The 72,089-nt window shown below is 41.0% G+C and overlaps 1 protein-coding gene across 2 annotated transcripts; it reads left to right on the forward strand.

The window, feature by feature from the left end:
• The first annotated feature begins 3,084 nt into the window (after window positions 1-3,084).
• TPH2 (tryptophan hydroxylase 2) lies at window positions 3,085-55,199 on the forward strand. Of its 2 annotated transcripts, XM_040553439.1 has the most exons (11): window positions 3,085-3,369; window positions 7,202-7,354; window positions 8,408-8,591; window positions 8,696-8,796; window positions 12,403-12,470; window positions 18,438-18,634; window positions 20,406-20,541; window positions 25,961-26,087; window positions 46,719-46,814; window positions 54,150-54,283; window positions 54,372-55,199. In XM_040553439.1, exons 1-11 carry the CDS (start codon window positions 3,271-3,273, stop codon window positions 54,544-54,546), a joined length of 1,470 nt encoding a protein of 489 aa, XP_040409373.1. In that variant the 5' UTR covers window positions 3,085-3,270; the 3' UTR covers window positions 54,547-55,199. The 2 variants fall into 2 exon arrangements, with proteins under 2 accessions (XP_040409373.1, XP_040409382.1); XM_040553448.1 differs by lacking the exon at window positions 46,719-46,814 and having other exon boundaries at window positions 3,096-3,369.
• Window positions 55,200-72,089: the final 16,890 nt, after the last annotated feature.

The following is a 72,089-nucleotide window of genomic DNA, read 5'->3' on the forward strand; positions in this document are numbered from 1 at the left end:
ATTTATGGAAGTTCTTTAAAAAAAATAATCTGAAATTGTCAATTTCTGCTTTCTTCTCTGACCCTTCTTCTGCTGAAGATCATGAATTCATTTTATGTTCACTGTCACACAGTCCACATTCTGCATAATATTTTCAACCAGTTTCTCTCTGTTAGCTCAAATCAAATCTATGAGAGCCTTCTATTTCATTGTTTTCTTCTAAAACCTGCATCAAAATTTACCACCTGTACTTCCAGACCTTCCTAGTCAGTCTATCACTTGGTAGATCTTTTCCCAAAAGCTGTGTTTGATTAAAATCTCCTTAGTGCTATTAGAAGCTCTAAACTAAATTTGTAGTTTAGTAGTATTCCCAGAGCCATATACTGTTTGTTGTACTGTGGCTAGGAAAAAAAAGAAATAAACATTTTCTGTCCATAAATATGTGTCCTTCATTCTGGCATTGATATGGAAAAGTCCACCTACAAAACAGAAGTTACAAAAGAATAATTTCCTCTCCGGGGATAGGCAATCTGTTTGTGGGACTCACGGGCAGGCAGCATTGTTAAAAGAGTTGAATCATTCAGTAGTCCCTGCCTGTTATATAGTTCATGCTGACATAAAGTAGCTTTGTTTGGTTTGCATTCATGAGTCATCCTGAAGAGGTTACGAGAGACAGAAAATCTTTGCCAGCCTCTAGTCACCAAACAGAGCTGTGATAGATAGCAAGGCTACTGGGTAGTGGGGTCATCCCTGATTTGTGTGGTGTCCCAGCTGCACAACTAGCATCTAGCAGCAGGTAAAATCATGCTCTGTCATGATGATAGGAGAAAAGCCTAGAGTAGAGCTTGTTTTTGTCACTGGAGCATTTGGGGAGTGCTAAGCAATCCTGCTCACGTAAACTGTTCAACTGCGGGAACTGTGTCCAAGTATCTCATGCATAGCGGACAGGAATATCAAAGTCTAAAGACTGTGACTTGCTTTCCCTTTATTAAAAATACTGAATAAACATGACAGAGAATATCTCTTGGTAACTTTGGATATAAGGCTGAACTAACACATGTAGACATGCTTTCCCCAGCTGGGAAAGCAAAGTAAAACTTCGTGGGTTAGCATAATGAAAATGATTGGTTTGCATTCCAGAAGCAAGTAGGGGAACCAAATATAATTACAAGCTTATCGTCAAGCAGAAGAAAGGACCATTATTACATTTTACACATGGGAAACTCTGGAAAAGTGAGGCTAAATGTGCTTGCTTCAGACCTTACGTGAATACTGAGGCAGCTGCGGACCCATCCCAGTCCCGAACACCAGGCATGACCTTCCCTTTTAAGAAAGGGGTCACCTTTCTGACAAGGGCCAGTTTGGACTTGAAGCTTTTGCTGGTTTCTGTTAATTGTAGTAAATGATAAGATTCCATGGTACTCCACAGTCTCAAATCTTTTGTTGTGCTTCCATGCTGGTATCTTTTTTTACAAGCAAAATGAATTCCTCAATAAGGCAGATACGTAAACATTAGGTATAAGATGCTGAGGCTAAAGCCAGAGATGTAGACTTTGTAAAGTGAGGCAAGCCACAGCTGAGTATTAGATGTGACATGAAACTTAGCACCATGAGTACTAAAGCTTTCTGCTTCTTTACTTGTGTAACTTCCTGTTCAGCATTTCAGCTTCAGTGGCTCTGATTTTAACTTTTTCCTCTCGATCTATGTGATCTTTACATATAGCAGTTAAGGCCGCATGGTGCTAGCTGTCGCATTCAGCTAGGCTGCCCCTGCTTGGGGATGCTGCAGGGAAAAGCACCGCTGGAGACTTGTGGAGGGACACAGCAGCCATTTCCCCTGACCGGTGCTTTAGAACAGAGAAAACTGTATGTATCTGAACAAACCTTAACGAAATAGTGCTCCTGATCCAGTTGTGGTGTTCAGTTCTACATTGTGTAAGATGGCTAATAGAAAAGTTCTGGAAAACAGGAGAAGTGAGGAAGAAAATACTAGGAAGAGAAAGTGACAAGAGTAAGTGACGAGTATTTGACTTCAGTATGTTAGTATAAGAGAAATAAAGAATCCTAACACTATTTCCCATGTAGACTTGAGAGACGAAGACATTACCTTAACAATGCAGTGAAATTATTGTTTGAGCAATTACTTTCTGCTCATTTACAATTTCTGAGCTTAAACGAGTCTGAAATTAAGTGGGAAACAAATTCTTTAGAAAAAATCTTTACCCTTGAGACATGAGTAATTTAGAGACAAGTGAAGTTGTCTAATATATAAGCAGACCTCCAGGAGCCATACAGGATTGTTTTTACCTTCATAGATGATTAATTGCCTTATTGATGTTGTGGTTAGAAGAGAGTCGTATGAAGAGTCTGGCCCTTATGTAGCTCAGGTAGAAACCACAGCCATTGCTGCCTTGATTAAAAAGCTTTCTCCAATTAAGCATTCTCTTTCAGTGGAAATACTCTTTGCAAGTCATCAATCATCCTTTAATGTAGAAGGTTTGTTAAGTCTTTCATTATATCTCCTATCCCTTAATGCTTCCTCTCTGAGCCAGCCTACTTTTTTATAAAACGGGGAGAGATGAGTTCCTACATCAAAGAATTCCTCACATCAAAGTCAATGTGAAAATATTTCCATACAACTTTTTGTTGCAGAAACTCAGCCGCTACTTTTTCTTGGCACGCACTGGGCGAGGCCTGCTGTCCCTGGGTCCCCCCAGGGCCACCCACAGGGACCCTGGTGGCTCTGGCTTGTAGCCAACACCTATTGGCACCCACAGCTGCAGTTTGGGCTCCAGACACACATTTTTAGGTTCTCCAGTTGTGTTCGGAGCAGCATTCCCTTGCCCAAACTGTTAGCCATAGGTTCGTGCCCGGTGCACCCCGCCATTAAGCACACGGAGTCGGAATCCACATGAAGGTGTTTTAATTAAACAATTAATGATCCAGCATGCCCCGCTGGGCCAGGTGACCTCCTGCTGCCTCTTTCGGTGCCCCAGCCCCTCGCGTTGACGAGTGAAGAACCGAACCCACTGCCTGGGGCCGGCCCTGGGGAGCCTCCTCACAGCGGCGCCCCACGGGGTTTCGGCCGCCTGCGGCTCCTGAGGGGGTCCCGAGGGGGCTCGGGCTGGGCTCTGCCCCGGGGGCTGCGGTCAGCGGAGGCCGTGAGCGCCCCCCTGCCACCGGCGCCGGGTCGCCCCATGTCGGGTTTCCGCCGGTGTCGGCGGGGGCGGATAAAAGGAGGCGCCGCGGGCGAGGCTCAGAGCGCGGCGCTGCCCCCGCCCGGCCGGCCCCATGCAGCCCGCCATGATGATGTTCTCCAGCAAGTACTGGGCGCGGAGGGGCTTCTCGCTCGACTCGGCCCTGCCGGAGGAGCGCCCCGCCGGCCTCACCGTAAGTGCCGGGGCTGGGAGCGGGGGCGCCGAAGGGAAGCCCGGTTCGGCTCGGTCCCGGCTGGGGAGGGAAGGAGGGAGGGGAGCCGTGCTGCCCGGGCACCCGGGTGCTCCCGGGGGTCGGCGCTGTGCGGGCAGGCAGCCGCTTTGCGGTTTAACCAGCTGCTGCTTTGGAAGTGGCTTCGAGCCACAGCAAAAGTTTTGCCGGAGCCGCAAGCCTCGCCGCTCCGCTGCAGTGACAGCAAAGCGCTGGGGTCCGGCTCGGCTGTCTGTGAGCGCTGGGGTTTGAAAGCCCGGCGGTGCTCCCGGTGTCTGTGTGCTGTACCAGTAGCATCCACCTTGTCAAAGCACGTGTAAGCCTCCTAGCGTGGTTTTTAAAACACTTTTATAGTAGCAAGTCGTACGAGCGTACGCCTGGTGCTGACACCTCCATTGCTGAGCAGCTTTGATGGAACTGGGAGCTTCCAGGCATCCATCCCCGGCCCGCAGGGGTAGTGGGACGTCCTGCAGCCTTGTGTGGGGCAGGTGTGGGCATTTCCCCGCTGAGGTGGTGTCAGGAGGCAGGAGCAGCCCTCTGTGAGGTGACCGTACGGGTGCGACAGGTGCCTGGGTGATCCCGAGCACGGGACACGCTTCTGTGTGCTTACAGGTAAAGGGATTTGAGCAGGTTTGCTTTATTAATAATAAAGAATGTTAACGGATGCTATAATGTAATCTGCTATGAATATGTTAAATATTTAAGGTTATCAGTACCTAACTCCCATAAAACTTTATGCCAAATCCACAGTGTGTGGAGGCTCTGATAATTTGAATAGATCCAACAGAATACACCAGTTTGTACCAGTTGTGAACCAGTCTTTATAGTAAAACATGAAATGCCCTTTCTCTTTCCTGTACGTGCTTTATTTCTGTTGGCAATATTGAATGAACTGCGATAAACTCATTTCACAGTTTTCATATTTGAGTTACTTCACTGTGTCCTGCTGTAGGTTGCTCTTTCATTCTTGAGTATTTGTGCTTGCTCTAGAGAATTTGTTTTCATTAGGAAAGTTGATCTGCTAGTCATTATTTAATTATCAAGTGTATTAATATGCGTGGCTGATAAGATTTGAGTTCTTGCAGTATCACAGCCCCCTACTAGAGTCATCTCAATTAGTTTTCGTATACTTGAGAGAGGCTTTCAGTCATCACTTCAGGTAAAGCTCACTTGGAAGTGTTGGTGAACCTGGGACAGTCTTGGAAGGTGCCAAGTGCTCTTGTTTTCTGGAGGGATCAATGGTACCGAGATTCTCAGGCACTCAGCTGACCGCATGATCCTCTGTACGTAGCTTCCAGAAAGCAGCACACAGTGGAAAAGCACGGATGCTATATAAATAGTATCTTTGCCACTTTGTGTGGAGGTTGTGTTCTTGGTATGTGTGAAAATTCCTCAGCCAAATCCCAAGTACTAGTTAAGTTAATCCCGACTATATTGAAGTTAAAGCCAAAGTGACCTTCTCCTAAGCAACCCTCCTACCAAGCAGAATCGTATAAGCTCAATTACTGCAAAGTAAATGTTTAAAACCCTACGTATGCCATTTTACAAGCAGAATTACTTTTCCAGTTTGTGTGATCTAATAAAGGATGAGAAGAGACCACAAACTCTTCAGCATGCCCTGAAAGGAGTGTGGGTTGTTTAACTTGTACTGTTTTAAAGAGTAGCTTTTGGTAAGAAGATGCATTTCAACTATCCCTCCTCTTAATTCAGCGCATTCTTGTGCTTTTTTTTCCTTTTTTTTTAAAAAAAAAAAAGCCTCAGAATATCGAGTGAGAGCTGACTTGAGAGCTGTGGTCTCATTCAGCAGTGGGAGGAGATATTCCAGTTTGATGTGAACCGTGTGGATGCATTGAGGTGGATGTGATGCAAATACCTCCTCTGTCAGCAATATCTATTTCTAAGAAAACTATCTTAAATAATCCAATTTGAAGAGGAATTAGACTAAAGGTTACTGACTTTTTTCCTGCGTCATGGAGCGTTTGATGAAATCTTCTAAAATCTTTTAGAAGCACAGGGAGACTTGTCTGAAGCCCATCGTCACAGGTCCTCAGACATTATACAGGTGGGATAACCTGCCTTGACAGCCCTACATGAAAGGCAAAAAAACAAGAATAGATTTATCTTGGCTTTAATCAGCTGTTGAGACCTGTTTAAAAACTCCATTTATTTGGGTGCTATTTTCCTTTTATTGCTGTTTTACAATTTACCAAACAGTTATGGAATACCTGTATATGAATCTTAATTTCTATGGCACATTTTTTCTTTTAGCGTTCGTATTACAGGTGATGCTGTTATTCAAAAACCAGTTACCTTCTCGCTGGGCATGTCATTTTTCCAGGAGCCACAACCTGGGCATTGGAAAATGCAGACTGTTTTTTTGAAAACTATGGTCAGCGTTATCAAAATTGTCTATAAAGCCTGACTCACTGTACCGTTGGCATCTCGACAAAATATATGTTGATAATTTTTTTTGGAAGCTACTGGATGAAATATGGCTTAAAGCAGAATTTTTACCCTGTAAATTAAGAGAAGGTTGTAAGAGTGGCCAAGGATGGTGTGATTTCCTTTATTTTTTCAGGAGTTCCTCAGCCAGCTCACTTCTTGTGGGAGGTGCAGTCTCAGCTTGTGTTTCTGTCCTCATATGTATAACCACCAGGGGTTTTATTTCCTTGGGGAAGAATGACCTTACATAGCAACATTAACTGTGCTATGACAGATAACGTAAGCGTTATGCTGTGAATGTAATGACTGTGACTGACCACTAAACCCCTACCTACGAGGGAGGAAGGCTCAGTGGAGGTGGGCAGGAGGACGTGCCAGTGAAGCTCAGGGAATCGTGCGGGGTGTGACTGGCCACAGCAGCTGCAAAGAAGTTGACTTCCTCTCAACACAGAGGGGAGTTTAGGTGAACAGCTGTCAGCAGTGAAATGGATCAGCTGGTGGTGTAAATGTTTCTCCCTGAGTTCATTAGAGGGGTGTGAATGTCTCCCTGAGTCCCAGAGCTGTAGGAGGGGAGTGAATGCACGGCTCAGCCCAACTTGGGGTATAGAAACTAAGCAACGAACAGGAGGATTTCAGAGATCGGTGGGCTTGAGCTGGCTGCAGCCCTCATATCCCTTCCTGGGGATTCTGGTTGTGTGGTAGTGTGACAGTGAGCGTAGCATAGGGACCAGTAATGCAAATCGCATTGGTCCTGTGACTGAACTGTGGGTTGTCTCTGCTGTGTTTTGCTAAGTGTAGCTTACCTTTGTATTGCGTCTTCAGTACGTTGCGTATCACTCTGGGGTAACATCAGATATCTTCAAAGAAGTAAATTTGATATTAAACATTACACTTGCCACGTGTGGAATATCTGAAAGCAGCTGGACAGAGCGTATTGGACTCTGACAACGGATAGTACAAAAATACAGACCAGTGTAAATCAGCATAAATTGACTCCTACAAATTACAGTAGCATCACCGCAATTAGTGGTTTTGCACTAATTCTGAAAATCTCTGTTCACTTTGTTTATTACTAACAATAGCATTGCCCTAATAGTATCGTTATACTTGTATCTTATGCCTTCATATGCTTTTCCTTTCATTTTTTTTAAAGAACTGAACTTTTACACAATCATCTCTAACAGATGCTTTTGAATTATGATTCTAGTTTCAAGTGAATGAATTAACCTTTAATTTAAGTCTGGATGGGTTCCATTCAGTTATTTTTCTAACAAGTATTTCTCTTCATGTACACAGACTTAATTTTGGGAAATGCCCTTTTGCATCTGAAATGATGTTCTTTATCCATTTGTAGCTAAACAGGTCGACTTCTGGGAAAAACGAGGAAAAGAAAGGGAATAAGGGAAATGGGAAAGGTGAATCGGCTTCTGAAGGTGGAAAGACAGCTGTGGTGTTTTCCTTGAAGAATGAAGTTGGTGGATTGGTGAAAGCTCTCCGGCTCTTCCAGGTAAAGTCATTCTGTGGACCAGACTGAGGAAGGTCAGGTTGTTTGTTGGTGTAAATTAATGCACCGGGGAGTGCAGTTACTTTTATTGAATTCTGCAGAGTGTAACTTCAAATTTTATGGATCATTCAACAAAGCATTTTGGACTCACAAAGAGTTTTCTGGAACAAAGTTTAACAGTGATGTTGATGTTCACACCATTCACTTTAGATTGCCAAAGTGTGATTCTCAATACCGTAAATTAGGTTTGAAGTTCTCTGTACAGACTATGATGAAAGAAAGCACTTTCAGAGAGCAGTTCAGCACCTAAGTTATATGCCTGGAGTCAGATGGTGATGGCAGCCTTGCTGCAGGACAATGTTTGGTCATAAATTTAAATGCACCTTTAAGTGCTTGCAGGGTCAGGGCTTTGAGTCTAACTTGAACGTAAATTGTGAAGTATTGGTTCCTGTATAGATCCCCATGCAATTGGTGGTTTTCAGTCAGGCTGCTGGTACTCGATGTAGTCTGCTTACCTCATTAATAAACTGGAGAAGACTTTGAGGCATGTCTGAGGATAATTAAAGCAGAGCAGTGTGATGCAAGTCTTAGGCTGTAAGTCTTCTCTTCTCAACCCAGGGTATATCAAAACCACTCTTCTTACTTCTGAAGAGAATGTCTAAAACTGTTAGCACTGTGCCAGCTGGAAACATGCAGGGGAGTCCTATGGCCTGTGTTACTCAGGAACAGATCATCAAAATGATCCCACTTGGCTTTATAACTAGTCTACAAATAGCAGGTTCAAACCCCTCAGCAGATGGAGGCTTTTCCTTCTGTGAATGTTAGATAAACGAGTTAGCTAAGGAGATGCATTGTATACATTCCTTACAGAGTGTGCCAGTGAAAGGATTATCTACTATGTAAGTCCAGAGGTGGAAAAACAGAAACTACTAGTTGGCTGTACCAGAGGGGGACCTTCATCTAAAACTTGAAAAAGTTTTCCTAAAGAACATGCCATCAATATTACCATTCTAACTGATATGGCTATACTTAATCCATTATTTCATCTTTCCACAGGAGAAACATGTCAGCATGGTTCATATTGAATCACGAAAATCAAAGAGAAGGAACTCAGAGGTGGAAATTTTTGTGGACTGTGACTGCAGTAAAAAAGAATTTAATGAACTAATCCAGTTGCTCAAGTTTCAAACTAATATCGTGTCTCTCAATCCACCAGAAAACATCTGGACTGATGAGGAAGGCAAGGCTCCTTTCATGTCACTCGCTTTAGACACTGACAAACTTTTTGGACATGTATCTCAGTCTCATACTCAATACATTCAACTTGCATTCTGTCTTCTGCAGATCTTGACTGTGTCCCTTGGTTCCCCAGGAAGATATCTGAATTAGACAAATGCTCACAGAGAGTTTTGATGTATGGATCTGAGCTCGATGCAGATCACCCTGTAAGTGTAACAAAAATTGTGTTGTAGATAATTTCTTCAAGTTGTTTGCCAGTCAAATAAAAAGCCTGCTGACTGCTGATTTTGAGTACTTTTCTGAATTCTCAGAAGGTGGGGATTTAGTTCTCTTCAGTGTTCTCAGTGAATCAATTCTCCTTTTCTGTAGTTGGACATGCAAGAAGGAAGTCACCCAGAAAACTTATTCACTCTTGAACAACTTTGTTCCCTTTTGTCCTGCCTTCACTTATTTATTTTTTAATTAGCTGGTTGATAGAAGCTTTCAGACAAACTGAGGAGTTTAGATCAATGCGACCTTAGGTTCTGTCACAAGTGGCTCTTAGATAAGAACTGAGGTTAACCTAGGTGTCACAGAAGAAAGAATTATGGAGAAAGACATCCTGGGCACTCAGAAGATAATTACAAAATAGAACAGAGCCACATGTTCCTTTCTCTGCATGGATGCAGCAGGTGGAAAGGCGCTTCACATTGTTTCCTGTCTTTAGTGACAGGAGACAAAAGCTTGCATTTCATATAAGCAATATCTGCAGTAGTACCAAATGTTCAATGCAAGAGGCAAATAAAAAGATTTTTTTCTGCTTATATCCATAAATGCTTAACCTCTGAGTTTTTAAATGCCAGATGATTTCAAGCATTTGTGTTGGAAGTTTTTTCACTTGTTTCAAATCGGTTTCTGCCTTTGGACACCTTGGCTGAGCATTACTGGTGTCAACTAATTGTATTTGTTCCTACTCCAAAGTGTTTTTTTAACCATTTGAGAAAAAAAGAGGGGTTCAACTGATATCGTAGGAAACTTCAACTTCCAGATGAAGGGAAGTAATGAACTAAAATACCTGGCCATAAGACTGTCTTGTTCCAGATTCAGATTAAAAACTAGTTGTAGGCTATAGTCTCCTTTGCTTTTTGTCACACATCTTTTCATTGGCGGTGTGCAGGATAGTTTTTAAATGCATTCACATAGATCAGTTCAGTGTAGGGGACTCCAAAGGTGCATTTGTGCCATACCATGGTGTTACAGTGCCTGTCTGGGCTCTTCCCTAGTGGCTGCCTTGGCTAAGGAGAGGAAGGCACTCCTGGTGGCCAAGTGCTTAGGGCTCTGTGCAGCGCACAAGTGGCAGTCAGACCGCTGCCTCCTGCCCTGGCTGCTCCATAGCTCCTACAGCCACAGTACTGTGGCAGGGTCTTGGGTGCAGATATACATGAGCAAACTGGCATCATCACCATGTCCCCTGGCACTCTCATTTCCCTGTCCCTGGTGTCACTTGCCTATCAGCCATGATAAGCATCAGCACCTTGCTTGGTTTCCAGCCACCTCTGCAGAGCATGAGCCCTTCCTGCTCTGTGGGCCCACAGTTAGAGACGTTCCTGGGTCCTGATTTCTGCCACGTACTTCTTGATGACAAGCTAGGATTTACCTACTCTTTTTTCAGAATAGAAAAATCTGTTGATTACCTTCAGCCATTAACAGTAATTTGGTTCAAACAGAGGCCTTAATGGCAACTCATTCTAGGCTTGAGTTGATGATTGTGACGGGCCATTTGATAGTGTTTTATGTTCTGAGCGGGTGCCTTCATTAAATTCTTGAGTGCTTTGCTGAAAATCTGCATTCACTTTTACAGACAATGAAAAAAGACATTTGCATTATATGAATATATATTTTACACTTGGGGGAACTCTTATAAACATAATTTACACACCATTTGTTAGCCTATGCAGCACACTAGGTATTAGAGGTGGGGGAAGAGTTCTTAAAATCTGTGACTGGCCTTTCAGATGCTGGTTCTGGTGCCTGCTCTGTTCCTTCGTGCTGGTATGTAGATGCCAGAGGACCAAAGAGAATTACCCCATTATGGAACCAGAATAGCACACTTTAGATACTAACCACCTCCGAACTGGCTAATAGTTTCAGTCTTGATTTCACTGCACATGATGGACCTTTAAGTTACCTGTGCTGTTGTCCATCCCATTTTGTCATAGAATCATAGAATGTCCCGAGTTGGAAGGGACCCATAAGGATCATCAAGTCCAACTCCTGGCACTGCATAGGTCTACCCAAAATTTTAGACCATGTGACTAAGTGCACAGTCCAATCACTTCTTAAATTCATACAGGCTTGGTGCAGTGACTGCTTCACTGGGGAGCCTGTTCCAGTGTGCGACCACCCTCTCGGTGAAGAACCTCTTCCTGATGTCCAGCCTAAACAGCCTTGTCTGTTGAATGGTCTATAGCCGAGTAACATAATGCTAATGTCAAAAGGTATTAAGCAGACAAGGATATTCCCCAAAATTTCAGCAAATTTTTGTCTATCAAAAAGCTTTTCTGTGTAGGCAGTGTCATTATAATGTGTCATTCTGTACCCTTCAGTTGCATTTTGCAGGGGAAGCGCTATGCTCTGTTGAAAGCAGGCCACACAAACACAGGTTCAGAGAGGACAGATATGTGCTTGAGTTTATGAAGTAACTGATCTCACAATAGGTATGTACAGCAAGTCAATAACCAAATGAATGCCAAGGAAGAAAACAGATTGTATAATGCCTTTGCTACCTTGTGTGAGAGCGGAGGCTTGGAGGTTTTCTGCAGTCCTCTGACATTCTCCCATACTCTGCCCTAGCAGTACAGCTTTGGTTATAGGGCAGTAAAATACCTTCCAAGTTTTATCGTATAAACTCATACAAACATTTCAAATCAAGACATTGTCTTTTAATTCCTTTTGTTGAGTTGTGTTTGTGTACGTGAGCTGTAAGGAAAAAAAGTGGCATTTTCTTTTTCAGCTGTGCCTAGGTGATGGGAGCAGCCCGTTTAGGTCATGACACTTGAGGAAATTTAAATGCATTTTCTGGGCTACTAACTGTGGAGCTTAGATAGCTGTTTACTCTCTTTCATCTTCAAGAGGTTACAATTCCTGCTTTGAAAGTAGATAACTTTTGTAGTCTAAAACCTGAAGTGTCCAAATCTTTTATAGGTACAGAAGAAATGATGGTTTAGTTTTGAATAGCTTGAAGGGCTGTAACTGACTGGTGTGCATGTTTTATACAGCTCTTTAGTGCTAAATATGCGAAAGGTAAGAGCCTGCTGTAGTCTACAATGTGAAGTGTTTCCTCTGTAACTCAAATTGAAGCAATGTATGTATTTGTTGTTGGAGGCTGATGGTTCAGTCCCTGATGTGTTGGTTAAGATGGCAACTGCTGAAGCAGCGTCTTCAAAATGAGTTACTTATGAACCCTGAGCACTTCAGTCTTCTAGTGATGACAGATGCATTAAGAAAAGGTCAGTTATTCTGCTTGATGCCTGCCGTAGATCTCCATTCAGATTAAGGAAAACCTGCATGAGATGAAATGACAAGGAAAAAGTTTCCCTTTTTCGCTGTCTTGGCTGAATGACAACTATGCACAAACCTGTCTTGAAAATACTCCTGTGGGACTTTGGTGGGGGAAAAAGAAAATCCTTGTCTTCTCTTACAGTCCAGTAGATGGTGTTAATCAAAATACAGTATAATTTTTTATTAAATAAACACTTCAATGATTTATTTTATAATTCTTACAGCTAATTTTCTATCTTTATTATAAATTACTCTCTTCTTCCTCACTAAAGGGATTTAAAGACAATGTCTATCGACAGAGAAGAAAGTACTTCGTGGATGTTGCCATGAGCTATAAATAGTAAGTACTGGTATAATTCTTCCCTGTGCTGCTGACTAGTTAGAATTCATGCTCTACTTAATTCTGTAGGATGAAGTTTTGCAGCAGACAACGTCATCCTTTAAACTTTTGCTAGTGTAGCCTATAAATCACAAACCTGATGCTTGGAATCCTGTTACATTTTCAATACAGATACAGGCAAGTAAAGCACTCGAAATGTGAGCTCTATCTTTTCCGCATTTTATTCATAGCTGGTTAAACTTAGGGAACTCTTTTATTAATGAAAAAGTGATGTACTACTGAATCACACATAGCCAGTGTCCCTGCATGGTCACTGGATGCCAAATCATTACTCACTATTTTGACCAAAGAAAACGGTGCTTGTTGTGAAGAGAATTGCTACACATACCTGGAGTGGCACCCAGAGGAAAACGTTGTACATAGTAGGAGTGCTGTACACTTCCCCTGCTTCATACAAGTGTTGTGTTTGTCACAACAGTTTGATTCCTACCATTGGTATAGGATGAACTCTCAAAACTAGTCAGTAACAATTATTAAATAACTCGTATCACTACCTGCAGAAGCGCTGCCAGGACATAAGAGTCGGGTCCCGAGGGTGTTCAGAACCCCCCAAAACTACATATTGACTTAAGGGTGAGCTTCTTGAGGTAGGAGCAGGAATATGTTGTTGCATGGGATACTCCATATGTGACAAACATGACACAGAGAGGAGAAAGAAAAGAAAAAGAGAAGGGAGCTGGAAGGAAAACTTGAGTCTGTACAGGCTATCCAATATAGGAAGCAATGTTTGAATCCCTGACAAAGAATTACTGCTCCTTACTCCTACTGCTAGAATGATTTTTGATTACTAAAGAGAGTTGGTGCCCAATACAGTCCTGACCTTGATGCGGACAGGGGCTAAAGCAATTTCTTCAGTATTTGGATGTGATGTGCACTCTGAAAGAGTCTATGAACCCTGGATGCTGTTTATCTGTGTTGTTTTGTGAAAAATCCTTGACATAATATCACAGTACAGTTGTGGTTTAAAGAGTTTTATTTTGAAGAGCCCAGCAGAATTAGGTGTCCCCCTTGATTCCCCCCCCATACATCAGTAGTTTCCATAGAGCCAGGAAGATATCAGGGCCTCAACTTGCTGAAGCCTGAAATTTTTATTTGATTTTTCACTGAAAAAGGAGTTACGATTCTTTTCATGCACTTAATATGCTGGATGCTGCAAAATGCTTTTTATGAATTTTGCCACCACAGCTGTAAACTCAGAATTCATTCAGTGGGTTTCCCTGTAGTTAATGGACCTGGTGCCCGCACACAAGTACACTCCATGTGGTTCCTCCTTTTGATCTTTTTTCCATGTCAAGTCCGTATTTTCAATTTGCTGACATCCCTGGAAGTTAGGAAACTTTCTGTGCTACCTACAAATACCTACTGCGTTGCAATTTTCTTGTCACATAAGCATTCAACTAATTCTAATCATACTGTTTTGTTTGTCCTCATTATCAAGGGAGAGAACATACTAATTTCATGTTCTTTTCCATTTTTCCATTTTACTTTTTCAGATTTTTAATTTTTCTCGACTGAGATTTCTATGTATCTTGTTTAAAGGATACAAAGTGCAACAGTTTTTGCTGCCTTCACAGAAGGCACATCCTGTCAGGAAGCAATTCAGAAAAGGATTTTTGAAGGGATTTTGGTTCTACTTTTTGTTTTTGATGTAAGGCTAATCCACAGGCTGCAGAAGGCTAGGGGTGGAGACAGGAAGGTTAACTCTGCTTTGTGACCATATAATCCCGATTATGTTTCTTGTTTGCTTTTGTCCCATTCCTGTTGTTATGCCATAACCAATCTAACAAATGTCCAAGTGCCAGTGTTTGGTTCCCCTTTCTTCAGCCCACGGTGGCATTTGTTTAGCTGGGTGCTCGTGGCACTCATCCAGCACACTGGACTTCTGCCTGCTGGGGCAGGGTGCTGCTTGGTGGAGAAGCTTCCTTGCTCCCTTTGACTGGGTAAGTCCTAAGTTAGCCAGTTTTCAAATATAAGTTGAGACAGGGTTTTTGTTTGTTTGCAACTGATCAATTTTTTTCCCCAGTCTAATTCTTGCTGTAGAGTTAGTTATTCTTGCCTAGCATTTGTGTGAAGTGTCAAGCAGGTACCTGTGGATGAGGGCAGACTGTGTGCACTTGTAGAGCTCTCTCAGTAAACTTGGACAGTTCTCCATTTATCCATGGTGGTAGCAGTAGTGCCCTGCATTTCACAGTTGTTAAGCTGCTGGAAATATCTTCCTCCCTTCTTCCCCTCTTAGCTGCCTAAGTGCTGAAAAGGTTCTGCTGGTTCACTGAGCAGTGGTTGGTCTTCTGCTACAAGGATTTTTTTTCCCTCTGAAACTAGTGAGAAACGTCTTCTTAGAAAAATCTTTCATGTTCCCAGAAAACAAAAAACAAACAGATAAAGGAAATGAGAATTCTTTTCCTTCCTTAGATTTTGAAGGCTCAATGAGCATTTCTGCAGGCAAATTACAATAAACAAACAACCCCAAAGAGAAGTTATTTGAAGGCCAGATGTTGCACTTCAGCAAAGCTGCTCAGAAATACTCCCTCATCCCGATAGTATTTTCAAACATCTAAAAAGTTTTCAAACTCTTTCTGGTATTATCAGCAGCAGGAAAACAAGATGCTTTAAGTGTTTTTATCCAGGAACAACACCAAAATAAAAATGTCTGAGATGCCAGTAATTAGAGCAGTTACCTAAGACGTGGTTAAAAACCCATGCATACTTCTCAGGTCTGCTGAAGCAACTATCTTCACCCCACTGAAGTGCCATTTCCACTGGGCTGTGCGGTCAGTCTCTCTTCCCAGATGTCTGCCCTGCAGAGGCAGCCTGAGATGGGGTAAATCAGCTCTGTGAGGACCCTGTGCTGCTACAGCCAAGCTATTTCTGTTACCCATGCTGGTGCATTCAAAACTAATTTAGGTGTCTTGACACTGCATTGCAATCTCGTAACACCCTCTCCGGCAGTCTGATGACTATATACTTACTTATACAAAAAGAACAGCTTTGGCAGGAAATGTTGGGAGAACTTCTTGGTAATGTAGATGACAGTTCTGGTATAAGGAGTACTTCCCTTTGAGACAAATTTAGAGCATTGTCTTGAACCTCTCAGATTTAAGAAAGAAAAAAAAGAAAAAAAAAGATTTGGCTACAAAGAATTGGCTGTAAGTAACTGGCTCTGTCAAAAACTGTTGAGTTGAAAATCCCTGATTGGCATTTCTTTTATGAGTTGCTATTGTTCTGTAGCAGGAGATACTCCGCTTTGGTGGAATATAAAGAGCCCTCAGTAGTGGAAAGGGAGAAAAAAAACACTAAGAATCAAACCTGGAGGAACAGCTACTTGCTGTTGCTAGGTGTTAAAGCCAAAGACATGTTGATAGAGCACATCAATGAAGATCAGCTGTATGAAATAAATGGACTAAAAAATAAATATTCCTCCCTCCTTCAGTTAGCTTCTATCCTAGAGATAGTGAAAATGTGTTAATCTTGCTAATTAGCCCTTTGAGACTGGGCTTGCAATTAGGGATTGAAAAAGTGTTGAGAAAATTAAATCTGGAGGAAAAATATGAGGTTTATAGAGGGAATTCATAATGGGAGTTGATAGCTCATGACCATGGCAAAATGGAAAGACCCTGTTTTAATAAGAGGAGATAAAAAATCAGGTAAGGTTAGCCTGTAGAGTTGTCTTCCTCAGCCACAAGAAAACTGTTTTTGCAGGCTTGCCGCTCATATGATTTATTGGGTGATGAGTTGCAAGGTGGGGCTTGCTTGCTGAAGTAAGAGGGTGAGAAAACTGAGCTTTGCAGGGCTGAGTGAAAATGGCGTAGTCCTCCCTCAAGTCTGGCTACTGTGATCTCTGTAAAGCAGCATCACCATCATCTGGAAGTAAGACCAGCCCTCCTAGGCATAAATTCTAATAAGGAATTAATGTTCAGTGAACCTTATTTCAGTACTAATGAATTAATTGAAACAGTAACAAAGTTACAAACGCCGTAGTGAACAATGAACAAGGTTCAGGTCCTTGATCTTCTTTATACCTCTCTAATGACAGGCTAAATAGAAACTTGATTTTTTTTTTCATTGGTGCCCAGATTTCTTCAGCTTTGCTGACCTGTACGGGCAGAATGTTGATGATGTTGTTGTAGATGTTGGCTCTAAGGAAAAGGGAAAATACCTGGTGTGCATAGTACAATTTGGAATTATGCTTTCCATCAGCTGGCAAGCAGTGTAAGGTTGGTGGAGTGTACTGGTGAGGACAGATGGTAGATGTGGAGGGCTGACTCCCGCTGTATAATGGACATGGAGCTAACGCAGCTTCTGCTGGTGAGAAATGCTCCGCTAAACGCATTGCAATTCTTGTCAGGTCTGCAAAAGCGTGGCTGAAAGGGAGCTAGCAGATTTAACACATTGTATGTTCAGAGAGTCTTTGACAAGCGTGAGTGCCTCACACAAAGTAGCCTTTAACTGACAGGTACTGCTATGGATCAAAATACCTTGATGTAGTGAAAGGCACAGGGATTAAATAGTAAGTTTTCAATAAAGGACAGCCACAAACAAATGTAGGGCAGATGCTCTTCTCTAGTGCGTATAGGGACTGCATAGCAGCAATTGCATGTGACACGAGGGCTCGTTCTTTGTTACCTGGCATGGTGGAGATGGGATTATGAACCAGGTGAGAGCCAGGAAGGAGACAGCCTGCTGGCAAATGCACAGTGCTGCAGCTCTCCTGCTGCAGTGAGACTTCCACATGCCTGGTGCACCCCTTTGGTGGGCCAGCCACTCAGGTCTGCTGTCTGGGACTCTGAATGACACTGCAGCACTGAGCTGGGGGTGCCTTCTGTGGCACGGGAGTGGGAGATAGGGACTAAGGGGACTGGAAGGGGATTCTGTGAATCCCTTTGCTCATCTGTGCTTGGTAATGGCCTGGGAAAAGAGAAGGATAGCTTGGAACGTAGCAGATTTCATGATTACATACAATAGATTGTGAACATTAAATCCAGAGAAAGATTGTAAAGTTTCCAGAGGGAATTCTTAATGTGAGTTGAAGACCGTGCTGTGGGAAGTTCCTTAAAGCTAAATACAAGGCAGTGCAAATTGGAGGGAGCCCTTCACACTCAATGCTGTCAGTCAGCTTTGAATTAGCTGTAACAACTAAGGCAAATCTTGGATGTCAGAAACAGATTAGCAGGCACCCTGGGAGGCTCCTGCTTTGCAATTTCTATGCATCTGAGTAAGGGAGAGAAGGCAGAGGAATTGTGCAGAAGAAAAATATTGAGATGTATTTAGAGGCTTAGTTTCCCTCAGGCTAGGCTGTTGGCTCTGAGTTGAGCTTCCTCGTCATGCAGTCCTGAATTCGGGGTTCCAAACACACCTACACATTTAAACATCAATAAAAACAATAAATTTATGTATTTTGATTGGATCCTAGTATTTCTAAACATCTACATAATTGCCTAATCTTCACTTTGTAAAATTTTAGGCAATGATGCTCTGTGAATATAATGCATGTTACAGAATGGATAGAGCGTGAAGTCTACTGATGGTCTTACTGAGTATACACATTAGACTGAATTAGGATCTTCAGCTAATGATTGCAAAGGCATCAGCAGCAGAAAACAGAGCTATTAGTTTGGTATACAAACACATTATGTAAGAAATCCATCTTTCTAATATGATATATACAAAGATTAAGAAATAATCTCATTGCTTAATAAGAAATGCAGTTCTTATGTAATAAATGGGATATGTACAATGTAACATAGGGAAGAAACTCCAAGAAAGAAGCATCTAGTTGTTATTTCAAAATATTTTTTTAAATAAGCTCTACGTAGTTTTGTTTAATTAATACTTCTAACAGAAATTTTGTTATCCAGAATCTATTTAGAATCTGTTTCCATTCCTTTTTTTTTTAATTTTATTTTCCAGTGGTCAACCCATTCCCAGAGTGGAGTACACAGCTGAAGAAATTAAGACATGGGGGGTGGTATTTAGGGAACTCAGTAAACTGTATCCCACCCATGCTTGTCGTGAATATTTAAAAAACTTTCCTCTGCTGACTAAGTACTGTGGATATAGAGAGGATAATGTGCCTCAGCTAGAAGATGTTTCTATTTTCCTTAAAGGTAAGATTCATATTTGATTTATCAATAGATAGTGTTTCATAAAAACGCTTTTTTTCTGTTAGTGTGTAATACAAAGCACATTGAATGAAAAGGCTCCCAGTACTGTCAGCCAACTTTGGTTTAGGCTGGAGTATCATTCTGTGTTTGATGTTCTCCATGGGAGAGAATTTGCTGAGTGAAGACAGTTGTATGTATTTGCAGGTATGAAGCTGAGATGAATTAAACAACTAATCATGTATCACGTTGATGCTATCTTGCACAGGGAGAAAAGCCCTTCAGTATGATGAAAAGAAAGCTGAGTTAGTTCTGCTGTTCTGATTACCACAGGGTAGGTGTCCTGATGACCACAGCATGCATCCCCCAAACATACAGGCAGTTTTAAATAAATACATAAATAAAATAATTGTCAAGATAACTGAATTCAAAGCGGAGAGCAGGTTTGGCATGTTGATGTACAGCCTGAGGAATATGAGGCTTTTCTGAAAGCCCAAAACCTCATGAAGCTGGTCACTACATTTGGATGTTGAAAAAACTCAGTGGGACTCCATGAGTGATATGCTACTTCTTTCATGTTATTTTTAAGGGATCAGAGCATTACACAGTAGAGTTTGAAAATACTCTGCTATCTTATCTGTAAGGAAATGTATCCTGTGTGGAATGAGAAGTGGTAGACTGTTACTTTTAACTCTAGAGGAAAAGCCGCCAAAGAATCCAGTTAAGATTTTCTCTTCTCCCCAGGGATTCCTCCAGACACATATACTTATTCCTTAATCCTCTTGCTCAGGAATTAAAATATCACAAAGATATATGTTCAGAAAAAATATTATGTGCTGTTAAGGGCTATGGAGGGGGAAGGAAGAAAAAAAAAAACACCACCTATTTTGTCCCAAATGTGCATAGCAAACTTTTAACTAAGAGAAATGTAACATTTATAATAGAAGGCTTACTTTCCCTCGTCCCTGTTTCATCCTTAACTCTTGTTTGTGAACACCTGCATTTACTAATAATGTACTTACTGGTCTTTGGATTTTGTTGTGTCCTTCTGGATCTGTCATGTACTGCTCTATGATTTCTAAGGAACGATGCTAAAGTCTAGAGGTTCTTTTTCCATAACTGGAAACTCAAAAACTCACACTTCTTTCAGAAATGTTTTCAGACTAAATAGAACAACAGTAATGTCTGCTGAAGAAAAACTTGAAACAGTTTTTCTCCTGTAAATGCTTGGAAAGAATAAAGAATGAATCTGGGAGAGAAATGTCCTTTGCAAAGTTACAGAGTCTGAAGTAATTCCCTACTGGGACTTACCTGATGAAGGAACACTTTCTTAAATATTCAAATGAGGACCTCAACTTTGAAAGGCAGTATTTTATCTGTAAAAATAAGGACAGGTTTGGTTTAATCCTGTTTTGCATTGTTAGTTTTTAATACATTTACGGAAGTCATCCTCTGTTCTGGATACTTCTCTCCTGTTTTGCTACCAGATGTAAAAATCAGATGCTTTGTGATTTGAGAACGTCCCTTATGGTACCTTACCTTCTTTTCTATACAAAGTTATTTAAACAAACTTTGAAGTACCTCGTGCTGTTTTCGTAAAACATATGCTAGTAATGCAAAATAGTTCTTGTACTTAATAGGTGAAAATTATATACGGTGATCTTCAGCCAATATTCTCCATGTCATGCTTCTGGTAATTAACTGCAGGCCATTACTTGTCTTCAGAAATTGATGTAGTGATATATAATATGGTCTTTTATTATCTCCTTCATTTCAGAAAGGTCTGGCTTCACAGTGAGACCAGTTGCTGGATACCTCTCTCCCCGAGATTTTTTAGCTGGCTTAGCATACAGAGTCTTTCACTGTACTCAGTATATACGACATGGCTCAGATCCTCTCTACACACCAGAACCGTAAGTTGCTACATTTGCTTTAGCGATTGGAAAAAAAATGCTCACAAAATTTTTAAAAGACCCAATTGAAGTTGCCAAGGTTGAAAAGTGGAATCTTGCTGCAAATGTAGAAATGTAATTACACTGTCAATGACAAAACACTTCACTTAGGGGAATCAGAATTTAATTAGGAATTTTTTCTTGGACTTTTTACAAGGGTCTTAAATAGCTGTGTTATTTAGCTGCTGGGTCAAAAATATCTGCCTGAATTATTTTGCAGTGGAAAATATAAGTTTTCAACTAAATATTTTGAAAAAAAAGGTCTTCAATTTTCTGGTGGACAATTAAGGAAGGAAGTTTGAAAGAAAAGCACCAAATCCCTTGGAAACAATCACTTTCAGAATTATAATTTGATCTTCTTGTATCCCCATTGGTCTCTTTTGGGCCAGACTCCACAGCCAAACTTCATCTCTTGCCTATGATACAACACCAGCAAGTCACGAGGCACAGTTCTCTCACCCAGTAAGGATATTAGATATGAAGCCTTTTACAGAGAACATAATAGAAATAAGAGAGCCTTTAATTATGACTTTCATGGGACAGCATAGTGGCTTTTTGAAAACAGAGTACTGTGAGTTTGGAGGAAATATTTTGGCATTTGATCTCTTGGTGAAAAATGGAGGGGGGAAAACAGATCAAAGGGATTATAGTTCTTGTCTTGTATTATATATGTTGTGCTCTGTGCAGTAATAACAGAACAATTCATGTCAGGTAATATGGAGGTAGTTTCAACAAAGGCAGCTGCTGATCTTGTAAACCACAGGAATGGCATTTATGCAGTGAATCAGTTATCAGACAGCTACCACGAAACTACATCATTGTTTACTCAGCTTGTACTATTTTGGTGTATTTTATTTTTGCCAAAATTTACACAAAAGGTTCATGTATATGTATTCAGCTCCAGTTCTGTAAACATTTGGACCCATGCCTAACTTTGATTTCATGAATAGACTGCTGAAACCATGGAATAATATTTTTGGATATAAAAGGATTAATGGAACTGCACATTAACCTGGATTTGTAAGTGCTCTAACATTATTCTGACCGGAGTCAGCAGGTGGTGCTGTTATACGCGCATCTACCTACTCTTTTCCTCAGCATGTGAACAGGGCAAAGCATTTGCTAAAATGCTGTGAGGCTAGTTTTGTGTCTGTTTTCCATTGAGAAAGAGGTGGTAGTCACTGAAGGAATGCACTTGCTACCGTAATCTCTGCAATTAGAACTTTAATCTCTGCAAGTTTTAGGGAAGTTACTACAATGTTAAGTCCTGAAAGAAAGGCTTGGATGTATGGTGCTGGATCTCTTCTGGTCTGAGAATATCTGTAGATATTTTAAAAAATAAAAATATATACTTAGGAAATACCAGGCTTTGCACCAATTATTTTCTCTCCTGTGGGAAGCCAATGTCTCAGTTTGCAACACCTGCTGATACATAGCAGGTGAACGACGACATTATTAACTTAAAACTAGGAGTATATTTTTGTCTGTTGGTAGGGGATTTAAATACATAACTCCAACAGGAACCAAGGAAGGAACATCTTTCAGAAAGCAATTAAGTGTGCCTGTATTTTTACTGATGTTCTCTGGTTCATTGATTTGTATATTTGTGTCCTCTGTAGTCTCCAGGATGCTGCTTATGTTCAGAATTATGCAGTATATCATGGCTGATCCTTAGTAGTAACTGCAGCTACTTTCTGTAACCTTTCTGATCATGGTGTCTGGGAAGTCACTGTCTGGTAATACTAGTTCAATTAGAATTAATATTTTTGTTTTCTATTCGGACTAAGCTTAAAAATTCAGTTTTTGATCTTAACAACTCTAACTATGACTAACAGAGGAATGCAGTTGTCATGCCCTAATTATGCTGCTTTCTTCCTGCAGGTCTGCTTGTTCAGAAACCACATAAATGAAATAATGTGCACTGACTATGAGGAACTCTACTGTAAAATTTTGAAAATCCCTTTAAAATTGTATGTGATTTTTTCATAAAATAGAGCATAGAGTAGGTGTTACCAGAAATGTAGGAGTTGAATCCTGGCTTTGTTGAAATCAATGGCAAAACTAAATGGACTTGAGCAGGGACAGCTCTTCATCTTCCACAGCAGCTGCAATGCCCTGAGATCTGCTAGCTGATATATGGGGCCATAATGAGGTTTGCTGCAGGTCCATGGCTTGGTGAATGTTGCATTTCAGTGATATAAACCTGGTAAAAAGACTACTTTTGACTTCAGTGGGCTTTCCATCAGATTTAACACCCAGGCTATAGAGCTAGATACAAATTAGAAAGTTCATTTGGTTTGATCTGTATCACTACTATATGCATTTTAAAACATTTCTTTCTGAGTTTCATTATGTTCCTACTACATTCACAGAGCTATATAGATTTCCTCTGCTCAGCTAACTAATTTAGTCCAAGAAAAATCTTTTGCTGTGAAAAGTGCATTACGAAAATCTTATTTTCTCTGAGCAATGTGTGTGAATAAATTAAAGGAACTTAATTATTTTCTGAATAAAACAAAACAAAAGAATCAAGACTTGGTAGTTAAGCAAAGAGTTATATTGTTTAGACTATCTATAAAGGACCAGACCGGCACAGAAATCGAAGGGACTCCAATGCCAATCCCAAATGCCGGTTCATGGTTCTGCCTGGAAGCTGTGGTGTATTTTATTTTATTTTATTTTATTTTTGTGGTTGCTGTTCATACACTTTATGTTTCAAGGTCACTTCTTTATAATTACCTATTCAAAATACTTTGCACAGTTTTAAAGGAAAAATCTACAAGCTAAAGGCATAAGAGAAATATTTTCTGCCTTCTCATCCTCTTTTCCTTTCCAGGAGAGCCGAGTTAGTAGGGCTGGCCTTTGTTCTCATTTTGTGTGCAAGGATGGAAGTGACACAAAGAGCCTGTGCCCCAGTGCTGATCGGGGAATAACACATCTTTGCTTACTTGTTTCTGGGAGCTGCAACTTCAGCACAGGAAAACAGGGATGTAGGCACTCACTCAGGAGCCAGTAGTAGTGATGCAGCTGTGGAAGGCTGCCTGGAGCCAAGGGCACTTACCTGAAGCCAGAAGCTTGAAGCCAGTCCCACTCTATCTTCTTTGCTTTTATTTGATCTACTGATATGAAGTCGCCTTAAATATGTCTGGACCGGTGAAGTATTTAGCAATCAGTGTAGATTTCATTGAAGATGGGAGGTGGAGGTAGGGCTCTGGACTTGCGGAGAATGGGCTTTGTGGCCCTTTTCAGTATTGAAGGTGATGGTTAGAGGAATCGGGTTCCTCCAGAGAATTGCTTGGTGCTGGGAGTTCTCTGGGTGCATCCATCAGACTGCAAACTCTATTTCCCTGCAGTCCTTTGTGTTGTAGTGAGCTAAATCTTGCAGGAGATGACAAGAAATTGTTGTGACTAGAACTGAATTAATAAAGAAGGGTCATTAACCTTTGATGATTATCCACTCAAGTGATGCAAACCATCTCCTGAACAGAGAGATGATACCATGCAGAGCAAGCCAATTTTTCATATCTGAGCTCCAGTGAGGAAAGCTGGGTTATCTAAGCTACAGCTCCTATGGTAGGAAATGTTGATCTTGTAAGTCTCAGAGCATCGCCAATCGAAGGGGTGAGGAGATGATTAAAACAACAACAAAAAAAAGCCTTCTTGCCAGCTGGTTTTGAATAAATACAAATAAGGAGAAGTTGTGAATTTCCCAGGCTCTTGAAGGACATGCAGTGATGTAGGAACAAGGAAGGAAGATCTTAAAGGAAGGGCAAGCTTTCCCAGGCAGTGGATGGGGTGGGGGAGGCAATTTTCCTTATGCAAGTTTGATGCTGTTCCTGGCCGCCTGTACGTATCAGAACTTCATAGAACACAGCATAACTATATTGGCACACAATAAATTTGAGCACTCAGTCTATATTGCTGCAACTGAATCTCCAGGTAACATCTGTGGAACGTGTTTGTTGCATTGTGTGTCATGAGCATCCTCTTACCTCCACCCTTCTTTGGGAAATATGTATGTCTAGGAAAGAAGATAAGTGAGATTTGGAAATTCTTCTAGATGGTTGAGTGAATTACCTGAATGCAAGCTTGGCTCCAACTTGTCATGCGCAACTTCTGAGCTGTGCCTGTCTCACCAAAAAGTAGGAAGGTAGCATAAGGAAATGTTGGCAAGCATCTCTCAGTGAGGCCAGCTGGGCTGAGAAGAGGGACTTTCAAGTAACCTTATGATACTGGAACCATATTTGATCAGCTTTTGGTGAGGCAAACTAGGAGTGCCAAAATGCTAATGTTCATTTGCATGCATTCAGAAACCATTACCTACCTAGGCACAGTTGGCACAGGCTTCATGGTAAAGAGTAGTGAGTAAGAATAGGAGGCTTTAAATTATATAGAGGGTTGTTTTTCTGTTTATGATTTATCTGAAGTGTCAGGTTCTATGTCTTTTAGAACAAAAATAGTTTATAAAAGACAAATTGGATGATTTTGGATAGAAGGCAGAAAGCTTGATGTTTTCTCCCTGCCTTTAAAACATTTGTTTACAGCTTAAAAAAAAAAAGAGAAGTGTCTTTGAAGAGACAAAAGCAAAGGAAATGTCAGATCCGATTTTTAAAGTGAACTTTATTACCAACTCCATTATTTTCTGTGAACAAATGCACCAAAACTTTCAGAATTGTTTGAGAGCTTTTGTAGATGATGCATGTGCACTTTTGTTTGTTTGGTTAGGTTTTTTTTTAGACTTATATTTGTACTTTGTTGTGACTAATAATGCACTTACAGGTGTGGACAGTAGTTTTTTCTGAAACAAGACAAGTTCTCTGCTTTTTCTGGAATCTGCTTGGTGAGAACTGGACTTCATAATGAAAGCAACTTCTTAATTTCAGGAGGAAGTCACGGCAAAATGAAAACCACAAAGATATTTCTGTAAATAATGCCCTAAATTTCCTGTGGCAAGTAGCAAAATGTTTGGTTATGGAGCTGTACCCAGGTGTGGAAGGGGTAATGGAGAAGAAGAAGAGTGTAGGATTTTGAACTTGATTCATGTGGAGAGAATTGCCGAAAAATGTACATATGAGACAAGTGGCTTTCCTCTGGGCAATTCGCTCTTCATGGAATTGAGACTGGAAGACAACAGTGATCATGCCCTACCAGTCAGTCCGGAAATGATGGGGAAATCATGGAACAGGTGGTGTTAACCCAGTTAATAGAAGTAAACCTGTGTGTTTCTACAGAACCATACAGAGGGAAGAGGTAGCCTGTAAAAACATGCTTTGTGGTAAGACTTTTCAAGTAGAGGTCAGACCCATGTAAAATGGTTTATGTCAAATTGATTATGGAATTTATTTCTGTAATGACTCTCTTCTCATTTCTATTCCCCTAGGGATACGTGCCATGAACTCTTGGGACATGTGCCTCTACTTGCTGATCCCAAATTTGCCCAGTTTTCGCAAGAGATAGGACTCGCTTCACTGGGAGCATCTGATGAAGATGTTCAGAAATTAGCTACCGTGAGTCAGTTCATTATGTGGCATGCTCCCTCTTATCTGTCCTCCTTTTTGGCTGATGAAGTGACATGTATTGTCTTATGAGAGCTGACTGTGTTTTCAGATGACTATGATGTGACAATCACAGAGCTTTAGGTGTTTTTCCATTATTTTTAATAAGAACAAAGCTGAACACTCATCTTTAAGTAGTCAGTTTTATTATTTATATGCAATAACCATCCAATTTCAAGGGCTAGCTGAGATGGATTTTGTCTGCTTTAAGGTGCTGAAAACAAGTAAGCAAGGTAATTTGCAAGAGGGGAGGGGGAGAAAACATTTTGGTGTGTGCTCTCAGCTCTACACAGTTAGTTCCTCCACAGGTGGCCACTTTGGCTCTTAGCACTGCTATTTCTGTACTCACTGATCAGTCTTGCAGATGTTCACTGTATTGTAGTGTGATAGATTTTGAGATGATTTTGGATCCTTTTTACTGCTCCTATTGGAGAACATGTAGTTCCGAAGCCAAGGCTGTGCAGCAGTAGATTTAGACTGAGGTCAAATGCCTCAGCCAGTAGCTGTGAGCTGGATTTTATGTTTCATCAAATGAGGCATGTTCCAAAAGAAAGTGAGGACAGAAGAAGCTGCATGTTAAAGATGTTAGATGACCACCCAACTGGAACCTTCCTGCCTCTTGTGTGAGGGTTTGCACTGAAGGGCTATGTCAAGCTGCCAGGACTCTCTGCTCCTGCCCGCCTGTCAGCCCTACTGCAGTGCCATTTTCCAAATAGCTCACGTGCTGTCCTTTGCATCATTACATAGATTGGTGACCCCTGGGCTATACTGCTTGCTCAGTTCAGCTGTCCTGTTTTAACTTGCTGTGTGCAGCTTGCTTTTGTGTATTGTGTTAAAACCAATGCTGCAAATAATTTCATAAACATTATTGCATTAGAAAACAACTCAATATTTAAATATTTCATCTGATGAAAAATTCTGTGAGATCCAGCAGAAAAATTGGTTACCTTAAAACTTACCCAGTGTACTACTGCTTTCCTACATGAGAAGCACAGTGAGGATTTTAATGGTCGGAAGTAACTTGGATCCATTATTGAAAGCAGATTCAAAAAAGGCTCTGTTAAACTGTCATAGTTTTGATGCACTGGCTTAGCACTGTCTTAGAGTCCCATCTACTGAAAAGGGAGTTTGTTTGTACCCCCTTTTTTTTTTTCTTTCTTCTGTAGCCCTCCAGATGAGGCCACCAAATTTATTTAATGGAAAAGCCTCACTCCCTAATTATACAGGTTTGATACCCTACTCCTGTCTGTTTCCTCTCACATGCTTCAGGATGCGTTCTTTGCTTTTCTAATGGCTGTCTACTGAGAAGAAACGGTTGTTCATATGGAGGACTCATGAAAGTTGTGTCTATATGCAAATTTGCTAGGAAGGGACTTGGTAGGAAGCAGACTTACCTTGTCATGACTTGCAGCCTCAAGAGAAACTAGCTAACTGGCTATTTCTGCAGGTATTTTGAGAAAAGTGGTGTATCCAAGTCTTTCTCCCCTTAATAACTTTAGATGGCACGGGCCTGTTGCAGAGGACAAGGTTGAGACTAATCTGTTTGGGAGAGATATTAATTCAAAATGACCTCTGAATATTATATAAATGCTTTTACTCTCCCCCCTCCCAGAAATTCCCAGTTATGACTGACTGTGTCATCTGAACAATGAACTGCTCCTGAATCACAAAGCCAAAAATAAAAGAAGACAGCTGAGTCACTTTCCCTTATCACACTGAGAATTTGATATCTGAGTCAAAGTTGATTTCTCCTCCCATGCTGGAAATAGCTCTTTCAGGTGGAAGAGGCATTTAGAAAGAGCCTTATGGTAACTCAGGTGTTGTTATTTTTTGTAGAAGCACAATGAAGGGCTATACTCCCTGGGGGCAGGTGCTTGACAAATACAGAGACATTACTTGTCCTAAAATTTGCAATGTAAACAGAGTCAGTTTGAGAGCAAGTAGAAAGAATATCTCTCAGCAGAGAGGGTGAGGAGGCCAAGAAACGCATTTAGTTGTGCACCAAATGTCACCTGATGTGCTATTAACTGACTTTTGCAATATTCCATCCCATTTCCATCCTAGATTTATATAAAAAAAAAGCCAACAAAAACCAGCAAGCTGAAAAATGCCAGCCAAAAGTCTTAACACAAAAAACCAGCGCAGGTTCCAGCTAGGCAACTTCAAAGTAAATAGAGAAACAAATGAATGGAGGGAGAACATGCATATTAATGAGCTCGAAGCAATATGCTCAAGGCAAGCTTGCCATTATCATGACCTGTTTCAAAAGATAGTGACATTAACAGCTGAGCCCTTACCGGGAGGACAATGGCTTAGGAAGAGAGGAAAATGCCTCTTAGGAATTCAGACCAGAAAGGGAAGAATTATTACAGGTGATTTGCTAATCTTCCGCTCCAGTCTGCTCTCAAAAGCCACCCTGTATCTGCCTTGATAGATCTGCTCTTTGTGTGCCATCAGTTCTGAGCTGCGAAGGAACGTGCCGATAGTTTTGTCCCTGCAGAGCTGACACGGTGGATGGGGAGCAAGCAGGGGTCTGGTCCCCGGGCAGACCAGAATGGTTTGCCAAATGGCAATTAGTCACCCCTGTGCAACCCCGCTGAGGGCACAGATTAGATGGGAGAGTTTGTGGAGGTGCTGGCCAGCTGCAGGGGAAGGCCAGCTGCAGGGGAAGAGGGCTGAAAAGGGAGGGATGTGAGTGTACCTCTGCCTCCTGCTTGGGTCTGGTAGTCAGGCTGGGGCAAGGGGGAAGAGATGGCTGCTTCTCCTTTTCAAAGTTAAGCACTCTTACCCTGAGAAATGGCATATTGAAAGAGCAAAAAGACCATCTTAGCAGTGTTTTTAGAGAGATAGTGTTCCCTTTACAATGTTTCAGGGGAGTAAGAAAAAAAACGACACACAAGTGAATGAGAGACAGATTACTGCAACAAGGCAAAATATTTCCACAATGCCTTTTTTTGCTTCTCCTGTGGTACAAAACAGTTAGTAGTTGAGGAAATATAATATCGGCCATGTATGTCTGGGTACTAATTATGATCATCATAACTAATGTCTTGAGCTACTGTGTGTGACTTTGTAAAAAATGGTTTTGAGTTGATTTTTCAAGCATGCTTGGTCTTTCTATTTTCACATAGTACTAATAAACAAAGACTGTCTTTTCTGCTTACCTATCAAACTATATGCTGGAGGGAGGACTTGGCATGAGGTGTTTCAACTAATTTATGTAATATATCATTTACAACACATTTAACAGCACATAATATAAGGTTCTGTCAGGAAAATTGTGCAAAAAATACACCTCGGTTTATATTTCAATATTATCTTGTAATTTGTGGACTTGGGAGCCTGAGAGCAGCTGTCTTTGTAAAGCTGCAAGCCAATAAGCAGGATTCTCTCTCTTGCTGATGGCAGGAATGACTCCCAACTCCTGCTGAGCTCTTTCAGCATAGCTCAGGTTGCCCTTTGCAAGGCAGTAAGTAGTGGACATGTATGTAAAATTGAGTGGGGATTCAGAAATTGGGGCAAATTGGTGGTGATTCAGAGAAGAGGAGGTTAGGGCAGTATCTGTGGTTTGTATGCGGTTTATTGTGAAATCTTTCCATCCAAGTATTTGTCCATTATGGACTAATTAGCCCTAGTTAAGTTTTTTTTTTTTTTTCCCAATAGTTTCTTACTGTAAGGTACGTTTAAACCTTCGGCTCTCCAAAACTGAAAAATTGTTGCCTTTTCATTTTTCTTAGCAATATTTTTACCCAGTATTTTTGTAGCATGGGGCAGCAAAAATCAAGCAATTTCTCTTGGTTGTGCTAGTCTTTATGCAGAAAATCACAATAGTGAATTGCTTCCTAATTTGAAGGAATTGTGTGTGGTGAGGTCTTGCGAATACATTTCAAGGTTGTTATGAATCTGAATGTTTTACCTTGCCTGGATAATGACTGAGGCCAATGGTGTATTTCTGCTGATGACCTTAATTTATCTGTGTGTGAATCACATACAAAATATTTTAGATACATATGCTGGGATAAAAAAAAAAAGTTCAGAACCTCCTATCTGGCAGAAGTCAATGGCAATTCATGTGAGCTTACTTGCCTGTCTTCCCTGAGGATCTCTGCTGTCTGGTTTTGTTGGCTTCATTCAAGTTCTTCTCCTACACTGAACAACTGGCACATGATTCAGGACAATTATACATTATGTTTAGAATCATTCAGGTTGGAAAAGACCTCTAAGATCATCTAGTCCAACCTCTAACCTAGTACTAAAGTCTACCACTAAACCATGCTACTAAGTTGTACATTTACACACACCTTGAAGATCTTCAGGGATGGTCACTCCACCACTTCCCTGGGCAGCTTGTTCGAATGCTGCACAACCCTTTCAGTAAAGAAATTTCTCTTAATATCCAACCTAAACCTCCACTGGCACAAACTGAGGGCATTTCCCCTCGTCTTATCACTTGGTGCTTGGGACAAAAGTCTAATCCCCACCTTGCTGTAGATAAGGTCTCCCCTGAGCCTTCTTTTCTCTAGGCTGAACAACCCCGGTTCTCTCAGCTGCTCCTCATAAGACTTCTTTCCTGGACCCTTCACCTGAGGGGGAGATGACCAGAATGGAAGAAATGGGAGCATTGCAGATAAAGGCTGAGTTGCATTCGCTAACTTTGGGTAGATGCAGCATTTGTGGTCATACTAGACAGCACAAACTGTTGTGATCTCTCATCTTCAAAACAACAGATTAGGTTTCCCAGAGGGGCTATCGATAGTGTTAGGCTGTAAGTACAACTTGTGAACTGGGTAACTGCCTTCCTCCATGAATGAACAAATGGAGCAGAGAAGAAAACTATGAAAATACTTGAGATTTTGAACATTCCCACTGTGCATCTGGAAAATCAAGGTTTCTTGAATGTTTCTCATTTATACTTGCAAAATGATAGGCAGCAAACTAACCACTGTGCTAGTCTGTGATCAGATCCCCTGCTGAAGCCGTTCTACCATATAAAAATAATTATGTATTGGCCAACTGAAACCTGCTATTATAGCCCAAGAGCTATGGCATTCACTGAGCATATTGAAGTTTAACATTCAAATCTCTACTCGGTCTTTTTTCCGTATCCCAAATGTATGCCATAATTGTGTGACGAATGCCAGGAGTGAGCAGAGTGAGTACCCTAAGTCCACTGGAGGCATAATGGAATTTCTTGCGAAGGAGTTGCTTCCAGCTGCACCTGTAGTTAATTAAAGAGCTGCAGCATGAATAGCTGGGTGTGATGAATATGATTTAAAAACTGCTTGAGTAAATTTTGACAGACTTATGGGAGACATGAAACAACTCTGATTGGGGATGCATGTCACTTAGAGAAGATGAACCAATTCCCAATGTAAAACCTGGGATTGTAAAGCTGAAATATATGTGAAGGAAAACTACACCTAGACGTTGTCCTGCCACACAGCATGAGACTGAAAATGTTGTCATCCATATTGTTCATCAGTTGAGAAGTATGAGAATATGGCGTGGGCTATGTCTGTTCCTGACTTTGACCAGGTGAAAACACCTACATGTGGATATGTTTGGAAATTGCTCAAATGTAAAATCTGAAGCTGATACAAAAACAGAAGACAATGCTGACGAGACCTTGTGGTCTTAATCGTTGCAAAGTCATACAAGTCTGTCTGAATCAGGAGAGAAGGCTGACGTACTGGTGGATTACTCTCCTTTGATTGGTGAGGTGTTGCTGAGCCCACAGACTGCAGCTCTAAAAGCATGCCCTAATCTCAGGTTTTGCTCTCCATAATATTTTGAAGGAATTAATAACAGGTAATAGTTTGACCCCAGATTTTCAGGGCTTATTTTAAGGGCTATTTGATAAACTAATTGAAGCAACGATGTCAAGTCTGCATTTGTAATCAAATAGGTGATCAGAAAAGATAGTATAGGACATTTATCACAGAACCAAATTAAAGGGGGAAAACTGTAGATTCCAGAGATCAATATTTAATATTTTAGAATACTGCAATGTTCCCTTGCAGTGCATTTTCATTGTCATCACATCAGAAATTCATGGCACAAGAACAAAATCTCAGCAGCAATATCTAACTAGCTTTGTATCTCCAAAACAAATGGCTCTGTACTACATAAAAATAAGCTGGCACTCCAGAGAAGTTGCTACAGGGAGAATTTGAAGAGTTGATGAAACAGGAGCAACCCCTGTGTGTTTTCTGCAGGAATTGTGGCAGTCTGTTGAAGTCTTTGTCCTGGGTTTGGACAGCATTGCCAGGTTTGGGTCTGTAAGGACTGCTGTACTGGTCAGCCCATGTGGCCAGTGCCTTGTTCCCAAGGGCAGTCCTGAGCAGCTGCTTAGAAAGGGTAAGGAGGGGACAAGCATGCCTGATTCTTTTTGAATGTTTTCCAGCTTTCTGACAGTCAGAGACTCTTAAGCCAAATGTGGCTTCTGTGCATTTAATTTTCTTGAATGGATATCTGTTCAGTGACAGCTGTCTGTATTTGAAGACATGTAGATTTTCAGTTCCCACAATACCTTCTGCAGAGAGCTCTGTGACTCAGCTCTTCACTGTCTGGTAAACTATCTCCATCAGTTGTTTCTAACCTGCTTCTTACTAGCTCTTTTGATGCCATATAGTTTTATATTTGAAGAGAAAGTCATCAAGTCATCCCTATACACTTTCTCAGTGCCATCATGACTCCACAGAACTGCATCATACTTTCCCTTAGTTGTCTCCTTATGTGCATTGAAAAGCAATAGTTTTAGTTATTTGTCATGTGGAAGATGCTCTGTAACTATGTGCATGCTATTTCTTCCCTGAACCTCTTCAACTCTTCTGGCTAGAACCGGAAAAGAAAAGGAAGAGAGAGGGTATCTCAATCATCATGCTGGGCAACAGGGTAAATGAACAGTTCCAGACCTAATGCCAGTTTTGGTTAAGAGCAGCACTACAGAGTTAAGCCAGTTTTGAATGTTCTTGCTATAGAAATGAGAGCCCATATATTTTAAAGACCTTTTGTATGGCAGGAAAATGGACCTGGTAGCTGACATAGTTTGCTGCTTGGGGATGAGAGAAATGGGCTGCATCCAGGTGCAGGAGGGGAGTAGGAATCAGTGGATCCATCTCTGTCAACCAGCATCACTATTCAAGCATGTGAGTTCCTACAGTTTCTGATCAGCAGAAGGCACAAAGGGGTGCTTCTGCTACTGCAAGTTCTGTGAGGGGATGGGAGAAATAATTTAGATGATGGAGAAATCATGTTGTCAGCCACAGCAACAGAGGTGGGGAGTTGGACCACTGCTGTTGGAATTTATTTTTATTTTTTGCTTTTGATTTGTAGAGGGTGGCACAAAATATTGGTTTGCAAAATATTTTATAAACAAACTTCCTGTTTTGTGTAGTTTCTAGGCTAGGTCACAGGATGGGCTACATCTGGAAATGGAACGTTTCATGCTTTGTATGGTATTACTCAAAATTAAGAACAAGAAGGATAGTTCATCTGTTGTTATGAGGGTACACAGGATGAATCTGTCCTGCATTCTAGCAGTTGTTTGGGTGATTGACCTGCCTTTTGAGAGGATCTCAAGTTGCCCTACCAAGCAAAATTTTGTACCCGCAAGTAACTTGGCATAATGTTGTTTAATAACATGTTTGTGTACTTGGGTCCTATCCTGTAAAGAGGAAGCTAGATGCAAGAGAGGACTAATTTGACTTAACTGGGAGCAGGGAAAGAATTAGAAATTGTTGTGGAAATAATATAACTCCTTTTAGACAGAATGCGGTTTATGAAGATCAAGCACTAAGCAGTTAGAAATGCTGAAGAGAAAGCCTCTAATAAAATAACAAACTATAGCCAGACACTGGATTTGTTTTTATTTCTTGTAGGATTATATTTCCAAAAGTGGTTAGACCATGATCTGTGAGGTTACTGAACTGCAAATGCAAATTTACATGCACACAAGTAATACATTTTGACACATAGGTTAACAAGAGAATGGTGCACATTTCACACAGCACTGGCTTGCTAATTACATTTGTTTATTTTCAGAAGCAACTTCATTTTCATTAAGAAATTGCAGGTTCTGCAATAGTAATCTCTGCTGGTACTTCAATAGCTCATACTGAATGTGTGCTCTGCTACTACAGTGATGAAAGTGATCCTCAAAAAACAGCTTGGGAAGAATTTGTAGAGTTTAGGAATGCACACAAATAGCAAAGGTCTTCAGTGCTGCATCCAAGTGAGATGGGTTGTGGAATAGATGGAAGCAATCTACGAATATTGATGGTGGTTTTTTTTTTCATATTTTTTTCTCTTTTGACCTAGAGTAGGAAATATATTAACAAAAGGGCATAAAGAGTGTTTTATACACAATATGAAACGAGGACAAATTGTTGCTTCCAATGAGCAGCAATTGCACAAGTGTTTTGGGTAATAACCACTAGCAAAGCACATAACTTATGGAATGAATATTTAAAGAAAATGGGGGAAAAAAAAAGCATTAGAGGAAAGAGGATTGCGGGGAAGTGAAGGAGTCCACCACGTGGTAACTAATTTCAGATGTGTTTAGGTGTCACTTAGGACCGAGGGATTGTCTGTGCTGTGAGTGTCCAGATGGGTGAGTTAGTGTTACCCATGCTTTCTGTGGAGCCAGAGCAGCTGAGGAGTGCTGTGGAAAAAAGTTTGGGTGACTGCATGTGGGGCCGGCCCTACTGAGTCCTGTTAGGATCAGCCCCATGAATGCAGCTGCCTGGTTACCTGTCTAGGATCTGAATGCTGTTGGGGTGGGCCAGCTCCAGCTTCCCCTTGCTCAAGCATCTCAGCACCCTGCTGCACTGCGGAGTGCAACTGTGGCTGCAGCCCTGCACACCCAGCCCTCCTCTCGAGGATTGGTGGGACCATCTGGAGAAGAAAGCCAGGAGATTCTGCTTTCAGGCAGAAATCAAACTAATTATGTGTAATGAGCAAAGTCCTCAAACCATACACTTGTCTTTTAGCTTGTCTGGAGTACTTCAGTAAACGATTTTGCTTCCGGAAAGACACTGATACTTGTAGCTACTATCTATAACCCAAATACTATCATTTTATGGAAACAGTCTAAAAATTCATGTTTGTGCAGAGCTGAAAAGATCCCAATTTAATATTCACAACTGTGCTAATCTGAATTGTTTTAGATACAGGCTCGAGGACTAAGCATATCACATGTATTCAGTCTAGTTCTCTCAACAAGCATTTTCCTGAGTAGTTTCTTTGTGTGCTCAGAGAAAAGTAGGGAAGTAAGACAAAATATGTCTGTTACCCATAAAGAGCTAACTATGCTGAGGGCTCAATTACTTGGTGCTACAGCTTTTGAAGTGGTTCTTGTGCCCGTTGTCATCTTTCTATCAAATGGCATCAGAGTGCTGCATAGAATATGATCTCATACGTTTTAAATTCAGATATTTTTGGGTGATCTGACAATATTTTTGTAAGTATATCTTAATTACAGGGCCAGTCCTGACACCTCAGAAAGCCAAGGATAGGCTTGCCATTGCTTTCAAAGAGTTAAGGCAGGGTTTAGCCCACAGACCTACATTTCCATGTAGGTCTCCCTGAAAGTCAATATGGTTGTACACATGGAAATGGAGGTAGGATTTGCCGTGGTAAAATTAACAGTTTTTGGCAAGCAAAAGATTAACGTTATTCAGAATATGGGCTTCTGCAGGAAAAAAGCCAACTCCAGGGAGCACGTGGTTTTACAGTCATGCACGTCTCTGTCAAAGGCAAGTGCAAGTGGTAGAGCATGCCTCAGACTCACTTAGGTGCTTCTTAGGGCTGGTAGGCCTTTGAGTGTTATTGTATAAAGGGTTTTTGTTGATGATTTTGGGAAGTTAAAGCAAATACTCTAAACCTCAGGGTGCTGTTGAAGCCAAAGAGAAGTCTGCAGAGAAGGGTCTTGTATCTGATAATTTTGGTTGTTTTGGTTTGATTCTAGCTGTGCCTGACGGTGTCATAGGCAACGTGACCAGAGCAGCACCATGACAGTGCTGCTTCAGGCAGTTCCCTGCCCCAATCGGGCCATTTCTTTGGTTCAATCCTGGTGTCATTTTTTTTTTCCTCAGACAAAGCATTAGTTTTGACAAGATAATTTTACTTCAGTTTGTATCTGTAAGCTTTATATTTTCTGTATTTTGTGGAGAACTTTCTGCAGATCGTCATCGTGGCATTGATAAAATATGGTACCCACTAATAGCCCTAGATAAAACAGTTTGGATTTCTTTTAAAAGAAATGCTGGAAAGAGTGGGTGCTCCCAGGTTATCCTTTTTTCCCATAAAACATGTTGCTCTTTTTCTAAAGGTTTTTCTTCCCTTTCTTGAATCAGTAGGCCACAATTGTTACAAATGTATAATTTGACCATATAAATAGTTAACATTATAGCTTACACCACATTCTACGTTTCAAGCATGTAAACACCTTTATAGGATTAATTTTTCAACTCTCAAGAAACATATTAGCTTATGTCATTCGTCTGCAATGAATTCAGTACCTATATGAGAGCAGAAACCTTGCACATGAGTGGAAGCCTGGTCATTAATGATTGTTTCAGTGACCTTTACGTTTGGTAAGTCACTTCTAGGCCAGAGCTGCTGTAAACTGCCTGTGCTTTTGTCTGTACAGGGAAGATCTGCAATTTGTGCTCACAAATACTTGCTTAGCATACCTTTTTTCCACCTTGCTGAATGCATATTCATATAATTTGCTGTGTATTTACAGATTTCTGGCAGGTAACCCAGTGGTGACTCACTTGACTAATCTGTAGTTATGACAGATTCGTTTTACATGCCCTCACAGCCTAAAATCAGTGAGAGACAAGGAGATACTCAACTGTACTTGAAAAAGATTTTGTTTGAGGCTGTGAAAGCCGTCTCCAGTTTGGATATATTTTTAGTGGCAAAATTAATAGATATTTAAAATTCCCTGAGCTACTTTTCTTCTTTGATCCATCTGTCAGCTTGACATGAATAGAACTTGCACTTGTGCTGATGCCTACTATTTTTTTTATTTTTATTTTTTTTTTGTGCAAGGCAGGTTAAGCAAATACATTAAGAGCCAGAAAAGCTTTTGGGAGTCCCCTTGCATTTATGTGTTTAAAAGAATATTGGGTTTAAATGCAGTGTTGCTGTTGGAAACTGTGATGTTTGAAAACAGATTTTAGCTATCTGGTTATTAAATCAGTTTTCAGTAAACAGACACAAGTGTTTATTTATTTTTAAGTTTAGAAAATTAGCGTGTGTGCTGTTATTTTTGGAATGAAGTCCTCTTTTTTTTCCCCTCTCCTTACAAATAAATGTTTAAGTGGATATGACTGCCAAGAAATAGTAAATTTTTTTCCTTGAAATAAACATTTGAAAAATGCATTGGCCAGTTGTCACCATCTCTTCAGTGTGTTTCTGCACCCCCAATTCTAGAGTTTGCCCAATTTCTGAGATCTTTCCAGCTCTGGGAGACCGCTCTCTTTCTGGAGATATTATTTCTCCTCGTTAGCAGATACATTAGGACTTCTGCTGTTGATCATGTACTTAAGAACCTCATATCCCTCCTGAGCTAAAATGTCATGGGAGGCACTCAGCAGGTTCGGAGAGTCTGCATCACTCCCTGCAGTGCAATTGCCATACACAGTAATTGGTCTGGCAATTAGGTGGGATTCAGCCTGCTCCAGGGAATGGCATCCTGAGAAACACATGTGCCTGGTGCCTTCCCCAGGGGAATGCCGAGGGCCTGTCTCTGGGCTGGCCAAGGATTGCTGTTAAAGAGGCCTTGCAGCCTGCAGTAACTCATTCTGACAGGGGACTGACATAGGGCAGTGATTCAATAAGCTCTCTGTTTATAAAATGAGGACTGCCCGGACTGTGATTTGTTGCTCCAGCTTTGCTTCTCATGAATCCATGGATTTATCTTGCCAGTCTATCGAAAGCTTTTCATAGGAAGAGTGGAAGAGGCTCTGGTGCCAGTCTTCTCCTTATACAGTTTGCTTATAGCACTCTAGTATGCAAAAAAGGACAGATTATGCCTCCCCAGTCCAAAGAGGCTTTCTTGATGTTTCAGGGAGCATTACAACTTTACACCTTCTGTTCTGAGTCTCCTTCTGAGATTGCTTGCTGGGGGTGGAAGATGGTTCTTTTAGAGAGGAGGAAATGATGCTGGACCAGTGCTGAGGTCCACAGGTAAATGCAGGAAACTGTTCTTGAGGCCTGGGCTAGGCTTTTGCAGAGATGTTTGCCCTGAATGTCAGATGAAGAAGAGTATCTGAGATTGTTCGTGCCTCATCTCTGGAGGTTCTAAGCAATGCACTTCAGAACTGGGGCACCAGTCCTTAGGTTGATGACTTCCCATAAGATGGGGATGTTGGCAGGTGAAGGACGTCTCAGTGACCTCTTGTACATGTATTTGTTCCAAATTCTGCACTTGCTTGGGTCATGCCAACGTGTCACTCAGTCCCTGGCACCTTTGCTAGAGGAGTCATACAGGCCAGGCTGCAGTATGAGCCAAGATGCTGAGGGGGCGCTTCCAGGGTGCCAGTCCTTGCCTGTAACAAGGCATAAAACTAACAGTGTTCTTACTTTGCTTTTGTTAATGCAAAGTCCTCATTTGAAAGAACAGCACCGCAAGATCTGGAAAACAGGGATGTCAGAGCCCTAAAGACAGTCTCTGCTTGCAGCCCGTGAATCTGTGAAGATCCTGGTGGATCAGGTGTGTCTCATGAAGCAGTGCAGGCTGAAGACTATGGGTGGGCAGCAGTGACATATGTTGACCCAGCCTTTTTTTTAATTTTTTGGAAATTCAGAGAACCGTATTTCTTGGAGACCAGCAAACATGTTGAAAGACCTGATTGTGCCTCTTGAGCTAACTGCATGAAAGGTCTCGACAGCTGAAATTTGAAGCAACAGCTTGAAAAAGAAAGGGGAAAATATTCACGTCAGCTACTGTAGGGAGCGCTGAACATGAATTCACATTGCATATTGTAAAATAAATTGGAAAGGGAATGGTTCATTATTGCACATCATTTGTTCTTAATAACTCCATATGAAATTAATAAAGCTTTGAAACTCCGGGTTTTAGAAGTTCTTCAGAATAAGAGTCAAATGAAAGGGAAGGAGAAATAGGAAGGGTAAAGCATTAGGGCTTCAATGCCTTATGTTTAACAAATGATCTAAGCAGCAGTTCATAGTTTCAATGGTTTCATCTCCTTAGCTAAATACTAAGCTTTAGCACTATTAGTTAATTACATTGGAGAAATTAGGAATTATTCTTCTGACAGTGTTAAGCAAGTTGAGGTGAGTGTGCTTTTGGCTGCCTTGACAGGAAATGTCAGACCGTGAATATAGAAACTCTTTTTGCTCAAGCGTTGAGGTGCTTGGTTCTGCAGCTCTGAGTCTCCAAGGTTTTCGACTGAGATAAAATGAGAGAGGTGGACAAATACCTCAGCACAGAGCAAGCCTCAGTTCGGATTATTTAGGAGTAGTTCACACATGGAGTGGGATATCCAATGGCTCCAGTTCTGTGGGAACTAGCTTCTTTTGGAGCAGCAGCAGTGGAAAGATCCCAGAAGCGCTTCACCCTCCATTCTCTTGGCCCTCTCTTCAGAGTAGCAGGAAGGTCTCCTATATCTGAGAATGGACAGTAGGACACATTCTCTCAAGAGACACAAAGGTGCTAGTAGGCCCTCCAGGTCTACAGATTTGCATCTGCAGGTCGGCATCCACCATACCCATTTTCTTACCTTGGGTGAGCTCTCTCGTGTTGGGTGGTATAGAGTTACCTCCTCACTGATGCCACCAGAGTGCTGTGTTGGTTGTGCTGCAGTTTCTGCTTTGCAAGCTCAGGATTATGATTTTATTTTGGTCACCATTATGAGATTTTCTCCAGAAACTCCTGAAAAAAGAAACATATTTCAAAGTATTCGCAAGGGGTTAAGACCCGCAATGCTAACTTTAGTGCATGCTTTCTCAAAAGGTGTCAAGCCACTGCATTAGAGGAATTTGCATGTAGTGATGCTGTGTGCTATGGCTGTCAACAGAAATGTGAAGGCTGGTGTGCTTCTAATCCAGAGTGCTCTAATGAGCATCACCACATCTACTCAAACTTCTGTTTATAAAAAGATTGTTCCAAACACCCACCCTTAGTGAAAGGTCTGAATGCAAAGCAGTCAGATGAGGGGAAAAAGGAGAATGTTGTTAAATATACACACTTTGAAATCCCCGAAGGAAACCTCATTTCAGTGAGCCTAAGTACATTTCAAAGTGGCAGACTAAACAAAATACTTCGAGAAGGTAACTCTGAAAAATTAAACTTTGTTTTCTTATTTAGAAATGCTGTTGGTTGTGAATAGGGTCACTCCCTTTCCTGGAGGTAGACGAATCATCTATAATGAAAGACTTATCCATTGAATTTTTCTTCTTTTCTTCTTTTGATCTATTCACAAGCTCATCATGAGATTTATTTGTTGTTCAAAAATCTCCCTGCATTTTTATGCAATGCTGTTCCCACATGAATAGCTGTCAAATAGCTGGTATTGCTTGATGTTTGGATGCCAATGTTGGGCTGTACTGGCTAGTTGCCTGGGTTACCTGTGTTTTATCTGTCTGTTTCTTGTAGTGGAGCATTACTGACACTACTCAACAGGCTGCAAATTTTGAATAATTCGGTCAAATGTGGAATGCTAGCTTTTTAAAATTATTATTATTGGTGGCTATTGATACCTTGGAGATTGCAAAAATAAGAATTCACAAATTTGTTTGTGCTAGCTCTGAATAAAGAAAGCAAGCAGAAACAAGTCACAGATGGCTTTGAATCAACATTTGCATTCAATCCGAGCAACTTTTACAAGGGGAAGAAAACACCTGTATTTCATTAATTCTTAGGATTAATTTCTAACAGGGATTTTTGATAGTCTTTCAGTTGTATATAACTATCCTCTTACAAGATAATTACACCTATGTGAGAGATTTAATCTCTAGGTGAGTAATTTTAAAGCTAAAGCTAAAGGTCTTCTCTTCTAAAGAAAAATGAATTAATCTTTGCAAATTATTGAATATATTACACATGTTTAAATTAAGAGTAGTCCATTCAAATATCCTTTGAAATCATAAATCTAGTAGAAAGAACGTAAAGATTTTTCCTTAAGGATATTTATTTGGCACTGGTCTTGTAAGTATTTACATACACTAGTATTTGTACTATCTTCATTGCAACTAATTAAATCTGTACTTACATACAAGTGATTATTTCAGGTGCTGCATGTCAGCTTGGGGCTCTATCCTCATCCCATTAACGGTTCTTGAAGTGGTGAATATTCTTGTCCATATGACGTGCTTGCAGTCATGCAATTACTCAGTCCTTCCTTCTTGCCCTTTGTGACAAGGAGTGCAAGTGAATCAGCTCTTGACCACGGCTGGTGTTCCCAGTGCTCATCCTGAGAACATCTTTTTAGGGAACAGATGAAATCTCATTATTCATCATACTGAAACTTACCAAGTGAACACAAATATCACTCTCTCAGCTATACCATAAGAAACCTATGTGAAAAGGAATGGCTTGAAGGGTCTTTTTACGGACAAGGCAGATTTTGAAGTACTGAGTCTGTGACATTAGCACCCAACAGCCTGCACAAGCTCTTTGCACAGGTCCCAGGAGGGAGATTCCCAAATGCAAAATGATGTTGAGGAGTGATTTGAAAAAAATCTTCAAAACCAGTCAGATGTGGAGAGTTGCAATTACCAGACCTCTTTTCTACCTTTGCAAATTTCTATATAAACTTGAATATATATATATATTTTTATTAGCTGTCATGTCTGTAACTGAACCTTTTCTTGTTTTGGTAGCCTGGATTATAGTGCAAGACTGTGTGTGAGCGTGAAGAATAGACATTGTGTTTTCCATGGAGAGGAAACTTGGAGTTTGCCAGGACATGATTTGTTCTCTCTCTTTCTTGTCAATTGTAGATGTCTGGAGAACAGGGTAGGTCTAAAGACTACAGTGGTGATATTTTCCTGGTACAGCGCTGTAGTTGGCAGTGGCCAATTGGTTCATGGATTCTGAAGGAAGAGACTTGCTGTATTAGTATGTAATAGCACTTAATAGGTTTTTCTTCCATGGATCTATTTATGCCTTTTTGAACCCACGTGTAGGAAGCATTTCATGAGCACGACTGTAAATTATCATTCATATACTTCAGTTAGATTAGAGAAATAAATTAAAATAACATCTCGTACTGCATCACCTCCTGGTACAGTCTTCATCGTGACATCGGTGTCTCTTAACTTAAAAAAAATATTTTTAATCCTTCACTTGACACTTTAATTTTTCATCTTTGGTCATTTGGGTAACAGAAAGGCATTTTAGTGGAGGGCTTTTCAAGAATTACAGAATTTATACAAGATAGGAAGACATCTTTTCTACTCCTTTGCATCATCCTGCTGTTGTTGTGGCTCACTGTTTGCGATGGTTATTTTGGCAGGAAGCTGCTATCTTCCTGCTTTAAATATTAGACTTTCTTCTTCCTTGACCTGCATTTTCCAGTTTGATTTGCTGTCCATGGATGTGAATGTTATTGTTCGTGTTGATCTCAGCATGAACTGGATCATATCACTGCTTAAGAAGACCGGTTCCTGTGCTAGCCGAGAACTTCCATGGAGTGTTAAGCAATGCCATTCTCATTGCTGCTGTAAATGTATGCAGAAAGACTTGTGAATGGAAGCACCAAAAGTTTATCTGTACTCCTATAAAATAATAATCTTTTTCTAAGTATGAGAAGGGAGGTGAATAGAAGGAGGAAGAGAGAAGAGTACTTGAAAGAGACTAGTGTGGAAAAAGCCAACATAATCTGTTGTATTTAGCGTAATTCTGGAGCTTCTTAGTGGCCACTAAATATGTTTGTTTCTTTACGTTGTCTGTTATGGGGTGGTAAACTGGAGCAGAGGGCTTAAGGTAGTGTTGGTGTACGAGGAGAAGGAAAACTCTGGGCAGTGAACTGTAGGCATGGGACTTTTGGGGGTCTTGTAGTTTGGGGGTGGGGGTGGAGAAGATGATGTGTAGAGAAGGGAGTGAATGAAGGGATCAAGAGGACAGTCGAGGAGAAGGGAGAGCATCTGGTACTGAACCCTACAGAACTCCAGGAGCCCACCTGTAGGATGCAGCAAGCTGTATTTCACTCCAAAAATGAAGTAGAACTGGAAGTCATGGGAGAAGACAGGATGCTGATGTAGCTTGTAGAGGAGCCATGTGTTTGGGGCTGCAGGATGGGGAGAAAGCTGTAATTTCAGTGTTTTGAGTACGCCAGAGAGAGGTCAAAGATTTAAATCAGAACACGAAGGCCTGAATATCCCCATTTGTGCTTACGTTCACCAGTCTACACATAATGATGATGTAACTATCAGCTGTTTGCCTTCAGGGAAGGCTTTTACAATTCTGTTCATCTAAACAGCCGTTACTTCATTCAGTCACTCCAACTGCAGTAGCAGTTATCCTCTGTATAATATACGTGTATAGCAGTAACTACAGTTACTGTCGTTGCTCCATACAAAGAGAGGCCTAGAGTGGGTATTTGTATATAGTGGGTATGCATCCAGTCTATTAAAAGAAGAAAAAGAAAAAAGGTCTTTACATAGTTAATATTTAACCTCCTCATCAACATGTTCCAGTGTTTGTAGACTTGACCGCATGGCTTTCCAAAGCCTGCTGAGTCTCACAAGGCACCGAGCCTCCTCTGGGTGGCTGTGTGTGAGTGGGAGGGTGGGGGGGAGTCATGTATTTCTGAGTAATGAGCTGAAGATGGCAGCATTGGGTGTGCTATTCTCATTTCCTTAGCTAAATAGAGCTCTCTTAAAATGTAGAAATTGTAGTTGTTGCATATGGCAAATTTATCAAAAAAATCAGCTTTTCATTTGAAGGGCTCTTCTTAATATTGTAGCTTAATACCACAGGTTAGTAGTAGGCAGTCGGGTTTTATCATCAGGTCATTTTGTATGCATGCTATTTAGGTTAGATATGTTGAGAGTGCATGTCTTATCAACATTGAAGCAAGTATTGACTCATAAATATGGCTCCCTTTTATAATAATATTAATAGTTTTGCAACGTAAGTTAAAAAAAAGTTATCTCATTATGCTCTGTTTAGCCATCAAGGGAGAAATGAAATTGATGTCTGCCTCTGTCATGTGAACACCCTACCCCTGGGCAGCAGAGATTGCTTTCTCCTGTGCTCGTTTTATATCTCCTCACTTTCTGCCTCTTCCTTCCCCATTAATGCCCATCTTCAGAAAAGTGGAGAGCGTTTCTCTACCTCCCTTCACTGGCGTTGCAGATTGCTGAGAGGGCGTTCTCAGCAGGATATTCATTTGGTCCTCTTCAGGACCACTTACGGGGACAAAGTTATGGCCACCATGGTGGATCTATAATAGAAAAACAGCAGACTCCCCCCTTCTAGCTGTTGTCTGTTTTCAGAATGAAAATGACTGTGATCATGGTGTTTTATGAGGAGCCCAGTACAGCTGCATGTCTATCAGGATGTTCTTGTTCATAGTGTAAAAATTACTAACACCTTGGTTCTTTTAAGAGAGTTGAAGGGGATAATTCAAAGATGCTAGTGGGGTTTAAGCATATAGCTGAGCATTTCATTGCTGACAATGTCGTCATGTACGGAACCAGAGCTGTAGCCCACCCAAAGGTTTTTCTAGTGAAATATTTAGGCAAAGAAGCTAAATTTGCTCTCTCCGTGGTGGCAGGTGTCTTAGCTTCACTCAAGTCCTACAGTGATGCCTGTGTCATTCTGTGCATCTGGTTGTTTGTTCCTGAGATGTCTTTTTTGGAAAGCAGTTGCCTTGGCCTTCCTCTAAGTGATGACATCATCTAATTGCTAATGAACAATTATGTTCCATCTTGGCTTACCCAAGTCAATAGCAAAGTCAGAGGTGGAACTTTGATTTCTTGTTTGACAATGTTGTGCTTTCACCTCTTCTCGTGGATATCTGTGATTTGACTGCTGTGGTGGAACCTCACTAAAGACATCTTAAGTCACTATAACCTTTCCTTCTTCCCGGTCTAGCAGGTTTAGATCAGAAACAGGGTTCGTGGTGTTTATTCTTTTTTTATCATGCATTTCTATGTAGTACTGGGTGAATCAGTGGCACTACAGGAACTTTTATGAGAGGCAGAGAAATGAATCATTTCTCAATTTCTAAACATTTGTTGTTGAACTTAAAAGAGCTGTTAATTACTGCTCTTTTGCATTAGGGATGGAGATTCAGCCTAAAAGAGTGGGGTTTATAAGAAAAGTGGGAAATGGCAAATAAATAAATAAAATCATCTGCTTAGGGTCTATTTTTAAGATATTCAGAAAAGTTCAAGGTTTAGTACCAAATGCTGTGTTGAAGTTTATCCTAAAAAAAACCTGCAAATATATATAAGCTTCACCCACAGTACCTGCTACATAGTTAAATGAAACTGTAGTCTAAATTGTAATTTCATACAAAAGCATGTAAGGCTCTTAGTTTCAGCAGAGTTGTATTTCTGTACACAAATACTGAAATTATCGAATAAATGCACACACAAACACAAAAATAAATGTGTGTGTATATGTGTATGCTATATTTTTGTAGAAGTTGATTTCTAACTTCCCCAACCTTCATATGTAGAAATAGTTACTAACTCAATCTCATTTTTTTGATCTAACATCAAAAAGCCATCTTGATGTGTCATAATAAAACCAACTAAAACTCAGTACCAAAGGAGCAGATGTGATTGTCCTTTGTATTTAGCAGATACTGGACTATCTGTACTCTTTACTGTCTCTCTAACATTTCACTTTGTTAGGTGAACACAGCAAAGTTAGATGCATTACTGTTATGCTGATCTAGCCAACCTCCTTCACAATTTCTCATCAGCTCAGATATGTTACCTGCCTTCTAGTTATGTTGGTTGAATATAGACCTAGAAAATAATTGTAATGGATGAGCCAAGTGAACTCACTAGCCTGAATATAATTTTCTTTGTCATTCAAGATGCCAAATGGCATATTGGTTCTTCATTTTATGACAGAGTAAAATCTAGTGAGGACTAAGACATTGGCTCAGTAAAGCTCTTATGCACTTTTGTATGTTTATTCTAACTCAAGACAGCACTTAAATATGTGCTAAACTTGAGTGCTCTGAACTAGATCTCAGAAATCTTCAGAAGTTTGTAGGCAGGGAGACCAAGTGCCTTGTAGGATTTTCTTCTAAAGCACCTTATCTATTTCACAAATCTCTGTAGATTTCTGTTTGCGTCTTTGATACCTAAATGCTCTTGCTTGTCTGTTCCTAACTGGCTCTCCCTGTCAAGTGCCTTGTTGCTCAGAAGAAAACAGAATCTCACATTTTTTGGGCAAAGCTCCCTTACTGCAGAACAGGATGTTTAAAATACTTGGTGGTAATAACATACTTTACCAGAATCTATGTTAAGGCATGAAATTCTGAAGAAGTGGGGCAATCAAGTGACTGTAGTGCCAATTGTCTTGGCTGAAATGCTTTTTTTGCATCTACACTGCATATATCTGTATTTCTGTGTATTTTACAGTGCTATTTTTTTACGATTGAATTTGGCCTTTGCAAACAAGAAGGACAGCTACGTGCTTATGGGGCGGGACTTCTATCTTCTATCGGAGAACTAAAGGTATGTTGGTTGGTATGTCCTTTAAGGACAATCAAGTTTCTTTTAATAATAATAAAATAATAGTTGGATGTAAATATTTTGACTTGCAAATAACAGTTAAAGTTCTCAAGATAAAAAGCTTTCTTTTAAAATGTGTTATTGACCAGAATCCTTTTTTCAAGTACCAGCTGGCATTTGAAGCATGAAATGGATTTGTAAGGACTGAATTACCAAAGTAACAACAAACTACAACATTTATTTCTGTTTGAAATTAAAAAAAAAAAAAAGCCCACAAGACACTTGCATTTCCTGTAAATGGAGGCTCAGAGTTAAGGGTGTTCTCTGCTCTGAAAGCTTTGCTTAGAAGAGACGTGTACATTTTTAGTAGGTGAAAAAAAATTATTTTGCAATCAGACACAATTCTGTTGTAAGTAATCCAAAATACTTCAATGGATTTGTTATTGATATTAAAGCAACAGCATTTATTAAGGTACTGATTCAGTAGATTAGTTGTATTTAGAATTAAGGAATGCATAAAAGATCATGCTAGACTTGAGGTACGTGCCTATGTCGCAATACATAGAGAACTATTCTTACAAAGGCAAAAGTGTTTAACTTTGCATGGTGTGAGTAGTTGTAGTGGATCATTTATTGCCTCTTTTCATGCATAGTAAACATAGTGAACAAGCAACAGGTATTTTGTCACAATTGTAATGTTTTGAGATGTAATACATGTCTCTCAGCAAGATGAGAGGGAAGGGGAAGGAGAGGGGAAGGAGGGGGAGGAATGCCATGTTTGCTCTGGGACCCAGATGAACTCTTGGCTTTTCCTCTAAAAGGTTGGTTTCAGAAACCATATATAGAATAGTGCTTACAAACTGTTTTGCAATATATCTGTTGTTTATTTGCATTTAAGCATCTTCCCACCTCCGCTGGCCAGCTTTCAGTGAAGTACCTGGCAATGTAATAGAAGTGCCTCAGTCTCTTTTTGCTGTTTTACCTGTAACTGAGAATATTAATTGTGAAGCTCAGTAGTCAAATTACTATTCTTTTATTAGCAAGCTTGCAGAAAGGGATTAAAAGAAATGTATAGAAAAAAGGTCAAAGAAAATAACTTTCTCCAGTGTTTTTTTTTTTTTAAATTTGATTTCATTACAGTTTTTCTCAGTTCAGTGCATACTTCAGCCACAGAAGCATTCAGCATCAGCATGGAAATGTTGTATCTCCACAGTGCAAAGACGGTTAAGCAGATGAATACGTCCCACTTGTTTTCCCCTGGCCCAACAACATCCAGAGCTGAGCCCCAAACTCAGTGCAGGATTCTGCAGAGAATCAGGCCCTTTATTTAAACTAACAGTTACAGCCATTAAGTGATGACCCTGAAAATACCTATCACATCACTTACAAAATCTAAAGCATAAAAACAAGGAAATGGATAGTCAAGAACGTAATAAATCTTACACCATCAGTGTTATAAACAAACACATTATTCTTGTCAAGTGTGCACATTCTGTTACCATACAGCAATCTTAACTGTGATCCCAATTCTGTGTTCATCACTCAGCAATAATCTCAGAGTATAAATGCAAAGAATAATTCTTTTGAAAAGTAACAGTAAAAATTAAATCATGTGTACCTTAATGGACTGTACTGATTGGCTTCAAAGGTAAGGCCGTATATCATAATAATTTTGCCATAAATCAATGATACTATACACTTTTCTATTACACTGTGTATATATTTCATAGATCTTAAGCCAGAAGTGACTATATCGAATCATCTGATTTGACCTCTCGTGTATCATAAGCTATTAAATTTCACCCGTATCTTGAATACACTGATCACAGGGAGTTAGGTTAGACTAAAACATTTCAGTTATTGAGAGACTAAGCACTTGTGCACTGCAGGTACAGTGCACCATACCAAGAGTACCCATAGTATCCATAAAGAAACTGATAAGGTAAAAAATGTCCAGACAGTCTTTGTGGGACTGTGCTCTAGGGTAGAAAAGAATGTAAGGGGGAAAACAAAATGAAAAAAAACCACTATATTTTCTTCTAATCTGACCAAGGGAGAAGCTCTTTCTAGACCAGAAACCTGGCATTGAGAGTGCTTCTTGTCAACAAGATATGTCAGCCAGGTGCTCAGGAAAGAGAATCCCTGGGTACCCCAGGGCACTGTTGCACAGCCTTGCATCAAGCCATTGCTGGTCTCTGACCTTTCGTGGGAAAGCAACCTCCCTTACCTCTGGCTTTATCTCCAAGCATCCACTAGGAGGGAAAGTTTCTTTCTTGATCTGAAGGTACCTGAAAGATAATGCTAATGTAGTAGACTGTAGTTGAGGTTCTGATGATACCAATATCCTGATTGTAACTGAAATGCTAATGGATGGCAGCAATTGCTCTGAAAATTATGTGAACAATGCTAGCTATTCCTGTGGTGGATGGGGATGAATCTGCACCAGATTGCATGGCCGTGAAGCCTGACTATGTGTACAGCCCCCATGCTTCCCACAGAAGTCAGAGGGAAGAAGTCTTTTTAGAAATAACTGCTGCCATTCTTAAGACAACAGCAACTGTTGTCCCCACAGTCCCCTCCATGAAGGTAAAATATTTATTTATCCTTGTCACTGGGAAGGTAGATCTTATTTCACTGTTGAATTTTGCTATCTAGATTTTACGGATATTTGATATAAATATTAATTTGATATTAATATTGATATTTTAGAAATAATATCTAGAAATTTATAGAAATAACTGAGTCACAGTATTTGCAGGGTAGAAGGGGCCAGCAGGATTTGGGCGTTTCAGATGAGTGAAGGGCTTGTTCAGTCATCCCTGCTTCTATATTACACTGTTCCACTCTGCAAATCTGGTCAACAGCTTTAGCAAAGAAGAACTAAAAGCTAGAGAAATGTGGGCACCATCCTATCAATATAGGATTTCCTTCATTTTTTTTCCCCACTCAGTATTTAGACTTCAACTTTCAGATACTGAAAAATACAACTCCTCATGTGCATGCTGTGGAAACATCAAGCAGAAAATTTGAAAAGCACAACAAAATAAGGAGAAAGAGAAGATTAAAAATGAAGCCTGGGGGGGGGAAGAATAATACAGTAAGTAGTTATAAATGTTCTGCCTAATACAGTCAGGTTAACTCTAGCTAACGCTATTATACAGTATATATTTAGGGCTTAGAGATAAGGCAGAAATAATGTACATTTCAATTATTAAAACTGTTTCTAAAAGGCAGTCCAAATGTCTTTGGAAATTTTAATCCATTTAGTTTGTATGATGCTCTCTTGAACTCTTTGATTAAAGAAGTCTTCCTATTAACTTCAGTTGGCTGTAGATCATCATATATCCCTGTTATATGCTTCTATATTTAACAGAGAAGTGGACTTCAAGTCTTTCTGTATAGATTTTTTTGGAGTCAAATACAATATCCAGTCATGTTTTGTTTTAATGATAGTTTTATGTTAAGAGGAGGCAATATCAGCCATTATAACCAAAAGGTCTCAAATACAAGGTTCGGATCTGTTTTCTGAAGAATATGAAGATGGAGAAAATTCCTGGATCCCAGATGCTCATTATAGGGCTCTTTTTAAATTGAGACTCTCTTCCTGTTTGTCTAAAAAATATATAAAACTTACCCTGACAATATAAAAAAAAAATCCTGTTAAAGTCAGGTCACAAATCTGGGAGTGTCCTATGTTGAAAAGCATAAGCAGAATAACATTTAAGACCAGGTTTTCTGAGACTGTATTCTCTCACAGAACAGCAAGGTGATAAAACCAGTGCTGGCACACAGGCAACTTCTCACCAGTGTTCTTATTCTGCCCTGCTGTCATCCTCAGACAGTGCAGTATTTATAACTCGTCTCAACTTTACCCCTTGCTAGCTGAAGTTATTTTTTTCCTTCTGTTCTGGTGAAACCAAAAATCTTGAATTTATATTATTACATTCATTTTTTTTATATGCAAAGGAGAAATGACAGACAAAACTGATCTTTCATGTGTCAGTGATATTTGTCATTTAGGAAATGATTGATGGTTGCTCCATGTAAATGCCTGGTGCTGTCTGAGATGCCCTAGTACATCTGACCAGCTCTCCAGCTGGCATTTCAGAAACTTATAGGTCTTTAGGTCCTGTGCTATAGCTTCCATCCCTGTACAGATACCTGAGACATCCTAGGTCCTAGAGACCTGTGGTTAGCTACCTGATTTGCTTTCTTAGTCTTTGATCTAGTGGGACTGGAGGCATTTCTGTAGTGTTATGCTTATTCCCAATAGGAAGAAATAGTTGCCTAATTCTTGAGATATCCCATACTCTAACATTGCTGCTTTTCCTGGGAATCAGTGACAATCCACTTGGAAGTTTCACTCCAAACTCTTGTTGCTTAAACTGAAGGAGAATCACCAACAACTTTATTAACATAAGCATTATAACTTGTGTGAGTGGGCCGTTAAGAGACAGTTGTTATCATAAACCCACAAGGCGGTGAGATGTTCTTTTTGACTGAAGGCTGTTTTCCATATTATCAATATCCTTGACTTCTCATGAAGGTGGATAAATTAAGAGATTTCTAATGGAGAAATCTGTATTAGATACTTAGGCATTTGATTTCACTGAAGAACTGTATGTCCAACCAAAACATAAAGGAATGGCATTCATTAGAAAAATACAGGTCTCAGGTCTTAAAAGCTTTTGGACTCACCAGGTGAAAATTCTTTGTTGTTTAGATTCTGGACTTCACAATGTTGAGAGTGCCAAGGAGCAACATTTTAAAGCACTGTAATGTTTCTGAAAAAAAGCCTCTAGTTCAGCTTTGAGTCAGTGTCCCAGCCATCCTTGTTCACGCTAAGCAGTTTATGGTCTGTATGAAGGCTTTTCTGCAGCCTGTGTTCTGTTGCTGAATGGCATTGATGGTGTCAGCACACCAAGTCAGTAGTAGACTTTACAGACACCGGGCTGCAGAGTTTCAAAACACTATCAAGAACTGCAGGATATTTCCCATTTCTCTGATCATCATGACAATGCCTGATTGATCCAGGAGCCAAAAGGCCATATCCTAGAAGGGAAATATGTATCTCAGGTGGGAATTCAGCAGAATTTAGGTACTTAATTCCAAAACTGCAATCCTAACAATAATAATTGGTCAGGTCTCAGCTAACTTGGAAGGCATGTCAGAATTTTTTACTGTCTGTTTCCAGACTGCGTGTTTCCTGGTGTCTGCGCATCTGAGTTGCTTTGGAAGCAGCAGCTCTGTTCATGCACAAACTACACTAGGATCCACAAAGTAGGAGACATTTCATGTAGATAATCTGAGAAGAAGAACCAGAAATGCCCTCTCAGAGGATATCTACTGTGATAAAGAATTAGCTTTTGCTTCTCTTTAAACTCTATCCTTTCATGTAACGAGGGCTCAGTGATTCGAGCAGTTGTTTGTGATTTTGCAGAATCCCTTCTCACCTTCTCACCATATTTCTGTCCAAGGAGTGGACCTGTACCAGCAGAGGCCATTTGTGAGGGGAAGAGGAGAAAGAACTGGGACACTCTCTCTGTTCAAGCTGTCACAGTACAGGAAAGAATCCATGTGCCAGAAGTGGTCACCTACTAATTCAGTTCCTAAGAAAGCATAGCCAGTAGCACTCTCTTGATTTCCTACACACGGCTTCACTCACTCCATTCAGAGTTTTCAAACTTTGTCCTTTAGACATTTGAAGCATCAGGTCCCATCTGAAAGTACAGAGACACTTAAGAGGAGATACTATTATCCGTGGTTAACCCAGGGAGCTTATTATAATTCCAGTCAAGACAAACAAATTCAATTCAGTGGAAGGAGGTAAATGCCTACATTTACAGGTACTAGATCACAACGTGGCTCTACAAGGAAATAGTGTCAGGGTGAGGCTGTTCCTGCAATCGATTTAGAAGAGGGTGCTGGTTGACGTAGACCATTTTTGATTTTTGTTTTCAAACCTGTTTAACTGATGGCTGGCTAGAAACAGCAAACTTTGTGAGAAGGAGATGGTACATGTACTAAAGAAAGTTAGTTCCCTGACATTTTAAGATACCATGCATTAATTTTTCATGTATTTATTTTTGGAGAGAGAGAGGGTGGGAGGAAGAGGTTCTTGTTTCAGTTTTATGTCCTGTTATTTGGCAACAGCAGGTTGAGAACTGACTAGTGCGATATTTTCAGAGCCTTTCACATGGATTTAGAAATGAGCATAAGCAAGAAGAATTCACGTAAACAGTGGTGAATACCTCAAGGCTAATACTTTACTCTGCTGTAAAGTATGTCCGTGCAGAAATAAAAATAAAGAAATAAGAGACACCTTCATATCTCAGGGATTTTCTCTCTCCATGTCATTTCTCAGTGCTTTTCATGCACATCTTCCCTGTGGATAGATATTAGTGGCCTAGCAAAAGTTGGCCTATATATGCTTTCCTTCCTCACCTTGTACTTTAGTACAGAGAGCACTGAGAATGAAAATGTATGTGTTCTAAGAGTTAAAGTAGATCCAAAAGCTAACACGAGTATCCAAGGGGAAGGAGGAGGTAGAAATAAATTTTGTTGTTAAAATGTCTCAGTACCAGATTTTCAGTTTTTGAAACCTCTATGTCATTTCTAGTGGTTTTTGCCAGTCATGTAAAGATGAAGGCTAATCTGAAATCTCTTCTCTGGGCAGCAATATTTCATGCCTCATCTGCCTAGTGTCTGCTTTGTACCTCTCTATGTTTTTTTTTTTTTTAGTTCCTTTTTTCTTGCAGTATTAAAACCAATGATCATTACTCAGGTGTATGTAGTGGGAGGGCAATGCATTTCATCAGCACACAATACATGGGCATTAAATAATGGGTTTTCAGATATATAGTTTCACTCAAACTCACTGTCAGGAAAATAGTACGTGAATTTGGCCTGAAAATGTAATGCGGATTATGTGAATGGTTTGGTCAGGCTCAACTCACCTACCAAGATGATCAGTTCTACCAGTTAAGTAACATTTGGGGACATACATATTTGTAGTTGTAGATAATTTGTCAGGAATGGTTATTTTATGACTTTCTCATTTACATCTGAAGGTGTGTATGCCTATATGGCAGGTAGATTTCTAATCTGTTCTTTATTATTTTATCAATTATTTTTGGGGGAACATGACTGTTAAAAACAGTTTTTCTGAGTAACAAATGTTTTGTTCTATTCACACTGAAAGACCACCGTACGTAACACAAGAGAGGCTACCAACTAACGGAAAACATACAGCACAGTGAAGCTGTATGTATGAACTGTTGTACAGATACAAAACAGTATCAAGATATGGTTTAACAGATCCTGTGTTTTATTTTGCAGCATGCTCTCTCTGACAAGGCCAAGGTGAAAACATTCGATCCAAAGACAACCTGTTTGCAAGAATGCCTTATCACCACTTTTCAGGAAGCTTACTTTGTTTCGGAAAGTTTTGAAGAAGCCAAAGAAAAGATGAGGTAAATTATTTCCCTTGACTCTAAAATCTAATTTTCTCTTCTTTAGTGGTAGAAAAAAAAAGGTGTTAATTTTCTTTTTTTCTTTCAGGGACTTCGCTAAATCAATCAACCGTCCCTTCTCTGTGTATTTCAATCCATACACGCAAAGCATTGAGATTCTGAAGGATACCAGGAGTATAGAAAATGTTGTCCAGGACCTCCGCAGCGATCTAAACACTGTATGTGATGCATTAAGCAAAATGAACAGATACTTAGGGATTTGATATGTGTGGCACTGTGATTTGCTGTCAGCTGCTTTTTCTGTAGCCGGTCTAGTAACATCATATGATATGGCTAACTTTTCAAACCCATTAATTTTCCCTTTTCAGCTTGGCCTGTGGCTTGCAACATTGTGTAGCTCTGTCTAATTGTAAAGTGCAGACTAACCAAGGCAATGCTAGTTTGTAAACTCAACATGGAGTGTGGCAGAATATAACCAGCAATTCCTCAACACAATGTTGTGTACAAGTACAACAGTAAAAGCTTGCCTGGCAATGGTTTTGTTTCCTTAAGATGATTCCCTTTGATGTATAAGAAATGGTGTTGCTGATTTCATTAAGCCTGAGTTTATTTCTTTGCAATCTCTTTCCTCCCCTAAGAATCCAGAAAAAAAGTATTTGCAACATTTTCCATTTTCTTTGTAAGAGAATCTGTATTTCTTTCTATAGTGGTGAAGATGGTGTTTTGCCCATATATTTGTAACAGAACTGAGTGTCTCTTGTGACTGAACAGTACAATTTATATACCAATGCAGAGATCAGGAAGGCTATGTAATAGTACTAAAAGGTCTGTAGAGGTTACAGATTATGAGAATTTACAACTGACAAATGTTCAATGTGGCTGAGTAATTGCAAAACAATAAAAACAAACAAACAAACCGATCTCTGACGATTCATGCAGAAAGGTAGTGGTAGTTCATACATGTATTACCTGTGACAATCCTGAGCATACTTCCACTGCAGGGGTTATCTGGAAACAAGAGTGGAAGTGCCTGTGTTAATTCCAGGTTGTTAGATGTGAATATAAAGCCCTTCTACATCATTGTGTGCCTTCTGCATTCCCTTTGAGCATAGTCCTCTATTGCATTTCATGCATAATTTGCCTTTCCTCATTATCCCACATTCAACCTTGGCATGGGCATGCATGACTGAGTCTACATCATATCAGTACATATAAAAAGGTGAATATGGAAGTTGTTATTTAATTATAGTCAAGATGATTATCAGGTAGTAGATTACTTGTGGGGTGATTAAATCACAGAGACACCCAAGCTGCCTAGCTTGTACCAGATGGATGCAGGTAATGCCTGAGTTAATAAACCCTAAGTTAGCAAGCTCTGACAGAAGTACAAGCTCTGTCTGGGGAGCACAGCATAGAAATATTTGAGCTAGCTCTTATCTGGAAGCAATAATTATGCATGTCTTTCCTTTATCTGAGTTATTCTATTCTCCTATTAGCCAAGATAATGGAGAGTTGACTATGCTGTATGGACCCTTCCTAATGGAAACCACATGGCTTATGCAGATCATGTCAGCGTGGGTGAAAATGTCATGGCTTGTCTACATATATGGAAAATAGATATCTATTGAAGCTGCTCTCCCAGCTGAAAGAGTCAGGCAGATACTCTTAAGAGTTGCTAGCAATTTCAGCATAAAGAGAGCACCACTTGATAGTATCAACACATCCTTAAATAAGAGGCAATCTATAAGGATAATTTTCATAGGGAAATCTGCTACCTCCTCAAAGATAACTATGAGATAACAGAAAATGCTTTTTTCTCTGGATGGTCCCTGCTGCATTCTAATTCTGCTGTTAATAGGGTGTGGAAAAATCTAGTTTTAGATTTAACTGTGACTGCCACTGTTACAAATGAAGAGCTGTTGAATTATCCCATGGGGATCAGCATGCTGGAGGAGTTTTTTAACTTCCTGACATTAGTGCTGACTCCATTATCTAGTACTTATCACAGAGGAGTCGTTGGCAACCTTGGCCTGGAAGTTTCTCCCTCTTTCTTTCCATGGAATCCCCTGAACCCCTTGTAGCCCTTTCTGGAGGAGATGGACTGAACTGATACTTGCTTTAGCTGGTCTGAAAAATCATTGTACAAGGAATAGTAGAACTTAATTAATTCAAGATCTGGCAAAGTATTGTTGCTTGCTTAAGTAAAATAAAACCACAAGGAGTAACAAAGATACAAAGCTTGCAAAGTTATTGAGATTTTCCTTTGAATCAGAATTACACAGGAAAGCTTAAAATACTTATAATATCTGGATTTTTTCTTTACTTGCCTGAATAGCTTAGAATAAGGATTCCACAGACATAAAACAATAGAAGCATATCTTTGTTTTGTTTTGTACTGTTAACGAATAAATCTTATTATGGATTAGGGAGAAACCCTTGAAATCCAATAGTCATTTTAGGACTAACGATGGCAAGGAAACTGTCTACAATGAAGATATAATGTCAATGAAACAGAACATTGTCAAAGGATAATGGGCTCCTGCTGCTAGATATATGCTTAATCCAATGATTTTATTTCTATTATACAAGATGATTAAAAATAAATTAAATATAATGAGCTAAGGAATAATAGTGATTTAGAGAGACAATTGCTCATTGTTCTTACATAGTAAAGCTGTGTTCTTACAGGCTACAGGGCAAACTTGCTTTGGGCTTCAGCCAGTCAGGAACGGGGACTTGGAAAGAAGGCTTTAAAAAGTGCACTATTGCACTTTTATGAATCAAATAGTTCCAGCTTAGCTGAAATTCTTCTCTGCAGTTTTTATTAGCAAATTAAGATCAGCCATGCAGCAATCTCCTTGGATGACAAGCTCATTTAGGCATAATGAGGGAATTATTGACAGTTATCAAATTACACTAACGTTTCATTTAAAATAGGCCATATTTATCTAAGGTGCTTGTTTAGCTTTAGTGAGCTGGACTCTGGAAATTGGACTTCTTGCTTAGGCTCATTTATTTCCTGTGTAATTCTGAACTGATGCTTTATGGGTCTGAGATATATGTTCTTGCTTTGCCTGCACAGAGTAAATGGGCCCGAGCTTAATGAATGTAAAGCATTGCAGTGTTTACTACCATGCAAAGTCTAAAATGAAAAACAGCACTCTGAGACATTGCAGCAAATACAAATACCAAGTTTCATTTGCAAGCCAAGACATGGTTCATGTGTTTCATTTCATTTATTCGGTGGAGGGGATGGAGTGGGGAAGGTGTTAACACAATATATTGTGTTTTCTCTCTCTACTCCTTGGGACCTGTTTAGAAGGCTGTTTTAAGTTTAGGCCTTCGATATGCTTTCATGACATAGGGTGTCTTTTTCTTCTTGTTATGATATCCCAATGTGATGGAGAAAACTCCAGAAACTTACTGTACTGTAATGTATATTTACTGATGTTCTGTAATGGATTAGAGAGGAAAGTTTCGTGTCTTTGGAAGGGCAGCCTGGCTCCAGGAGCTGAAGCTGGTGAAGGCGTTCACCTAAAGGCTGCTGGTACAAATCCAGCCCAGTCAGCAGCTGCTGAAAGCTCTCACCGGCCAGCAGCAGCCTGATCTCCGTGTGATCAGCTGGGAAGCTGGGATTGCTTATTTTCTAGTAGAGGAGACTGAGGGGAGACATGATAACCTTTTTCAAACACAGAGAAATAGCTGCGAAATGGAAGGGACAAACTGTTCTCCGGCCTTGAGAACTAATGGACTTAAATTGCGAGACGGGAGCACCAAGTTCTGTAACAGTGAGGACAGGGAAACTTGGGGGACAGATTGCCTAGGGAGACAGGAAGGCCTCTGTCAGTTTTTAAGAGACCAGTTTAGACAAATCTCTCTCAGGAATGGTATTCGCACAGTCGGTCCTGCCTTGAGCCCAGGGGATGAGCTGTATGGTATCCTGAAGTCCCTTACAACAGCTGCCCGGAGAAGGGTTCAGGCTGCTCATAAAAAGGCTCCGGGCGGCCTACAAAAGCAGTAATGGTCCTCGGCCACTGCTGTGGAGCAGCTGCACATCACAGGCATCCCTGCGTGCTCCTGTGGTCTCAGACCAGCCCTGAAGAGTGGTTCTTCATCTTTCCGTCTCCTCTTAGGGGATGAATAGGATCAACAATCTGAGTGCAGTCTCCAGTGGTGACTCGTGGCTCTATTTTAAGCTCATAGGCCGTCTGAGAGAGCTCTGTGTGTGAGTTTCCTGCTTCTTGCAGCTACCCAGAGGCAGAAGGCTGATAGTGAGCAACCAGCACTTGTCCTTTTTTCTGAACGAGGTTTAAAGCTGCTCAACTTTGTAAACAAAGCAGAAATGCATATTTCATCCTATCCGTGCCTGTGTTTGGGTTGTCAGTTACACTGTGCTCCCTTTGAACAATCTGGAGAGCCTGGAGCTCTTTCAAGCTCCTGAGCCTGAGTGCTCCAGCCACGCACCAACCTGGTATGGTGGTTAAATTTGGGCCTGGAGCCATCTGTTCTCCCTAACCCCCTGGTTTCCAAGGAAAAGAAACCCACTGGGGTGCTCCAGAAGGGAGCTTTGGTTCGGTCCCCTGATGTAGCTGGCCGGGGAACTTGGGGCCCACATTTGCTGCTCGGCCCAGTGTCGTGTTAAGGGTCGGGTAAGGATCAATGCAGCACTCTTTAATCTAGGAAATCAGCTTTCTGACCCAAGCTGGTAACTTCTTTTATTGTTTCAGCAGGACAGTCTGTGCCTTTTTAGAAATATGGCAGGTTCCCTTTTATCTCACTAGAAGCTATTATCATATTTCCAAATCGTTTGCAAAGGGAGTAATTCTGGTATCGCTATGTAATGCCTACGCTTTGTGGGATCAGTTGCTTAATCTCTGGAGATGTATCACCAGGCAAATTCCCACATTCTCTGTGAAAAATAGGTCAATAGTGACAGATTTCTCTGCCGGACTTTGAAGTACATTTAAGACATGGAGCTAGGAGGTGGTTGTACTAGCAAATATTTGTTAGTGACAAGTTCCTCTAGTTGGCATAGTGAAGGCTGCAGAGATGTCCTCGGCATCCCTGTTGGCATTTTCCTGTAAATGAATTGAGCTTGGAGATTAAATAATATTCTGCTAGGTTGAAATATTCCACGAAATGTCTATTGTTTCATTTCGTATCTGGTTGTAGAGAAAGGGTAAGTAAATACAACATAATCGGAATTCAGTGATGTCTATTTGGAACATTTTGCAACAACTAAGTTTAGTTTAAAAAGGCACTCTAACACCTAAGAATAGGAATTCATATTTTTATGCCAACAGCTGAGATGTTAAGATGAAACAAAAAAATAAGTGCTGACATCTTCTTGGGATTTGGCCCAGAGTGGACTGTTCAGGTGAAATAAATGTCAAATGGGTTACATAGTCACATGCTTTAAAATGCAAGTGGGTGATGGATATTCAGATGGACATTTTTTTAATGTAGTCGTAAATTTCAAATGTCCAGAAAAAATAATGGAGAAGAAGTTGCTGTTGTCACTCTCCACCTTCAGAGGAAAAGAGTTCGCAAAGGAACAGGGGGTAGATTTCAGTCCTTGTTAAACTGGCACATGGCCTGAAATACAAACCAAATAACACCCACATCACTGGCTTCTGCATGAGATCCAGCGTGAATACAATTCTGATAACAGAGCAACAATAAAGCACTTCAGAGCCAAACAGCCCTGCTTCCCACAGGAGACAAAGTGGGTGATTTGAGACCACCGTGGCACAAATCAAAGCACTTTTATTTCCTATTAAATCAATTCTGTTTTCTATTTCTTTTGCAAAACAGCTCTGGAATTGTGTTACTACTTCTGTATCTGTATCTTTATAATCTGTAAGGATTATAAAGAGATATATTAATTAGGGAATGGTTGATGTTCCCAGCATCAAGCTTTTCTTGTTGCCCCCAAACTCTCTACTGACTCTTGTTAGTATACAAGGAAGTAGAGTAATGCTGAAGGTGTGATGCTGTCATTTCCCAGGGGCTGACAACTTATGGGTACACCTAAAATACTGCCCTCCCTCACCATCCCTCCTTACAGTGAATTGCTAACTTCAGAGAGGTTAATAAGACCAGTTAACAGTGGATTTGCTACTCTAGCAGAATTTGTTGGGAGGCTCAGTTTGGCTGAATTCCCTTTTGCTGATTACTCTTGATAGATCATCACAGGTAAAGGTATGAAAAAGCAGGCGTCTCACATCAGATGGGGACCAGGCAGTCAAAAATCACTGCTCCAAAAGCAACACAAGAGGCGTCATACTGCCAGCACCCACCAGTTTAATTAGGCCTAGCTCAAAATAGGTTTTATAGTTAGTGGACTGAAACCCTACTTTTTACTTCCAGGTCTCAGCCCAGGCTCTGTTTTCAGAGAGGGATCTGCATCTGCAAGAGCAGGAGCTGGAGCTGCAAGACAGGCACGTCAGGCCTGTTTCTTATTTCATTTGCAGGCATTTTTTAAAAGCCTCTTTTGCAGTGTTATTTCCAGAATAGAAATGCAGTGTGCAGAAGATGTGGAGGAAACAAGGTCTGATTTTTTTCTGAGGTCTCATTGCTTCCTTACAGTGCTGAGCAGCATGGTGAATGCAGCCAAGGGAAGAGTATTTGGGCCCGTGCTAATTGATGAGGGCAGGAGTTAAGAAGCCACCTGAGCCCCAGAGAAGGGGTTCACTCCTAGCTGCTCTGTGGCCTCAAAACCCACATTGTTTTTCTGTCTTCTGCAACTTGTTTTTAGAGAGCACCTCCTCAGGATTTGTCTGGAGGTGTTTTTGTAGAGGGATGAGTTAACGTATGTTGACATATGTGCAGGAAAGGTAGCAAAAACTGGTTGAAAAGCACCAAAAATTTAATTTCATCTCTCTCCTTCCATATTTTTCCTTTTGATACACAGCTTCAGCTTGAAAAAAAATAGCACACAAGAGGCCCACCAGCACCATCCCTGTAAGCACCAGGCAGAGGTGACAAAGTCATCCTTTCTAGACCTCCCTCCCACTGCAGTCACCCTGCAGAAACAGTGCCCTTGGCCATTCTCAGCCATCCGGGGTAGCCCCCTCTTCTCTGAGACCAGTGGCAGCCCACAGAGCAGCTGAACTGATGTATGAATGCTCGCTTGTCTACATGCCTGGGGCTATTTCACTGCAGGACACCGACATGCAGAGTTGGGTAGCCTGGAGAAGGTCTCAGGATGAGTACAGTGTGGTAGAACACAATTCTCCCTGGGATGGTGAGACCTGCCTCACTGCTGGAGCAAAGCCCTGCAGGATAGATAGGGCTCTCAGCTGCAGCAATGCTGTCCTTCTTGCCCTGGTTCAGAACCAGAATCACTTTAAACAGCTTGCTCAGCAAGCCTAATACTTGGGGACTATTAAAAGCGTCAACAGATCCCACAGACTTAAAAACACGAGGAAAGAGCAACTGTGTGGTAACTGCTGGCGAGTATTGATTTTCTCATCGCAATCTGAGCACACAATCAGGCATACTAAGGACGTGGGGTTCCTGTGAATTCAGTTTTGATATGCAGTCTCTCAAAAAGCTCAGGAGAATCAAAACGGGAGCTGTTTGCAGCTGAATAGGCACAGGGTTCTCTGTAATTCTCTGTGTTTTCCTGCCATTACCTTATTTCCAAGGAGAGGAAGAGCACTGTATTCATGAATGCTATATAAGAGCTGTTGCTTTTTCACAGAGCAATAGCTTGGTTTGCCTGAGTTGGGAATGAAAACCTGGTTAGAGGGAGTGAATTAAATCTCAAACGTAATGCCTCTGATTTGCAGAAGGGAAAGGGGAAGTGCTAAGTGAATGTAGGAAATTGCAGCATTATGCGTTGTGAGAGCAATTCTTTCCATCCTTGTAGCTAATGGACTGAACAGAAAGTGAACAATTTGTTTCATACAATGATTCACCAACACTCTGACAGGGTTTCCAATTCTGAGCTCAGTTTCATATTCAGCTCCCTGTTTACTAGTGAAATAGTACAATTATCTGTCTACCTCTTACATTTTATAAACAGGCAAGGCTGCAGTATCTGAAGAGAATAAAAATAACTGTATAAATCCTGGCTGTTTAAGGCTGGAGGGAGGGGAAATAGAGCAAGTGTTATCTTGCCAGTAGCTTATTGGAACACTTGTCTAAAAATGAAGTTAAATTTCCTGAGAAAATAGGTGCAAAGAAAAAAATGCCAACAGACCTCAGTTTTCAATTTCTATTTAATGTTTTCCCCACTCAGGTTTGTGAAAGGAAATCACAAAACATTTCCTGTTTGAGTTCCCCTGTCAAATTGTCAATAGTAAAATAGCCAGAACTGTTATAGCTGAATTGGCCACATAAAGCTCTGGTGAAAACGGGATGTTTCTCCCAGAGGCATTTGGTAAATGTGCTAAACTGCTTTACAAGATAGGATGACATTTTTCTGCCTTTAACCCCAGTTTTATTTCAGACAGGAATCACTTGCACTATAAGAGTTTCAGCTTTTAATCTGGAAACGTTTGTGAGCCTGCCCTGGCTGCATATTTCTTGCTGGTACAATCAGAGTGCTTGAATAAGGCAAAATCTAAAAACGTCCTTCCAGAATAGTATAATTAGTCGCTTGATCTGGATAGGCTGGAGCGATGGGCTGAGGTCAACTGTATGAAGTTCAACAAGGCCAAGTGCCGGGTCCTGCACCTGGGGCGCAACAACCCCAAGCAGAGTTACAGGCTGGGAGATGAGTGGCTGGAAAGCTGCCTGGCCGAGAAGGACCTGGGAGTATTGGTTGATAGTCGGCTGAATATGAGCCAGCAGTGTGCTCAGGTGGCCAAGAAGGCCAACAGCATCCTGGCCTGTATAAGAAGCAGTGTGGCCAGCAGGTCTAGGGAAGTGATTGTCCCCCTGTACTCAGCTCTGGTGAGGCCGCACCTCGAGTACTGTGTTCAGTTTTGGGCCCCTCGCTACAGGAAGGACATGGAGGTGCTCGAGCGAGTCCAGAGAAGGGCGACCAAGCTGGTAAGGGGTCTGGAGAACAAGTCTTACGAGGAGCGGCTGAGGGAGTTGGGCTTGTTCAGCCTGGAGAAGAGGAGGCTCAGGGGCGACCTTATCGCTCTCTACAGTTACCTTAAAGGAGGCTGTAGAGAGGTGGGGGTTGGTCTGTTCTCCCACGTGCCTGGTGACAGGACGAGGGGGAATGGGCGAAAGTTGCGACAGGGGAGTTTTAGGTTGGATGTTAGGAAGTACTTCTTTACCGAAAGGGTTATTAAGCATTGGAACAGGCTACCCAGGGAGGTGGTGGAGTCACCATCCCTGGAGGTCTTTAAAAGACATTTAGATGTAGAGCTTAGCGATATGGTTTAGTGGAGTACTTAGTGTTAGGTCGGAGGTTGGACTCGATGATCTTGAGGTCTCTTCCAACCTAGAAATCTGTGTCTGTGTCTGTGTGTCTGTTGTTAATATTGACTATTTATGATGCATTTGAGCTTATTAGGGCTATTTCACAAGCGATTCTGGAAAAATATATTGTGAAAGGGCTGTCCCAAAGCATATACTGTATAAACTCAGTAGACTTTTAAAATCCAGTGAGAGTCAGTGGGTTGGATGGAAGAAGGAGATAGCTATAAAGACAGCTGTGAAGCCTATTAATAAGGGCAACAGCCTGCATAGTTGAGGATTTAGGAGTTTTATTTCAAATTGCATAGATAAAATACAAAAAGCTAGAAGTCAGGAGCAGCAATTACCTGTAGTAGACCCTTCTCATAGGTAGTGATGAGACTGACAGTTCATGGGAGCATCTAAGTCCATCCCTAATGCTCACTATAAAAGATGAGTATAAGGCTCATGCTAAAAATGCTTTTAGTCTGAAAGCCATTTAAATTGACGGCAACAGCAGCAGTCAGTGTGGGTGCTGAAATACAGGATCCTGCTGAGGAGGTGTGGGCAGCAGAGGTGGCCTGCCTTGCTGGGATGGCACCCATTGGTGGCTTCACAACCACACACGACCATGAATTTCATAGCAGCTGTCTTGCACATTGTTCCTGGTGACCCCAGAAGGTAAAACCTGTGAGAGCTTTTCTCAGTAAAGGTAGCTTTGGGTAATTAGCACGAATGTAGCTGCCTGAATTATTAGGTGAATCTCACCCCATATCTTTCTGACTGCAGCAAATCCCATGCAAACCTTGCCAGTGGTCTGAAACTAAGTGGATCCTGCCCTTTTGTTTAGCTCTGGAATAAATCATGTATCTGGAGGAGAAGGAGGAATCTGCCCAAACAGATACCATGCTGTGATGGCCCTTTGCAGTTAGCTAACTCTTTGAGCTAAGAAGTAGAGATCACATTGGTCCCAGGGCTGTCTTAAAGTATGTCTACGTCTGGGCAGAATTTGCACATAGCCATTCTTATGATGAGGTAGCTACAACAGATTTCTCTGCTTTCCCTTAAATTCCTGAGTTTCTGTTTTCTACTGGACATGGCATAAGGAAAAGAATCCAAAAACTCAAAAATAAAGTGTTTTGCCTCTGTTGGTAACGTGGGGCAAACAGAACCCCCCCCTTTCAAGCACCACTGAATTCAAGAGAATGACTGCTCCTCATCCAGCCTCCCTGGCACTCTTACCTCCAGAAGTTGTCTCAGACAGCATTTATTCCTTGTGATTCCTTCTTGTACCTTTGTTTTCAGTTGCCTGGGGCACTACCACGTGGTGAAAGGTGACTTGTGTTTCCCTTTTAGAAGATGACTTCATCTTTGCTGTTGCAGAAAGGACCTTTATTTCTTGCTGATTTCTGAGGAATGTTTTGTGATGAGATGACAGACCGTACACCTACTTTCACACATTTGCGTAAGTGCAAGCAGCTTGCACACAGCCTTCACTGTTGGACATTTCCCAGCACAGGGATCTGTAATGCCCAAAACAAGCCCTAACATCATTTTTTTAAATATTATTATTATTATTTATTTTTAATTTTTATTTTTAAGAGATGAAAGCTAAAAAGCAAACTGATATTTTATTGATCGCTTTCCCTTCTGTGTTTAAATTATAATTTCCCCTAATTAATCTTGTGTCTGGCTGGCTCCTCAGTTAGGCAATACAGCTGAACTTTTATTTTTCAGTGTTTGTGTGTATGTACGTGTAAATTATAAAGAGGCCATATTAGTTTCTGGGCAGATTTCTCCATGGTCTCTTACATCAGAACGGCTGCACAGGGCTCTGCAAAGCTGCACATGTGGTTCTCATGCAGCAAGCCGAGCAAACATTACATAAGTAGACCATACTGACTACCAGATGCCTCAAAGTGTCCAAGACTTGTAGTAAATTACTGTTTTCTTAGGTCTGCATCCACTCTGCCTTCTGATGTTTTCCCTCTGATGCGGTGTGACCTTGTTGCGAATGTGATGCCTTCTGCTTGGTGCGCGTGTGGACAGATGGACAGCGGTGCCAGCAAGGGACCGCAGTGTTCAGCCCATTAGACTCTCGCTTGTCATTCCTCAGATTGGTGACAACTGATTAGCTAAAGCTAATGGCTTCAGACAAGTGCTTAACTAGATTTAAAGAAATACTGTCTCTGTGAAACAACAGTCTTTTGACGGATATTTGAAACTTCACTTCTCTGCCAGATGGATATGTTAGTAACCGTACTTCACCAGCTGATCGCATCTCATAATTACAATTACTCGTCCTAGCCCAGGGAAAAGCTCAGTTCATTTATCCAAGTATTGATTAACTGGTGTAATCAAGATCATTTTACTTCACAGAGGATGGATAACCATTAATAATGTTTATAATTACAGAACAGAAAGTATGGTGATGCGGGGCTAGACCGAGACTTCAATAGATAAGGAGACAGACATATATATTGTTTATATAATCCTGAAAAAAAATATAGCTATTATGTAAAAGGGGGGTTGTTGACCCAGGGAAACCGCTGGTGGCAACCCCACCTGCTCTGGTGAGGCAGGAGGGGAAGGAGAGGCAGGGCCTTACACCCACAGTAGATGCTGTAACGCAGGGTGGCACCAGGGCTTCCTTCTCCTCTCCTGCCTCGTGCAGACACCCTCGTGCTCCAGCACAGCCCTGTATCTCCCAGTGCTCACTGACCCCATCGATGTGACAGCTCTGATTTGGTGGCTGGCAGCCATGCAGTCCCGGAGGGAGGAGGAGGGAAGGGATTTATCAATGTGTATGCATCTCTCATGGGAGGAGTGTGTGTGTGTAGGGGGTGGGGGGAACAAAAAGGAGACAGGCTCTCAGGGGTGCCCAGTGACAGCAATAGGCACAAGCTCAAATACTGGAAATTGAACAGAAGATTTTTTTTTTTTTTTTTTACACTGATGATGCTCAAATTCCTATACAGGCCATTCTGAGAGGCTGTGTCCTTAAAGGCACTCAAAGCCCAACTGATCCTGCTCTGGGCAGGAGGTTGGATTGGACAACCACCAGGCATCCCCTCCAGCCTCAGCCGTTCTGTGACACTGAGACCAGGACATTTCACAAATGCTGCTGACACATTCTAATAAAGCTGCCACCCAAAGCTTTGCCATCTCTTTCTAAGCCAAACGTGGGCAGTGTTGTAGATTGCATCTAATTCCTGTAGTAGGATCTACAGCACTACTTTCTGCCTACTGTTTTCTTCTGTGAACCATCTTCCATGCTTTTGCCTGAGACATTAATTACTGATCATTAATCAGTAAGCTCTGTTCCTGACAGAGTAAGATCTCTTCTGATCTCCCATGAAGGGGCTAAAGCAAGCTTAATCACATAAAATGAAACAACCTTATGCATGGAGGAGTGCAGTTTTGCAAAAGAAGGCAGCAACTTGTGTCTAGTTTAGTTTGTCAGCCTGCTGCTGACTTATTCCTGTAACAGTTCAGAGTGAGCGGCACACTCCGTCTGTGCAGCCTGGAGGTCAGAGTCTAACAGCCTCTACAGCTCAAGAAAGAAGTCCTGTGAAGATCCTCCCCAGGTGGTCAAAGATCAGAAGAATTTTCTTAGTGCTATGGGTGTCAGAGCCCAAAGTCTGAAGACCAGGTCACTTTGCCCTGGTCTGAGGGTGTTGGAAATCTCTTGGGTTGGAGGGGTTTGCAGAGAGTTGCAGATGGGACCTCTTTCTTTTGAACTTCTGGAGGAGGTAAAGTAGGACATGCGCCAAAGGTAAGGCTTTACTGATGTGGTAAAAACCGAGAAAATTATTATCATCTGGACTTAGTAACTCATATGTATCAAAAGAAGCGTGGCCAGCAGGGTGAAGGAGGTTCTCCCCCTCTGCTCTGCTCTCATGAGACCCCACCTGGAGCCCTGCGTTCAGCTCTGGAGCCCCCAGCACAAGAACATGGACCTCTTAGAATGAGTCCAGAGGAGAACCGTGAGGATGATCAGAGGGCTGGAGCATTTCTCCTAAGAAGACAGGCTGAGAGAGCTGGTGTTGTTCAGCCTGGAGAAGAGAAGGCTCCAGGGAGACCTTGTTGCAGCCTTCCAGTACCTAAAGGGGGCCTGCAGGAAAGCTGGGGAGGGACTCTTTGTCAGGAAGTGTAGTGATAGGACAAGGGGGAATGGTTTTAAACTAAAAGGGGTAGGTTTAGATTAGATATAAGGAGGAAATTCTTTGAGGGTGGTGAGGCACTGAAACAGGTTGCCCAGAGAAGCTGTGGATGCCCCATCCCTGGAAGTGTTCAAGGCCAGGCTGGATGGAGCCTAGGCCAACCTGATCTATTGGGTAGCATCCCTGCCCATGGCAGGGGCATTGGAACTAGGTGGTCTTTAAGGTCCCTTCCAGCCCAAAACTTTCTATGATTCTATGGTATCTTCACTTTCTTTGACCCCATTACCATAGACTTTACTTAATTTCAAGGATCTGTTCCAAAATTATTGTTGAAACATAGTCAGTAATCTGTTGTTCATCCATCACACAGAAAAAACATGATGATTTCTACTGAGCAAGTAATTGCTCATGGATGGTGTGTATGCTTGTATTCCCTTATACAGCCCGTTCTTCCACACAGGTCTATATTTTCACAAATTTTTATGTAAATTCATGTTTATCCGAATCTCTTTACACATGAGCATACTTCACCCAGCTGATAAGGATCAAGGGAAGCATCCCTTGCTATATAATTTATATCCAAACAAGCTAGGGGTTAATTTGATGCCAAGAGAACAGCTTTTAATTCTCCCTCTCAAGACATTAAGCTACCAACATTAATTTGCTATGCTCAGCTCTTGGGGTCTACAAGGAGACGGTGTGAGCAAATTTGGTAGCAGGTATATTGTCATGTGAATGTAAATTAGGTGGAGAGCTGTAGACAAAAGGAATCTCAAGTTAAGATGGTGTGTCATACTTTCCAAAGAAAAAATGACCAAACTAAGTTCAAGCTATCTTGTTGTTGTTGTTGTTGTCACAGTGTTTATAGTTTGGGTGTTTGATATGAACACTGTAGAAAATTGTTCGGAAATAATACGTCAGGAGTTCTTTTATTAGTGAAACATGCAGTGCTCTGATGTCCCACTCTGAAATGTAAAATTTCCTTGCCAGTGCAAGTCTTACTTGCCATTCATTTGATTAATTTCTATCAAGGACTGATATTCCCTTCATCTTCCACTCTCCTTAAAGTTCTCCAGAAAGATACATTCTCTCATTTTTCCTGTTTTGGATGCATAATCCTTTGGTGTACTTTTTATTTGTAGCGTAAGTGCTGGGAGGTAAAACATAGACAATCAATGATCTGACACACAAATACTGATTGCACACCCCCTCTTTACCACTGCCATCATCACTACAAAAGCTTTTTTAGATTTTATGGGATACTTGCAAAAATCAAAAAGTTCAAGGAAATGTTACCTTCCTATTAAAGATAAGGGAAAATATCCTGAAGCTCGGAGACCTCTTTAGCAAAATCATTGCAAGCAGTTTCTTCTCTTTCTTAAATTGGCAAGGTGACAGCTTGAGAGTATCCACTGAGTGCCACCGTGACAGTCTGATCACCTGGGGAGAGAAGCGTCTCTCAGACAGGCAGATCCCAAGCCATTTTGGTAATTATAGGTGAAAAATAACAGCTTGCTGGTGCAGATCCTTGAGTGCCCAGGGCACATGCTTTCAGTGGGAGCCTCCGTGGTACAACTGCTGCATTTAGTGATTCTGAACTAGCTCTCTGGGGGGAGCTCCTGGGGACTCCCTGCGGAGAGCGTGTTATAAACAGAATAATCAGGAAGGAAGTAATAAATGTAATGGACAGCAGTTTTGCAAGCTCCTGACCAGCTGGAGTTGAGAGACCCCATGTCAGCTAATGCAGCTACATGATTGCCAGGTGCGGGCTGGGCATATAACCAGACCTTCTGGCTGCAAACTTAAGTGATGCTCCTTCTATCCAAAGGTTCTTTATAATGTTTCTTGATTGCTTCTCCCAATAACATTTTCATTTTCCACCCTCCTAATCTTGCTTTTTCTCTAGCCTTCGCTAGGCACTGAATAAAGTATTGGTCTCACTATGGGATGGAGAAGTACTGTCAACCTTATCATCACTTGTATCGTCACTTGCATCAACATTAGACATGATGTCAGGCTGTCAGTTTTCTGTCTTTGCAAGAGTTAATTAAAGTGGTAGCCAACTGATAGGATAATATCCATGTCTTCAACAGGTGTTTCCTTGTATTTAGATGTCAGTACCAAGATGCAGGATCTGAACGTGTAGTTTAGGCTAAGTGTACATATCTAAGTTCAAAAGCATGGAAATTGCCGGCTCCTTTCCTGCTTACACTCTAGAGGTATTTGAATTCCTTAAGGACAACCAGGTTTTACTCTGGTATTTCCTGGTGCCTACATCTCTGGAAAGACCTAGTAGTGCCATTGTCAGGACTAGGTGCCTGCCTAAGTCTGTCTGTGGTTTCCATTCAGCTATTTCCCTGAGCAAGTCTCCTGAAAGTCATGATCAAGTTGGTGGGCTCCATTGGAACCAGGAGGACTAACTTCACAAAATTAGGAGCACGTGATCTTTCCCTTTTAAACCTCAGGCACGGAAAGTCACCTCCTTTTTCCCCCAAAATACCAGCTGGGAGCAGAACTGACCAAAGCTGTAAGAGAATTTTGGTTTTCTACCTGAAAGAAGAGAGCCCAGCACCTCTCACCTGGGTGGGACATCCCAGGCACCACTGCATGGTTAGGAAAGGGCACTCTCCATCTCTCCCAAGGGATGTGGCTCTGTGCACCAAGAACTGGAGTGGGCAAAATGAAGCTGGACTGTTCGAACATGGTTATTTGGGTTTTGCTTCTTCTCCCTTAGCTTAGCTACTGCTGCTTTGAGGGAGTATTCTCGCCAGAGGTACAGGTGAAACCTGAATTAATGTCACTACTGTCTTACCCTCATAAGATAATAATCAGATTAGAACTGCTCTTAAATGAGTACTATATTACTAAACTATAAAGAAGAGCATGGATCAGAGCTATCTGGAAAGGTTCCTTTGCTTAGAGAGAAATTGTAGTTCTCCTCTGTAATTGTAAAATAACTTCTTTGTGCCCAAGACTCAGGCTGTTTGATGAGTTAGCAAGACTGGTGTGATGGTGTCATAGAGCACCAAATCTAAGCTTCTGTTAAAACAAGTGAATTTCTAACCTTTTTGTTTGCCAAGAAAATCTTCCCACAGCCTAATTACTGTAATGCTGTCTGTCTGAGTCTGCAGACAGCCTTAACAGAAAAGTGTGAACCTTTCCACCCCATTCATCTCAGGGAAGTGCCAGCTTCACACTCCTTGACTTCACTCAATGTCAGTGCTCCTTGTTTTATTGCTGAGTCTTTTATCAGAAGGTTTGGAAGGGGCAGGTGTGCTGGGACATGCAGGGAAGGAAAAGCACAGAAAAGAAGAGCAATGATAAAGAAAGAAAAGAAAGAGAGAGAGAGAGAGAAAGAGAGAAAGAGAGAAAGAGAGAAAGGAAAGAGAGAAAGAGAAAGAGAGAAAGACAGAGAGAGAGAAAGAAAGAAAGAAAGAAGAAGAAGAAAGAAAGAAAGAAAGAAAGAAAGAAAGAAAGAAAGAAAAAGAAAGAAAGAAAGAAGGAAAGAAAGAAAAAGAAAGAAAGAGAAAGAAGACAATGGAAAATAAACTACAACTGAAGATGGGAGAAGTTTTCTCTCAGGAATGCTTGTGATGATAAAGTGCTCAACAAATGAAACCTAAAAGTTGAGTTGCTACATAAAGGACAACCCTGAGCCCTGATGAGTGCACATTCTCCATTGGTAAGACGGTGGCTGCGCAGACTGGAAGACCAGGTCCTCAATTCTCTTGCTGCTCAGTGGGTTGGAATTACGTATAGCTTTTGGCCTTTTCTTTTGAGTTATATTCTCTCCTTTGGATTCCTGCACTAGACAATACTATGCCATGTGTGGCTTCTGATAAGGTGTAGGTTTTGTAAAACACCCTCAAATTATTTGAAATTTATGGTTGAGGCATTGTGTGTGTTCTGATGAGAAGAGCTAATTCCTGGAAACATACAAATGATGGCTACCAAATGGTAAGTGCAATGAAGGCTGTAGAAAGTTTAATGATGCTGCAATCCACGAGGAACGAATACACTTTTTAGTGCTTGGCTGTGAATACACATTAGATACATTGCCTTAGACTGGGCCTCTGACAGTCAAGGCTGGGACAGAGGGAGGTAGCCCAGCTGCACATTGGCCAGAGGAGGTACACTGGCTGCAAATGCCTTTCTTAAGATGTTCGTATGGCTTCCCTCTCTATAATTTGCCCTCTGTCCCCCTGCAGTGCCTGTGCCTGAGGTCTGACTGCTGCTGTCCTTGACGCACCATGAGTGGGCACTGGGACTATTGCAGTGCACCAGCC

The sequence above is a fragment of the Cygnus olor genome, chromosome 1 (genome assembly GCF_009769625.2).
Source record: "Cygnus olor isolate bCygOlo1 chromosome 1, bCygOlo1.pri.v2, whole genome shotgun sequence".
Taxonomy (NCBI): Eukaryota; Metazoa; Chordata; class Aves; order Anseriformes; family Anatidae; genus Cygnus; species Cygnus olor.

What these genes read in the sequence shown, in the direction of transcription:
- TPH2 (XM_040553439.1), top strand. Translation starts at nt 3,271, where the DNA reads ATGCAGCCCGCCATGATGATGTTCTCCAGCAAGTACTGGGCGCGGAGG. An exon ending in GTTGCCATGAGCTATAAATA is followed by an intron (nt 12,471 to 18,437) that starts GTAAGTACTGGT and finishes TTTATTTTCCAG; the next exon opens with TGGTCAACCCATTCCCAGAG. An exon ending in CCTCTCTACACACCAGAACC is followed by an intron (nt 20,542 to 25,960) that starts GTAAGTTGCTAC and finishes CTATTCCCCTAG; the next exon opens with GGATACGTGCCATGAACTCT.